At 48.9% G+C, this 72,089-nt stretch overlaps 1 protein-coding gene across 1 annotated transcript; it reads right to left on the bottom strand.

Moving 5' to 3' along the window:
* Positions 1-23,883: 23,883 nt before the first annotated feature.
* LOC125549359 (xylan glycosyltransferase MUCI21-like) lies at positions 23,884-25,851 on the bottom strand. The gene has a single exon (XM_048712796.1). The coding sequence runs from the start codon at positions 25,834-25,836 to the stop codon at positions 24,151-24,153; it is 1,686 nt and encodes a 561-aa protein (XP_048568753.1). The 5' UTR covers positions 25,837-25,851; the 3' UTR covers positions 23,884-24,150.
* Between the last annotated feature and the right edge of the window lie 46,238 nt (positions 25,852-72,089).

Raw genomic sequence — 72,089 nt, 5'->3', positions numbered from 1 at the left:
ACAGCGAGCTCGAAGAGACCGGCACATTCCAAGGAATCAATCCGGGAAGGAGCAAGCCGAAGGGGAAGGTCACGCTGCCGGTAACATTTGGCAGCGAGCTAAACTTCAGGACTGAGAAGGTCACATTCGACGTTGCCGATATTCCATTGCCTTACAATGGGATACTTGGCCGTCCAGCACTCGCCAAGTTCATGGCAGCCTCTCACTACGCATATAACATGTTGAAGATGCCAGGCCCGATAAGCATCATTTCTGTCCCCAGCGACAAGAAGGATGCTCTTATCTGTGCCGACAAGATCTACCCGGAAGCAGCAGCCACGGCAGATCGCAATCCACTTGCCGCTGAAGCTCCCGGGGGGAAGAAGACCAAGTCCGGCAAGAGTTCTGATGCCCACTCTGGCAAGCGCACCTCTTCGGAGTGCTGCGCTACCGTCGAGGACGCACCATCGAGCTCCACCGGCAAGTGCAAGAAGACGATGGCAGCTCCGCCAGAGACGAAGAAGGTATCCGCCAAGGAGGACGGCACTGGTGGTACCTTCACCATCAGTGCCACGCTCGACCCTAAATAGGAAAGCGCGCTCGTTGCTTTCCTGCGGGCGAATGTCAGCGTGTTTGCATGGCAGCCGTCTGACATCCCCGGTGTTCCCAGGAAAGTGATTGAGCACCACCTTGCCGTTTGTCCCCATGCGCGGCCCGTCAAGCAGAAAGTCAGGAAGCAGGCAGTGGAGCGCCAAGAATTCATTGCAGAAGAGATCAAGAAACTGGAAGCAGCAGGCCTTGTCAGAGGAGTGCTCCATCCCACGTGGTTGGCCAATCCTGTAGTCGTGCGCAAGGCAAACGGGAAATGGAGACTTTGTATCGATTTTACCGATGTTAACAAAGCTTGTCCCAAAGACCCATTTCCTTTGCCGCGCATTGACCAGATTGTTGACTCCATAGGCGGATGTGATTTGCTTTCATTTCTTGACGCATACTCAGGATATCATCAGATCTTCATGGCAGAAGAGGATGAGGAGAAGACCGCATTTATTACTCCATGTGGCACGTACTGTTTCGTACGGATGCCTTTCGGATTAAAAAATGCTGGTTCGACATTTGCAAGAGTAGTCCATGTTGCTCTTGAGCCATAAATACACAGAAATGTGGAAGCCTACATGGATGATATAGTGGTCAAGAGCAAGGACAGAGCAACCCTGATTCAAGATTTAGACGAGACCTTTGCAAATCTGCGCAAGATCAGCCTCAAGCTCAACCCAGAGAAGTGTGTGTTTGGAGTTCCCTCCGGCAAGCTTCTCGGGTTCTTCGTGTCTCAGCGGGGAATTGAAGCCAATCCCGACAAGATCAAGGCCATTGAGCAGATTGAAGCACCAAAGCGCGTCAAGGATGTACAGAAGCTTGCCGGTTGCGTGGCTGCTCTCAGCAGGTTTATCTCTCGGTCTGCTGAGCGCGCCCTGCCGTTTTTCAAATTATTGAAAAAGGCAGGTCCAATGAAATGGACTCCGGAAGCGGAGGCTCCGCTGCAAGACCTGAAGAGATACATGTCCTCCCCTCCAATACTTCTCGCACCTAAGCCACAAGAGAAGTTGCTGCTGTACATAGCGGCAACCAATCAAGTGGTTAGTGCTGCGTTAGTAGCAGAGAGGGAGGCAGATGATGAGCCAGCAACCGCGGCAAGCGCATCCAGCGACAAGCAGGGAGCTTCCCCGACAAGCTCTGGTCCCGACAAAGATGGATCTGCGCAGATACACGACGAGATACACAAGAAGATGGTGCAGTGCCCAGTTTACTTTGTCAGTTCCCTTCTGCAGGGGGCTAGGTCAAGGTACTCTGGTGTGCAGAAATTGCTTTTCGGCCTTCTCATGGCCTCGAGAAAGCTGCGCCATTACTTCCAAGCACATGAGATCACAGTTGTCACTCGCTTTCCGCTGAAGAGGATACTGCAGAATCCAGAAGCGACAGGCAGGATTGTTGAGTGGGCACTGGAACTGTCAAGCTTTGGCCTCAAGTTTGAAAGCACTTCAACTATCCAGAGCAGAGCATTGGTAGAATTCATAGCAGAATGGACGCCAACACCAGATGAAGAAATTCCAGAAACGAGCATCCCCGACAAGGAAGCAAGCAAAGAGTGGCTGATGTACTTTGATGGTGCCTTTTCGCTGCAAGGCGCCGGCGCTGGCGTGCTGCTTGTCGCACCCACCGGAGAGCACCTCAAATACGTAGTCCAGACGCACTTCCCCAAGGAGCAAGCAACGAATAATACTGCAGAATATGAGGGCTTGCTTGCCGGTCTCCGGATCGCGGCAGACCTTGGGATCAAGAAGCTCATTGTCAGGGGTGACTCACAGCTTGTCGTCCGCCAAGTAAACAAGAGTTATCAGAGTCCGTTGATGGAAGCTTACGTCGACGAAGTGAGAAAGCTAGAAGAACACTTTGACGGCCTACAAATGGAGCATGTTCCAAGAGCTCAGAACGCCATTGCAGATGGCCTGTCAAAGTGTGCCGCACTTAAGTTACCTGTGGAACCAGGGATCTTTGTGCTCAAGCTGACTCAACCGTCTGTAACGCCATCAACTGGACAGAGAAAGAAGAGGAAGTTGGTTTCTGGTGACTATTTGCCGGCAGAGCTTCCCGAAGCCGCCGCCAAGAAGGTCCCCAAGATCAACGCCAAGAGTGCTGAGGAGCAGTCTGCTCCGGCAGACCCTAGGGTTTGTTCCGTTGAAGCAGGAGCTCCCGACAAGTTTTGCTCCGGCAAGCTTGCCGGGGAACGTCACGCTCCGGCAGAGCTGCAGGTTCTTGCCGTAGAAGCAGATATTCCTGCAGCAGTCTCCAAGATCAACACCAAGAGCGCTGAGGAGCAAGATGCTCCGGCAAGCCCTAGGGTTTGTTCCGTTGAAGCAGAAGCTCCCGACAAGTTTTGCTCCGGCAAGCTTGTCGGGGAATGTCAAGCTCCGGCAGAGCCGCAGGTTCTTGCCGTGGAAGCGGATGTTCCCGCAGCAGCAGATTTGCCTTTAGTCCTTGTTGTCGAGCCACAAGCTCCAGCATGGGCACAGCAGATTGTCCATTTCCTTCAGACAGGAGGACTTCCCGAAGAGCAAGAAGAAGCGGAGAGAGTAGCCCGGCAGTCAAGTATGTACCAGTTTATCGACAAGACACTGTACAGAAGAAGACTCAACGGTGTGAAATTGAAGTGTATTCCCCGGGAAGATGGACAAAAGCTGTTGGCAGAAATACATGGAGGCATATGTGGTCACCACATTGGCGCAAGAGCACTTGTCGGTAAAGCTTTCCGGCAAGGTTTCTTCTGGCCAACAGCCCTCCAGGATGCAACTGCACAAGTAACCAAGTGTGAAGCGTGTCAGTTTCATTCCAAGCAGATACACCAACCAGCTCAAGCTCTCCAGATGATCCCTTTATCTTGGCCATTTTCGGTCTGGGGGCTCGACATCCTTGGCCCCTTTCCCCGAGCTGTCGGGGGCTTTGAGTACTTGTACGTTGCAATCGACAAGTTTACGAAGTGGCCGGAAGTGGAACCAGTGAGGAAGGTGACAGCACAGTCAGCAGTCAAGTTCTTCAGGTCGATTGTTTGCAGCTTCGGGATCCCTAACAGGATAATCACCGACAACGGCACGCAATTTACGAGCCGCACCTTCACGCAGTACGTCCAAGATCTTGGCGCCAAGGTCTGCTTCGCTTCTGTTGCTCACCCGAGAAGCAACGGTCAAGCGGAGAGGGCAAATGCTGAAGTGCTGCGCGGGCTCAAGACCAGAACTTTCGACAGGCTGCACAAGTGCGGAAGAAACTGGATCGAGGAGCTGCCGGTGGTTCTTTGGTCGATCAGAACGACGCCAAATTGAGCCACTGGACAGACACCTTTTGCTCTAGTCTATGGAGCAGAGGCAGTTATCCCCACGGAACTCGTATACGGGTCACCTCGAGTGCTCGCTTATGATGAGCTCGAGCAAGACCGGCTGCGACAAGATGACGCGCTGCTCCTTGAGGAAGACCGTCTTCAGGCTGCTGTGCGAGCTGCTCGCTACCAGCAAGCTTTGTGCCGCTACCATAGCTGCAAAGTTAACGCCAGAAGTCTTGAGGAAGGCGGCCTTGTTCTTCGGCGCGTTCAGTCCGCCAAGAATTCCAACAAGTTGACGCCGAAGTGGGAAGGCCCTTACCGGGTGAAACAAGTCACTAGGCCTGGCGCTGTCCGCCTTGAGACCGAAGATGGCATTCCGGTGAGCAACTCCTGGAACATTGAGCATCTTCGTAAGTTTTACCCGTAAGGCGCGGTTGTCGGAACCTATTCCGGCAACCACCTTTTGTACAAGTCTTGCCGCTGTTGCATGTAATCCTTTGTACAAAGCCGGGCGCAGATCCCGTGCATAAGTAAAGCTCATGTGCTCCGCACATTTTGTCAATTTTATGCTTTCTATTTTCTGGCATATATGATCTGACACTTTGTGCAGCACCTACTCCACGGTAAGCAATAACGAGCCGTAAAGCTCCATATCTGTATTGTCTCTTCTTCCTTTTGAAAGCAAGGTTCCCCTCGCCCACAAGTTTGCCGGGGGGAAAGGAGAAGACGATGGATGGTATGGGCCAGGCGTCGTTCAAGAAAGTTTCGCCTTGCCGGGGAGCAAACAACAGAAAAGCTAAGTTGCCAAAGTTTGAGCAATCAAATTTTTTAAATTTTCAGTTATCTCCCTTGAACGACCACACTTTGTATGGGAAACTTGTGCGCGGCGGAACCAACTCATAGCTAGTTGCACCCCTACTTTGTTTCGAGTCCGCTCAACAACTTAAGTGAGCTGCTAGCGCCCTTACTTTGCTTCGAGTCCGCTCAGCAACTTAAGTGAGCCGCTAGCGCCCTTACTTTGTTTCGAGTTCGCTCAGCAACTTAAGTGAGCTGCAACTAGTTGCGACAAGGTTTCTTGCCGGTAGCGGCACCGCCAGCAGGCTACTGACGTTCCGCACTCAGCGCTCGCGGCTCAGGTGCCTGCACCGGCAAGTTCCCTAAAAGCGTAGGGCAAAAACATACAAAGGGAGGAATCAAGTAAAGGAAGTAACATTGCAATCATTGCCCACAATCAAGTTATATTACAAAGATAGCTTGTCGCAGCTCTAACAGATTGTTTTCATGACATGATGGGCAGCGACAAGAAAAGAAGAAATGAGCGGCCTAATCTACGCGATCGCCTTCGACCCGCTTGATCCCGCTCACCTTGTCCACAATGGGTGCGACAAGGGCCTTGAGCTCCTCCAGATCAGCTTCTGGCGGCAAGGACCTGAGGATGTTGGTGAGGCGGAGGCCCGGATTGCGGAAGGCCACCTTCATCAACACTTTCTCGAGGGCTCCTGCGCAGATCTCGCGCGACTCGTCAGCTAGTTGCTTGGGGATCCTCTCTTGGAGTCGCTGAAGGGCCGTCGCCACGCCCTTGAAGAATAGGACGAGCTTGGCGCTGGGCTGGAGGTTGTCGTCGGAGGGATACCCAAGATCTTCCATCCCCAGCTGCGCCAGCTCCTTGTCAATATCTGTGGCGGCGTTCACCAGACTCTCCGTCCAGTGCGTCACAGTCTCCCTGAAGGTGTTCTGGGCGGTGGCAGCGCTCTCCAGCAGCGCCTTGTCGGTCTTGATTTCCTCCTTCAAGGCCGCCTCCCGCTTCTTGGCGCTGTCCAGAGTCTTGGTCAAAGTGGTTAGCTTCAACTCAAGATCCACGTTCGAGGCCTTGGCGACGCTGAGCTCCCTGCCCTTCTCGGAGAGATCGGCCTCCAGCCACGCCACCTTCGTCTTCAACTCCTCCTTGGCGGCCTCAGCGGCGGCGGCAGCGTCCTCCGCTTGCTTGAGGGCTCCGCCAAGCTTCTCCTCGCGCAAGGCAAGCTCCTCCTCGTGGGCATCGAGATTGACCTTCCGCTGCGCCAGCTCGCCCTCTTCCGCGGCTAGCTTCACAGCGGCAAGTCGCTGGCGCTCTTCGGCTTCAGCCTTCTCAAGGAGAAAGACCTTCCGCGCTTCAGTGAGCTGCTCCCGCTCCTCCGCCAGGGATCGGAGGGCTTCCCGGTGGAAACCCCCGAGCTCTTCCGCGCGCTTTTCAATGTCTGCTCCCGCCTTCGCGACAAGCGCCTCGCGGGACTCCAGCTTGGCTTGTCACGCGCGGTAGAGCGACATCAACCTGCGCAGCAGCCGCTCTTCTTCGGGCTCGTTGCTGCTGCTGCTTGGCGCGTCGACCAGCTTCAGCCCCGCGGAGGCGAGCACTTCTCCGTCGAAGACCTCCCCCTCGACTGGCACTCTGGAGCTTGATGCCCAGGGAAGATTGATGAAGACGTCGTCGCCGGCCTTCAAATAAACGCCCGGCTGGGGCTCCTTGGAACTTGGCGCTGCGGCTTCGGCGGATGGGTCGGCGGTCGGCGTAGCGCTTGGTGCTCCTGCGGCCTCTGGGCCGTCAGTACGATCGCCAGATTCCTCGCCAGTTGCTGCAGCGTCAGCCTTGGCGGCCTCTACGCCGGTGGCGTCTCCAGCACCGGCTGCTTCGTCGGCGGCGACCTCTGTCTCCATCTGCTCCGCAGCGGATGGATCTGATGGCCGGAAAGGGGAGAAGAGTCAAACAGAATCCAGCAGAAACCCATAAAGATCAAGAAAAGAAGGATCCAAGAGAAGTTTTGAAGCAAGGGGAGTACCTGCACCAGGCTCTGCGGTCGTGGTCTCCGTCGTCGGGGGCCGCTGGCGCTGTCCCTCGCCGGAGAACCCTCCCTTGCTGGATACTTCTCCCTCACCGGGAAGCCTTCCCTTGCCGGAGAATTCTCCCTTGTCGAGGGATTCTCCCTTGGCTCCTGGTGGGGCTGCTCGGCTCCTACACAAGTCAACAAGCAGATATCAGCAAAGACAAGTACCCATGCGCGCCTCGCCACGGAAAATAATTCACACACTTACGCTGGGGGCTGCCATGGAGGAAAGTCGCCGGCTCCGGCAAGGTTGTCTCGGGCGCGCCACCTGTTGTCGCAGTGGGCTCGTCCTCGATGATGATCACCGGGGCCTTAGTTCTCTTTGCCGCTCTCTGGGCCAGAGTCCTAAAGAGGAACAGATTCAGGGAAAAGCAAGTGAGAAACAAGACCAACAGCAAGAGTTGAAGAAATGCAAGTACAACAAGAGAAGCTTACTCTTCTTCTTCTTCCTCGTCGGAGCTTAACGCGGAGAAGTCGAAGCCTAGCGCGCGCCTGGCGCGAGGAGGCGGAGGAGAAGCTTCCCTTGGCCGCTTGGCAGGAGCAGTGGCGGCGGTCTGAGACGACCCCGCTCCGGCTGTCGGCGTGGCGTGAGTAGCGGCAAGGACTGAAGCGGTGGTCCGGCTAGACTCCGCTCCAGTTGCCGTCGTAGCATGAGGCGCTCCCGCGGCAACGGTGTTTGCCGTGGTCGAGCGTGTCACGCGGCATGGCGACTGTTGGCCTGCTTGCCGCTCCGCCACATCACCAACCTTATGGAGACGCCTTCTTGGTGGGGATGGAGGCTCTGCTTCTGGTGGGCTGTCTGAAGACGAGGTGGAAGAAGAGTCGATTTGCAACGAGCCGCTCGTGTCCCTGGCGGGCTCGCTCGGCTCGGTGTCTTGCCCGGCAAGCCCCTTCTTGCCGGCAGGCTCCCCTCGCTCGGCACGGCTTGCCGCTTCTGCTGCATCGGCCTCCTCCATAGTGAACCCGAACTCGCCCGCGGCTGCGGCTGCCGCTGCCTCCTCCAGACTAGTGGCGATGAGCGCCATCTCCGCATCCGTGGTGTCGCGGGTGAGGCCGTCCTTCTCGTCGAGGCGGATTGGCACTTCCACCAAGTCGTCGAAGAATTGCTGCACGACCTCGTCTGCAGGCTCCTGCCAAGTTGGCACAATCCCGTGCGAGTCGCACTCCGGCATTATTGCACGGATGCGGTCGAGCGCGGAGTTGTTGCACAAAGGCACGACACCCCCCGGCAACCTGAACACCTCGGGATGCTGGGGGTCATATTTGAACAGCTCCTGCAGCATCGCGTTGAGCTCCAGGACTGTGAAGTTGTAATTGAGGCCTGGCCGCAGCCTCATGATGTCTGCCGCGTTCTTGAACTCCCAAGTGGGCCTCCCCCGTTCCTGCAGGGGGGCAATGCAGCGGCGAAGGAAGTCTGCGCCAACAGCGCCAACAGTAAGCCCGGCAAGCCTCAGGCGCAGGATCCTGGTGACGGCAATCTTCAGCCTGGCGTCCTCCGGAGCCATGTCACTCCAATCGCTGCCGCGTGCTACTGGGGTTCGGCGTCGCATGGTAAATGGCTGTGGGCTCTCCTCGTCAATCCAGCACCAATCAGCTCTCCACTCCTCCCACTTGCCGCGGAATTCTCCCTCCAGATAGGTCTCTTTCTTGCCAGGCCTTGAGATCCAGGCAATCCCGCCGGATAGAGGCTCTCCTCTCTCTACTCAGGGTATGAAAAAGTGGCGGAAGAGGGCTACGTTGGGAAGGACTCCGACAAAGTTTTCGCAGAGGTGTGCGAAAACTGCCATTGTCAGGATGGCGTTGGGGGTGAAGTCAAGGAGATGGAATCCATAGGTGTTCATGATGTCGCAGAAGAAATTAGAGAAGGGCGGGCAGAGCCCGCAATAGAAGAACAATGCGAAGAAGGGGTACCCATTCGGAGCCTTCTTCCAAGCGGCGGCGGGGAGAACCTTTGTGCGCAGATGCGCGCGTGTCTCCGCCGACCAGAACAGATAGTAGTTCTCCCTCAGCTCCTTCGCGCCGAACTTGGGGGGAAAATGGACCGCTCCTTCCGCAGCGCCGCGAGCCGCTGCGCCTCGGTCGTCTTCACGGTCCTCCCCTTGTCGGCTTTTGGAGCCATGGCGGAAGTAGTGGAGGAGGTCGACGGTGTTGGTGGTGCTAGTGGCGATGGGGGGCGGAGCGCTGCTCTCTCTCTCAGCTTTGGGGAGGCAAGGGAGCGGCGGAGATTTCTGAGATTGGGAACGGCAACGGGCGAGTGGGCCAACTGCCCCTGTTTCCCCTGCTTATAAAGGGGGAGGGGGCGGACGTTCCGCATTTCCGAATAAAGAAACCCCCACGACCTCTCCCACGACGCCGCATTCAACGCGTGCCGTTCGGGGAGGGCGCGGTGGATACGGAGTGAGATACGACGTAACCTAGGCCGCGCGTGCCCGTGCCCTGTTTTGGGCCTGGCCCAACAGCGCTCGGCACCGTGTATGGCCCAGGCCCGGGGGCTCCTATCGGTGTACTAGAGTAGGGGTACCCTAGTATCCCGAACTTGTGCACGGGCAGTCGCAGCATCCCGCGGCAAGGCTTGCCGGGTGACCGCCAAGATCCTCCGTGGTTCCTTTGGAGCCATTCAAGAACAAAGTGTCCAAGTCAAGAAGACAAGACCCCGGCAAGAGGAGCTTGCCGGGAAGGCCACTCAAGGCATTTCAAGGAACTTGCCGCGGCGCACCACGCGTTCCGGCAAGACCCGGTGAGCGACAAGCTCCCGGACGCGACAAGACAACGACCGCGGCAAGGCGCTTGCCGCGGCAAGCCACCTCTCCGCGCCCGCGCTCCAGCACATCCACCAACGTGTCGCTCTGGGGCCCTTCCAGGCGTACGTGGCGGAAGGCTGTGCAGCTAGGGACGTGCGGTGGCAAGCGGCGCTGACAAGATCGCCATCGTGGCGAACGATGGCATCCATGGCGGTCCCTTTTCGCACTGTTTAGGCGACACAGACGGGCATTTAAGACCCTTGTCCCCTGCCGTCAGGGTTAGGTATGATACACTGTAGCAGGTAGCTGTGCCTACCACAGCACCTTTCCATTTTTTTCCCTTTACCTCCGTTGCCACCTGTCGGTAGCCCCTTGAGCATATAAAAGGAGGCCCGTGTGCAACGTAGAGGGGGGTTAGCCAGTTCGAACACTCACGCTCGGTCTTGCTAGCCGCTGGTGTGTACTGTAGCACTCCGCGCTCCCGAGCTAGAAATCAATACAAAACCACAAAACAGGAGTAGGGTTTTACGCATCCGTGCGGCCCGAACCTGGGTAAATCGCTCGCGTGCTTCGCCTCGATTTGCTCTTTGCACGATCTCCGCCCCCGCCGAACCGAAAGGGACCCGGCCCGCCGGTCCCATAGGTGCCCGTGGATCAGCACCCCGGCATATATCAAAACCAATTTTAATTAACAATGATTTGTAATTTAGTAGTGAGCGCAAAGTAACATATATCATGTAATGACGAAGTCTAACTCTCTTCCTATGCATCGGCATGTCCTAAAAGAACAATTCATGCACACATAGTAAACGCCAATGCATAGTATAAACAGTTTCTTGCAATTCTATCGTGTGGGAAACATAGAGAGGTGGCGATATAGTTCCTCTCTCATGATAATTGCAAGTAGGAGCATAAAGCACATGCATATTATATCTATCAAAATCATCACGTGTAGTAGTAAAATGCAACCCATCAATATAATCCTTAACAAGAGCAAACTTCTCCGATATAGTGTAGTCGGGAGAATTCAAAAAGATAATAGGACTATCATGCATGGGTGCAATAGCAACAATTTCATGTTTAACATAAGGAACTATAGCAAGTTCATCTCCATAAGAATAATTCATATTGGCATCTTGGCCACAAGCATAGCAAGCATCATCAAAAAGGGATATTTCAAGAGAATCAACGGGATCATAACAATCATCATAGCAATCATCCTTCGGTAAGCAGAAAGGGAAATTAAACAATGTATGAGTTGAAGAGTTACTCTCATTAGAAGGTGGGCACGGATAGCTAATCCGCTCTTCCTCCTTTTGTTCTTCGCTCTCCTCATCATCTTTTTCATCCAATGAGCTCATAGTTTCATCAATTTCTTCTTCCATAGACTCCTGCAAAATATTAGTCTCTTCTTGGACAGCGGAGGAGACCTCGATATATGGTTTAACATAGGCATTAGAAGCATAATTCTCATAACAATATTCAGGTATGGAAAAATTTTCAGATTTGTAAAGAGTAGCATCATACTTTTCAATCAAAGAAGCAATTTCATAAGCACCTTTAAAAGCAACAAATTCTTCAATTTGTGGAACATCATAGTAATTATAAACACCCTTAGCATAAGAAGATATGATTCCATTATCACTAAACAAACATTGGTAGGGAAGGTGTTTCTTAGGGTCTTCAGAACAACAAGTAATATCATATATTTCGCATAAATTCCAAGCATAGCATTGCAAATGATGAATTTGATCCAGTAAATGTTTCCCTTTTTTATATATGCGGTGTCTCACATAACAAGCATGCTCATCTAAAGATTTGCCCTCAACTAAGCTAGTTGGGGTTTCAGCACGAGCATATAGGGATCGAAGATGATCCAAGTAATAAGCTTCAGGAGTGTGATAGATTTTGAGTGGTTCTTCAACCATTGGTTCAGTAGGTACAACTAATTTTTTTGGTATTTTGTGTTTCCTACCCATAACTAAAGATAGAAAATAACTAAGAACGGCAAATAAAAATTACTTAGAGATAAAGCAAACAAGCACACACGAGAATATTCACCCCACGCTATGACTCCCCGGCAACGGCGCCAGAAAAAGGTCTTGATAACCCACAAGTATAGGGGATCAATTGTAGCCTCTTTCGATAAGTAAGAGTGTCGAACCCAACGAGGAGCTAAAGGTAGAACAAATATTCCCTCAAGTTCTATCGACCACCGATACAACTCTACGCACGCTTAACGTTCGCTTTACCTAGAACAAGTATAAAACTAGAAGTATTATGTAGGTGTTTTTGGATAGGTTTGCAAGATAATAAAGAGCATGTAAATAAAAATTAGGGGCTGTTTAGATAAAGACACAACTAAGTTAGTTTTAATAAAGAGCTTTTTGTTATGAGAAATTTATTTGTCCCTAGGCAATCGATAACTAGACCGGTAATCATTATTGCAATTTTATTTGAGGGAGAGGCATAAGCTAACACACTTTCTCTACTTGGATCATATGCACTTATGATTGGAACTCTAGCAAGCATCCGCTACTACTAAAGATCATTAAGGTAAAACCCAACCATAGCATTAAAGTATCATGTTCTCTTTATCCCATACGCAAACAACCTACTTACTCGGGTCTGTGCTTCTGTCACTCACGTCACCCACCATAAGCAAATCATGAACATATTGCAAACCCTACAGCGGGAATCCCTCATGCTTGCACGACACGGAGAGCACCATAGGACAACACCAATAATAAAACATGCAACTCAAACCAATCACGATCATCAATTAACCCATAGGATAAAACAAATCTACTCAAACATCATAGGATAGCCATACATCATTGGGAAATAATATATAGCGTTGAGCACCATGTTTAAGTAGAGATTACATCGGGTAAAAGAGGGGTTACACCGCTGCATAGAGGGGGGAAGAGTTGGTGATGATGGCGGTGAAGTTGTTGGTGAAGATTGTGGTGATGATGATGGCCCGCGGTGGTACTCCGGCACCACCGGAAGCGAGGGGGAGAGAGCCCCCCTCCTTCTTCCTCTTCCTTGACCTCCTCCCTAGATGGGAGAAGGGTTTCCCCTCTGGTCCTTGGTCTCCATGGCGTGGGAGGGGCGAGAGCCCCTCCGAGATTGGATTTGTCTCTCTGTCTCTCTTTGTTTCTGTGTTCCCTGATTCTGCCCTTTCACCATTTCTTATATATCCGGAGATCCGTAACTCCGATTGGATTGAAACCTTCACTCCGATTTTTTTCCGAAAATTAGCTTTCTTGCGGCCGAAGAAGAGCATTAACCGCCTTACGGGGGGCCCACGAGGGTCAGGGGTGCGCCCAGGGGGTGGGGCGCCCCCTGCCTCGTGGCTCCCTCGGGCACCGTCTCCCGTTGATTTTCTTCCCATATTTCACATATATTCCAAAAATAATCTCCGTACGTTTTTATCCCGTTTGGAATTCGTTTGATATGGATTTTCTGCGAGACAAGAAAACATGCAACAAACAGGAATTGGCACTGGGCACTGGATCAATATGTTAGTCTCCAAAAATAGTATAAAAAGTTGCCAAAAGTATATGAAAGTTGTAGAATATTGGCATGGAACAATCAAAAATTATAGATACGACGGAGACGTATCACTTGGCGATCAAATATGTAGATTCCTTTCTTTGTAACCGACCCTGTGTAACCCTAGATCGTCTCGGTGTCTATATAAACCAGAGGACTTAGTCCGGAGAGAGAGATATATTCATTACCATAACCATACAAGCTAGACCTCTAGGGTTTAGCCATTACGATCTTGTGGTAGATCAACTCTTGTAATACTCATTCATCAAGATCAATCAAGAAGGACGTATGGTATTACCTCCATAGAGAGGGCCTGAACCTGGGTAAAAACATCATGTCCCATGTCTCCTGTTACCATCGACCTTAGACGCACAGTTCGGGATCCCCTACCCGAGATCCACCGGTTTTGACACCAACATTGGTGCTTTCATTGAGAGTTCCACTATCCCGTCCTCAAAAGGTTCGATGGCCCCTTCAATCATCAACAATGACGTTGTCCAAGGAGAAACCTTCTTCCGTGGACAGATTTTCATGCTCGGCGGCTTCGCACTGCGGGCCAACTCGTTTGGCCATCTGGAGCAGATCGATAGCTACGCCCCTAGCCATCAGGTCAGATTTGGGAGCTTGAACTACATCGTGTACATCCATGGAGATTTGATCTTCGCTGGATTCGAGACCACGGCAATCGCTCCTGGTCACCTCGATGAACATGACCTAAATCTGTCATTGGACCACATTCAGGAGATAGCTCCTGTAACTACTCCGGCCTTAGACCCGGAGCATACGGCGCCATCTAAGAACTGGAGGTTCAACCCCACCACGGAGGCCACAGATTCCCCGGCATTGGAGCCGCACATGGACTTAAACTCACACAATATTTGTGTCACCGGAACCCCGGACTCGTCTCTGTGTGTAAGTTCCGAACCATGTGAGTCCGCGGATGCCGAACTTGATCGTTTATCAATCTTCAAATTCAGCGCCGCAGACATCTTCCAGCACTCGCCCTTGGGCGACATGCTAAACTCATTAAAGAACCTGTCCTTGGCGGAGGGCTCACAGTAGAACTATATCCGGTTCGAACTAGGGGCTGATGATGGAGAATTTTTCTTCCCACCCGCCACCCACTCCATAGCCACTGTCGAGGACTTAACCGACATGCTCAATTACGGCTCCGAAGATCTCGATGGTCTAGACAACGATGCTGATGAGGAGCAGGGCCAAAACCCGCCGTTTACCGGACGTTGGACGGTCACTTCTTCATACGACGTATACATGGTGGATACACCTAAAGAAACTAACGATGATGACAAAGAAGATCCAGTCGGGGATAAACCTCCTAAGACACAGCCTAGACGCCGGCGTCAGCGGCGCCGCTCTAAGTCACGTCGTGCAAAAGACAGCAATGCCGGCACCGGAGAACACAACACCCCAGACGATGTCGGAGACAACGAAGACCCTGTTGAGGCAACGTCCGAACAGGATGAACGGGAAGACGGACACGATATCCCTGATGAACAGGCCATACACGAAGACTCGGAGGACAGTAATTATTTTCCACTCTCCGAGGATGAGGAGAGCCTCGGCGACGAAGATTTCATCATGCCTGAGGAACCTCTCGAGTAGGAGCAGTTTAAACGCCATCTATTGGCCACTGCAAGGAGCCTGAAAAAGAAGCAGTAGCAGCTCCAAGCTGACCAAGACCTGCTCAACGATAGATGGACAGACATCCTAATAGCCGAAGAATACAGCCTCAAGTGCACAACCAAGGGTTACCCGAAGCGCAGATTGCTACCTCAGTTCGATGAGTAGGCGCCGGAACCTATACCACGCGGTCGGGACAATGCGGTTAACCGACCACCATGCGGTTAGGACAAAGCGACAGCTCAAGCCAAACAGCAGCCCGCCTCAACCCAAAGAAAAAACAGAGATAAAACAGCTCGGGATCATACATACGACCCTCGGCAAGACCTGGACAGTAGAGCAGAACATACTAGATCGATCTACGGGTCGTGAGGACATGCCTCGACGCGCAACGATGGCTACCTATTCGGACGTGACAAGTCTAGTCACGACCGGGCCGAAAACCGCAGACGGACTCCATATAAGCTACTCGTGACGTGGCCCGATATAGAGGCGCCGCACACCCACTCTGCTTCACTGACGAAGTAATGGAGCATGAATTCCCGGAAGGGTTTAGACCCGTGAATATCGAATCATACGACGGAACAACAGATCCCACGGTGTGGATTGTGGATTTCCTTATCCATATCCACATGGCCCGCAGAGACGACCTTCATGCCATCAAATACCTCCCATTAAAACTCAAAGGACCGGCTCAGCACTGGTTAAGCACTCTGCCTGACAACTCAATTGGCAGCTAGGAAGAGTTGGAAGATGCCTTCCGCGATAACTTTCAAGGTACATATGTTCGGCCACCGGATGCCGATGACCTAAGTCACATTGTCCAGCAGCCCGGAGAGTCCGCCAGAAAGCTCTGGACTAGGTTTTTAGTTAAAAAGAACCAAATTGTTGACTGTCCGGACGCGGAAGCCCTCGCGGCTTTCAAACACAACGTCCGCGACGAGTGGCTTGCCCGCCACCTCGGTCAGGAAAAACCAAAGTTTATGTCAGCCCTTACCGCTCTGATGACCCTCTTTTGCGCGGGAGAAGACAACTCGCTCGCCTGTAGAAGGAATAGCGCCAGCGATCCGGGCACCTCCGAAGTGCGAGACGGTAATGGAAAGCCATGGCGCAATAAAAACAAACATCGCAATAGTAATAAGGGCACACATGACACAATGGTCAACGCCGGATTCAACGGCCCCAAACCAGGCCAACGGAAAAAGCCATTTACGGCAAACAAAGACGGACCATCCAATTTAGACAAAATATCGGATAGGCCCTGCCAGATCCATGGCCACCCCAATAAACCAGCTAATCACACCAACATAAGTTGTTGGGTCTTCAAACAGGCCGACAAGTTAAATGCCGAACACAACGGGAAGAGGCCGCCCGGCGATAGCGACGACGAACAGGATCACCAACCGAGCAACGGGGCTTAGAAGCAGTTTCCTCCCGACGCAAAAACAGTAAACATGGTATACGTGACACACACCCCTAGAGGTGAGCGCACGGAACTCTCCCTCCATACAGGAGATCATACTACAGCTACCTCAGCCGAACAAAGCAGCGACCTTGTCACGCCGCATACCATGTCGGCCAACATGCCACCGGTCTCCATTCAACATGACCGATCAATGTCCATATTGGACTAGCAATTCGGCTTCCGCCGTTCGCCTAATATGCCTTCTAAGTGGGTACCACGCATACACAATTATGCACTTGAAATACCCTGGGCATCAGTGGAAGCACAATGAGCGTGGGCCTGCAAACCCCTATAACCCTACTTTTCTAACTGCCCTTTTCCTTTTTTCCCTCTATAGGTAGCTCAAGGGCCGGTCACCCCGAGGACTCTACGAGAGTTCGGGTTCGTACAATCACCCAAGGGCTATTACTGTCAAGGAATCCCTTAACCGAGGACAGGCGGCGTAGACGTGCGACAGGAGGTCCAAAATAACTTTTTGTAGACCGCGCTCTCTATTCCAAGCCTGTAAAGTGCCTTTTTCCTCAGCCTTCGACCCATGGCATATCAAATAGCCAGAGTCGCGGCTTTGTTATCTATATAATAATTGGCATAGCACTCAGCTCCCAGTAAAAGTAACCGGTGTCCAGTATTGACTTTTTCCTAATCGATCCGAATTTGTGCTCCTATGGTTATTTTACACACACACCTCGGCATAACCCGCCAGGGGCTCGGTATGGGAACAAATGAGTTGCCGGCAAGTCCGAACAGCTTTATAGCGCACTTCGGCGTCGTGAGTTTGGCCTTATATGCATCAGCTCCGAATCATGTCTTGGGTCAATAGTTGGGTTGCCCGGCTCCTGTGCTTGCTACCCTATGTTCCGCTCTATCGGCTAGGGTAGTAAAGGAAAACTAATGCGATTGTGCTTCCGGTTTATCTGGTCAAGCACCTCAGTAGAGAAAGCCAAAAACTGACTGTCATGATGCGGCGAGAACTGGTCAACCACTCGATGACTTATCGGAATCTTTAGCGATTCTCTCCATGTCATACGAAGGATCTTTTTCATATCATTTTTTGCAACGCATCTTATTAAAAATAAGCCGCTTATATACAAGGGGCTATATCGTAGACCCACCATAAAACTCCTATGGCTAAGTGAAAGTCTTAATGCCCTATAGTCTGATTGCCTGGTTCGCCGCATTGTCACCTCCTTCATTGACCAAGACGTTGGGTCAAGAATGATCAAATGCTTTTACGAACAACCCCGTACTTCCTACGAGGGGGCTGAAGCCGGCGACTATAAAAATTTCAGATTATATAAAAACGGCCGCACAGGAGGAATAAAAGATTTCGAGCAAAACATAAAAATAGATTAAATATAAAATTATCTTTTACAATTCCCATACACCTCACTCGAATATTATGTCTTTTGAGCATTGACCCTGTATCAAGCGGGCAGCCTCTAAGACGTCCTCAAAATAATGCTTCGGTGTGTGATGGTCCTTGCCCTTGGGTGGACTCTTCACTGCAACATCGATGGCCTTCATCTTCCCCCAGTATGTCTTGACATGGGCAAATGCCATCCGTGCACCCTCAATGCACGCCGACCGCTTAACAGCGTCGATATGTGGCACCGCATCAACAAGCCGCCGCACCAAGCCGAAGTAGCTATTCGGAATAGGCTCAGTCGGCCACGCCGGATTATGATGTTCTTCATGGCAGCGCCGAATATCCTATGAAGCTCGGCCCATTGGGGCATCTGTTCATTCAGCAACAGAGGGCGTTTTGATGCACTAAACTGCGACCAGAAAAGCTTCTCCATTGCATATCCCTCTTGCGCCTGGTAAAACTGCGCCGCATCGGAAGAACTCTTTGGCTGGTCCAAAAACATGTCTGGAGAGCTCCAGACTTGGTTAAGCTGAGCATAATTCGGATCGCCTAACTTAATCTGTAATAAAAAGGGCTTATCAGCCGCAATCTCCCTGGCTTGCCGGATCTCCTCACGGGCCGCTCTAGATTCGGACCGCGCTTCTTTCACCTCTTGCAAGGCCTTGTCAAGATCATCCGTTTTGGCTTTATTCGCCTTCTCAAGGAATTCACAACGGCTAGTAGCATTCTTTAGTTCGAGCGCCAAGGTTGGAAAAAGCGGTAGGCGTAAGCGAGGCGGTTCGCCTTCGCCTAGTGCCTAGGCGGTGCTTAAGCGCCCTAGGCATAGCCTAGGCAATTTTTTTTTACTATTAGGTTGTATATGTGGTTATTATATGTGTATTTTATTAATTTAGGGCATATAAGAATGTTAACTACCAGCTACTACAATTGAAATATGGCCCTTTTGGCATATCAGTGCAATATGGCATGATTTCTCGATTAGGTAGACAATTTCTTACTTGCTCTGCCTAGACTTCTGCTTATGCCCTAGGCGAGGCGTTTGGCCATTGTCTAGCGCCTAGGCGTGCCTAAGCGCCTCCTAGGCACTGCCTTTTGCAACAGAGAGCGCCATCACGAATATTTTCCCCGCGTCTTGGTGCCGAGCAGCTCGTTCGGCCTTTAACTCGGCCGATGCCTTTTCGGCCCCCGCATTACTAAACCGGGCCTGCTCCTTAGCTTGGGCCAGCTCCGCCCGAAGAATCTCAACGGCGGCGGCACCATCTGCAGCCATATATATCCCAGTATGCAATTTTCAGCGTCACGCTTATATTGCAGACACGTATGTATAAGGACTGCTCCGAATACATACCTTGCGACTCATCAAGATGCCTATTGATTAATGCAATGTCATCCCCTGCCATATCAAGCTTCCGCTGCAGCTCGACAATATTCGTAGTCCGGGCAGTCGTCAGGGGAGAAACAGCTTGTGTTCCAATTAATAAGGTTAGTCCACGGGCCTTTCTTTTGATCCTCTGATTGCCTCCCTCGGGAAGCCAATCAGAGTCTCAGGGGCTACTATCTATACACAGGTGTATTTCGTGAATAGAACACAATTGAACGTATTACAGTACAAACCTCGAAACCTCTCAGTAGGCCCACAAAAGCCACATTCAATCTGTGCTTCACGGACAGGACCTTTTCAACCACCGTGCCCATCAAGGTACGATGTTCCTCTGAGACGGACGCCTGCTGCAGCATGTTAGTCAGTATATCCGGCGACTCTGGATCTCCGAAGGCTGCTGTAGGAGTACGGCCACCCTTTGAAGGGATCCGTTTATTCGTATCCGGCTGTAGACCGGATTGTTCGGGGACTTCATTACTGGTCCCCGGACCCTGGGCCACCGAAGTATCACCTTCGGGTAATATCTTCATCGTCCCTCGCACCGCCTGTTGGTCGGGGGAGACCCTCCGTGACGACACCTCGAAGTCGTCCGCCCTATGGGGCAGAGAGGCCGGTGGAGGCGTCTCGCTTTCCATCATCTCTGGGAGAAGGTCCCCCGAGGAAGAGGATTGTTGAAGAAGACTGTGTGCCGAACTGCAAAAAATATATATTCTAGGCATCACAAGAAAAAGAACGGGACAAGTCTAAAACATCCTTGTTTACTTATGATTTTGCCTGAGGCTTGTCCTCATCATGAGACTGCGCGTTGACGTCCTCCAAGTCTGAGCCGCCCGACAGAGGCATCTTGCCTCGCTTAGAAGCCTTTTCCTCCCAATCTTCGTAGGCGGCCCTTTTCTTTCCATGGGGGGAAGAGGCGTTGACCTCCCCCTCATTTTTGTCTTCGGACGATGGGATCTTGATTCCTCCGGACACAATCTCTGATGCACCTTCGGGATGCAGGCCATCTTTGGTCCTCTCCGCCTTGCCCCCCTTTGCAGGCATCTGGTGTGGAACCAGGGCCAGCATCCTTGTTAAAACATGATTCACTGGGCCTTCGGGCAGGGGGGGCGAACACATGATTAGTTCCGCTTTCTTTATCCAGCCCTGGAAGAAGATAGTTTGCTCAGTACCATATTACAGTATGCGTAACTACAAAGTGTTCGGAAGACAAGTGCTTACCGAGGTATCCAGACGGTGGCAGTCAAGGCCAGCGTCCTCAGTAGTGTCCGGCCAATGTTTTCGCTTCCCGAAAAACAGCTTCCACATCCCTTCGTGCGTAGTGCCGAAGAAGTGTTGGAGGGTTCGTGGTCCTTCTGGATTAAGCTCCCACATGCGGCGAGACCTGCGCTGGCATGGCAGGATTCGGCGAACTAGCATCACTTGAATCACGTTGACAAGATCGATGTCTCTCTCAAGGAGGGTTCGAATGCGGCTCTGTAGAGTTTGCACTTCGTCAGCTGATCCCCAGTCCAGCCCCTTGTTAATCCATGATGGAAGTTGTGGCAGAGGGCCGGAACGGAACGCAGGTATAGCTGCCCACTTGGTGCTACGGGGTTCCGTGACATAAAACCACTCTCGCTGCCATTGGTTGGAGGTTTCGGTGAAAGAGCCTTTTGGCCAGAGAGTGTTGGTAAGCTTGCTCACTACATCACCACCGCACTCCGCCTGTTCCCCGTCGACCACCTTCGGCTTCACACTAAAAGTCTTGAGCCATAAGCCGAAGTGTGGGGGGATTCGGAGGAAGGCCTCGCATGTAATGATAAACACCGAGACGTGGAGGAAAGAGTTTGGAGATAGATCATGAAAATGTAGTCCGTAATAAAACATTAGCCCCCGGACGAAGGGGTGAAGAGCGAACCCTAGCCCTCAGTGGAAGTGGGAGATGAATACGACCCTCTCGCCAGATCTGGGGTCGGAATAACCTGTCCTTGAGCAGGAAGCCTATGGTGGATCTCCGCGGCCAAGTATCTGGCCGCCCGAAGCTTCGCAATATCCTCCTCTGTAACGGAGGAAGCCACCCATCGGCCTTGAGGGCCGGGTCCTGACATGATGGGGAGGCTTGAAGCAATGAAGTCGGACCTTGGGTGCTAGAACTCGAGGTTGGGAAGGCTGAGGAGAGGTTTGGCATAAAAAAGACGGCCCTTGGTTCCTTTATAAAGGCAGCGGGTATTGAACGCCTCCTCCTAAGCCTGAGAACATGCATATTCCTAAGGAATCTTTTCTGCAGGACGCTTGGGTTACCCACGCTCGTATTGATGACAATCCCGCGATAAGGGGAGACAATCTCTGCTTCGACAGGACGTGCCAACAAAAACCACGCCCCAAAACGTGGAACGGCGGGACGGGAAACGGTTCGAAATAATAACCGGGCAAGCGTGATGTCAACATTACTAAAGTGGTCAGTAGATTGGATTCGTGAAATGTTATACTCTTACGGCTGTGTGTTGCAGATCCGGACACGTTTGTTTCGTCCGAAGACTATCTTGGAGTTCGGAAGGAGGAACCCGCCTTGCAATGCCGAAGACAGATCTATGTGTCGGATACCTTGTTATTGAAGCCAGGTTCAGGGGCTACTGAGGGAGTCCTGGACTAAGTGGTCCTCGGGCGTCCGGCCTGTTAGCCATGGGCCGGACTGATGGGCTGTGAAGATAGAAGACCGAAGACTGCACCCATGTCTGGATGGGACTCTCCTTGGCGTGGAAGGCAAGCTTGGAGATCAAATATGTAGATTCCTTTCTTTGTAACCGACCCTGTGTAACCCTAGATCCTCTCGGTGTCTATATAAACCGGAGGACTTAGTCTTGAGAGAGAGATATATTCATTACCATAACCATACAAGCTAGACCTCTAGGGTTTAGCCATTACGATCTCGTGGTAGATCAACTCTTGTAATACTCATATTCATCAAGATCAATCAAGCAGGGCGTATGGTATTACCTCCATAGAGAGGGCCCGAACCTGGGTAAAAACATTGTGTCCCCTGTCTTCTGTTACCATCGACCTTAGACACACAGTTCGGGACCCCCTACCCGAGATCCGCCGGTTTTGACACCGACAGCGGCTGCTCCTCCTCATCGCTGGAGGAGATGACGATCTCCTCCTTCTCGAGGGATTTGGCCGCTGTGGAGGTCGAGGGTCTCGGAGAGCAATGGCGGGGTGCCAAGATTCGGAGCCACTGTCGCTTGCCTGCCGGGAGAACCACGACTTCGGCGTGGTGTGGAGACGGTGGTCTGGATGGTGCCGGAGCAGAGACGGCCGAAAAGTGGTGCGGTGCAGTGTGGACGACGTCAGAGTTTTGCATAAATAGGTGCGAGCATGCGAAGGGACGGCAAGCCGGCTTCAACGTGGTGCATCTGCTAGAGTAGGCTTCTCGATCGCCATGTCGGCATTGAAGTGACATCGCCCGCTCGTCCAGTCACGTCGCTCTGACCTGCATCCATGCCATGAAGTCTCGTCCGCTCTGCAATGACACTTACCGGCATGAATGCCCGACAACCTCTTCGTGCTGAGAATGTTTTTCAGGGGAGAGGGTTTTTGGTAGGACCGGGGTGTTGGACACTTACGTGGCAATGGCCAGGACGCCTACAAAGCCGCCACTAGTTTGAGTCCGATTTACTGAAAAACCGACGTCCGGACCAATTCGCGGAGCGATGTGGTACAACACGGGATGACAAACTACGTTTCGATCGCTCGGTCCAGACTCCGCGTTGAAGGTGCCCTAAGGAGTACGAGGTGTAGTAATACACATTATTTTTTTCTCTGAAAATCCATAAGATGCTACAAGGTGTCGTTACAGGCTACTCCAGATAGATAGATATGAGATAGGATTTGTGGCATGCAGTTGTCGGAGCACCGAGCACCTCATGTGTGCTTTTTCTTTTGGCTTCCGAATTTACAACTTTCACATCTTTTCAAACAAAATTTTGAATTAAGTTTCGTTTTCAGATTCATGCTGTTAGTTTTTTCTTTACAGGGACGTGTCACTAGTTACGAGGGCTTTCAAATAAGGACCATGTTAAAAATATTTTAACCATTTTTAAAAACTTCGTTAAGTTCTAACCATTGAAAGCTAGACTAGCAAACGGCAAAATCGCAAGATCCAGAGACTACGAACGTTGAAATCTAAACATAAGGACAAAAATCATAAGTTTAGAAACTGTGAATATCAAAATCGTAAGTTTTAGAAACTAAAACTACAACCTTGATGTGCACCCAGGCGAGATCCAACGACTTTGCATGCTCCCGCATCTACGTGCCTCTGACCCTGAGAATTATTCGTAGAAGTCTTGCGTGCAAGTAGATGAGATGGGTGCAGATGCCTAATCGAGGCCAGCTGGTACTTCCTCTCTGAACAGGGACAGAGGAAGGCAGATGGTGCTCTCGTCAACAGGTGGCTGCGTCGTCGCCGTCGGATGTACAGTTCCATGTCATTCTCGTACCACATGGCCCGCGCGGCTGGACTCTCGATCAAAGTCCATGTCAAATGCATCGGCACGTATCCACCGTTCAACTCAACCCCGTCGCTGGCCTGCCTAAGAAACTTCTCCCAGCCGCTGTTCAAACTCCGTCGACGCCGGCCGGTCGACTATATCAAATGCACGAAGGTCCACTCCCTACACATGGTATGTTCCTTTGGTCAGTCTGGGTTTGTAGTTGTACAGCGAACGAAATACTACTCTTCGTCCAATCAAACGAACGGATGCACGATGCCTCTGCACGATGATCTGCCAACGATACTTGTTTTGTTTGCAGCAACAGCTCTGCACGTTACTCAATCATTGTGCGAGAAGTAGAGTAAATAAACGTTAGTTCTGCCGCCCTGGCCTTGGTCAACGCAGGGGCATAGCGCATGAACATAGTTAGTTCCATATGTGGCGTGCCGCCAGCTGCCTGCACGCGGCACGCCGCGCCGTGCCGGCCGGCGCCCAGGCCACACCACGACTAGCCTGGCACTATATTTCGAGACAACGAACCATATATATACAACCAAAAAACAAGGTATTTTCATCGGAGTATTCGACGGTTAAATGGACTTTAACTTGTCCACAAACAAAACGAAACAAATATACAAAACACATTGTGTAGTCTGTGCTGTCCAACAAGAGTCCAACAAAACGGTTGCGATCCATCCAGCGCCCTCTCACGTACGCAACGTGCGCCGGCCGCGGCCGCCGGTCCTACCCTCGGCTAGCATGCAGCAGCTCGTCGGCGACTGATCGGCGACGCACATATCTAACCAACCAGCCAGCTACGGGCCGGCCGCGGGCAGCCGGAGGGCGCGGGAGTGCAGCTTCCTCAGGGTGTCCCCGAACCGGCCCAGGTCGAGGCTCACGTTCTGGCCGCCGAGGTACACGCGCGCGGTGAGGTCCCACCCGCGCTCGCGCGTCGCCGCCTCCGGGTCGCGCAGCACCACGTCGTCGGCCGGATACTTGCGCACCAGCGAGCTCTCGTTCGCCGCCGCGTCGTACTGCTCGTAGTGCATCTCCATCATGGCCGTCGCCTTCTCGTAGCACCCGCGAGCCACGTGCGGCACGCCCAGCGGCGCAATCTGCAGGAGCGCGGCGCGGCGCGGGCGGAGGAACAGCAGCTTGGTCAGGTCCGCGCCGTGCACGCCCACCAGCACGTCGCACGCGCTCACCGCCGCGTACTCCGACGACAGCGGCGCCCCGTTCGCCGTCTCCAGGATGGACACGTCGAACCCCACCGACTCCGCCAGCCGCGCCACCGCCGCCTCGTTCTCGATCACCCGCGTGCCCTTGCGCGAGTACAGCCCCAGCCTCGGCCGCCGCCTTGGTTGCTGCTGCTGCTGCTGCTGATTGGCCTCCGGCGGCGTGCTGTCGTCCTTGTACGCGCCGGCGAGGAAGTCGTGGAAGTTGACGAGGGTCCGGTTGTCCTTGGTCCGGGCCGGCTCGACGGCGAGGATGCCGTGGAAGCGCGTCCCGACGATCGCGCCGGGGAAGCAGTGCGTGCGCTTGTCGTGTAGGAGGTCGATCACGTGGTGGTCCGATAGGCCCGACACGAGCTCCCGGAACGTGCCGGCCCACCACGGGTTGTACGCGAGCACCGCGAGGACCACGCGGCGGCGGAGGTGCTGCACCGTGAGCCACGCCGGCAGGAACCCGTCGTTGAACGCGTGGAACAGGTTGCCCGTGTACCCGCCCGCCGTCATCACCAGCGCCGGCGCGTCGTGCCGCACGTCGCACCGGTGCCCGTCCTGGGCCTCGTCCGGCCGGGCCGCGCGGAGCCGCACCTCCTGGATGTTGGCCATCAGGTGCTTCTCCCACTTGCGCGTGTAGGGCTGCACCCGCTCCTCCTTCTCCCCCACGGTGGCGTTGGCGCTGGCGGTGCCGTTGGGCGGCGGGAAGAGCAGGAACGAGAGCGACGCGGCGTCCGTGCGCACGTCGCCGGCCATGAAGCACACGTCGGTGTTGAAGTCGGAGCGGTCGCAGCAGATGCCATGGCCGCCCATCGACGCGCACGGGGAGTTCACCTGGTTGTCGAGGACCAGCGCGTCGCCCTCATTGCCTCCTCGGCCACCGTCGACGCTCCGTCCTTGTACTGCCGCCGCTCTACCGGACGACGGCTGCCGCGGCCCCAAGAAGTCGACGGGCACGGTGGGCGACAGAAACCGCGGCGCGTAGACGAGCGCGCACGTGACGACGGTGAGGACGAAGAAGAAGTGGACGAACCCGGGCCACCTGCCAGCCACCTTCTTGCCACCGCCGCTCCCGTCCTCGACGTCCAAGGCGCCGCCGGCGCCGAGGCCCTTGGCCGCGTCGGGGAGCTTCGAGGCCATGCCGGCGTTCGGTTGGAGAAATGGAAACGGGATGGGTGCAGCTTCGCGCGGTCGCCCTTGTCGCGTGCCCGGTTTGATCAGGTCGCGCGGCTTATGTAGGCCGGCGAGAGTCGGGTCGCACACGCCGGCGCGGCGCATTGATGTGCGTGCGGGAATTCCTCCTGTCAGGTGACCCACCGTTTGTCCCGCCCGCCCGCTCGCCCGCGTCAGTTTCTTCCACAGAGAAGAAGTCCCCAGCCTCGGCCTGGATTCGGCACCTGCACCTATCTTCCATCTCGTCTTCAGAGACCAGTTTCCGCTGCGTCACACGCTCCACCCAGTCCCCTACACGTACACCACACATCTCGTTGTACTATATACCTTTTAGATATGTATTATTTTGCGAAAAATATCTTTTGGATATTCAGATAAACAATTCTACGTCTACTACCAGTGGGATACAATGGCATTAGTTCTCCCAAAAGATATTCTTTTTATAAAAGGCAATTAATTAAACTTGTGCATATCTAAAAAGGATATGGAGTAGTATAGAGCAAGATTGGAAGCTTGCTGACTATGGAGTATGGAGGGATAGCCGGCCGGGCGGCGGTTGAGTGTGAACGTATGCATACGATGGTCAAATCCATTTCCTATGTGCTCTCCATGCACATTTAGCATTTTTAGCAGTTTCTGCATTCGTATTGATTTTCCAGGCTGGGGTGGTAAGTGAGTGCCAAACTAAGCTGTCCAATTGGGGAGTTTTAGTATGACAGAACAGGCTATAACAAGCAGCCATTGACAACCAGCTGGTTTTGCGCCTTCTTCCTCGAATAGTATGTGATTGGAAATTGATTGAGGAAAAAATGGTGAAACAGGCAACATTAATTTGGTGCTCGGAGTTGGACTATCCCTCACACACACATTTCTGGGGCTTTTTTTTTTGGTTACTAGTGTATTTCCAGGGATTTATAATGATTATCCCTACCAAAAAGCAAAACGCCGCTTATTCCTAGAATCATTTTTGGTTTCTAGTGTATTGGGCTAGTTTATTCCCTTATTTTTTTTCTTAGTTTTCCCTATATCCTAGTGCATTTTCCCCCAATACCCAGTACACTAACCCTACCTAGTGGATTGGGGGTTGCGGTTTGACGGGGACTTGGGGGTTGTGATAAGGTAGGGATTTCCCCACCAATCCCCATAAAACCTCTAGTACTAAACAGGGCCTTAGTAGGGCGGCTTTCTTGGGCCTCGATGGACAATACGAATCGTGAAAAGAAAGAAAGAGAAAAGGAATATGAGGCGGTGGGAGAAGGGGTCGACTAAGACCCCTCCCCCTCCTCTCCGGCAAGGGTTAGGTATTTGAGAGTACTAGACCTGTGGGTTGTGGTAGGCTGGGACAACTAGGGCGAGTCGACGGGCTGTGCGAATGACTGTGGAGAGGGTTATGCCAACGCGGTGCGGAAGTAAAAGCATAATTGCCGAAGATGCGGTAGAATTAAGACGGGGCGTGACACAAACAATGATTTGCTAGGATGCAGCGGGCAATTGCAATGGAGTCGGTGGACACACAATCCATTCTAATTCTTAAAATTGTTTACTAGGTTCTGGCATGCATGGCCTTTGAAACATGACTTTGACTTTTGATGTATGTTAGTTTATGAAATCCAACAAAAAGCATATCATCGCGAGTACATCTGTGGCAAATTCATGAATAACAAATAATTTTAGGAATCTGATTCAATAACTTTTAATGGGGGTATTAGAATTCAAAATTTCAGAAAAATAAAGTTGCTAGTAAAAAAATATAGAAGTTTGACTCCATCCTTGTCTGAAATCACAACTTTCCGAAATCCAGAAGAGTAGCAGAAAATTACCAATGGTGCCCGTTTACAAAAAAAAAAAAAACCATTTCCACAGCACAAAAAAATGAATTATTTTGTAAACACACATACACATCTATAACATTTATGTGCAAAATTTCATAACATCTTACTTTCACGTATGATGTACAAAAAAGAAGACAAATATGTACTTTTAAATGGGCCCCTTTTTGTTGTTGGGCCGGACTTTTATGTACAGTTTAAAAATTACATTTTTTTCTAAACCCAAATTCCTTGGATCCGTAGTGGATACACAAGTTTCCAGATTTTTTTTTTGACTTTTTTACTTGTAAATATGGTTTTTAATTATTTTTTTGCTAAATGTCCTCCGTGGTGCTCCGACACCATAACTTCGCACTCGTAGAGTAGCATGCAATTCAGACAAATGGCATGCAAACGCAAGATAGCTCTGGAATAGGCTGGGTATATCAAAAATTATTTCGTTGGCGTGCAATGTGGACCGGTCCGGATTAGTGGTTTTCGAACACGTATTGTTTCAGGCAGCGACACCGTCAGGTCTCTGTCCAAGACCTGACGTGAAGCATATCATCACCGTTGGATGCTGTTGTAAAAGGTTGATGGAAGCGTTGAACCCTTTGCTTGAGCCGCGGTTTATATATATATGTTGTATGCCGTGGCTTACAAGTACCGATCGAGAGAAGATCGATCGGGATTGTTACAATAGGTTGGAAGAGATAAAACAGAAGAAGAGATAGAAAGAGATACAAAGTTAAACAGCTTTCCTATCTCTATACAATATCTTCTAACACTCCCCCTCAATCTAAACCTTAGGAACTTGCGCAAGGTTAAGATTGTACTTGAACTCATCCAACCTCCTCATAGTGAGAGGTTTTGTGAAGCCATCAGCAAGTTGATCCCCAGTAGGTATAAACCGAATATCAAGTAGCTTTCGAGCTACTCTTTTTCTGACAAAGTGAAAATCAATTTCAATACGTTTGGTGCATGCATGGAAAACAGGATTAGCTGAAAGATAGGTTGCTCCAATATTATCACACCATAATCGAGCAGCTTGTGGAGCCTTGATTCCAAGTTCATAGAGCAATGTCTGTATCCACATTACTTCTGTTGTAGCATTTGCCAAAGCTTTATACTCAGCCTCTGTACTTGACCTTGAGACAGTAGCCTGTTTTCTTGCACTGCATGATACGAGATTAGTTCCCAAAAACACAGCAAAACCACCTGTAGACCTTCTATCATCGGCACACCCTGCCCAGTCTGCATCAGAATAAGCAGTAACAAGTAGAGATGGAGACTTGGTAATCTGAAGTCCAAGTCCTTCAGAAAACTTAAGATACCTTAAAATCCTCTTAACTGCAGTCCAGTGAGTTGTTCTAGGTGCATGTAAATATTGACATACCTTATTCACAGAGTAAGAAATATCAGGACGTGTAAGAGTCAGATATTGTAAAGCACCCACAACACTTCTATAATTTGTTGCATCCTCTGATCCAAGTGCTTCTTCACTCTCAACTGTAAGTTTTTCAGAAGTTGAAATTGGTGTACTCACAGGTTTGCAATTGTGCAGTCCTACTCTCTTGAGTATATCAGCAGTGTACTTCTCCTGCGTAAGAAGAATACCATCTTTGACTCGGTTGACCTCTATGCCAAGAAAGTAGTGAAGATCACCCAAATCCTTGAGAGCAAATTCCAATTTTAGATCTTTAAGCAAACAAGTGGTGGCCTCTGAACTGGAGCAATTATATCATCAACATAAACAAGTACAAATATAGTGATCTTGTCTTTATGATAAAAGAACAATGAAGTATCAGCTTTAGATGGTGTAAATCCAAGTTGTTGCAACTGCATGCTCAACCTTGAGTACCAGGCTCTTGGGGCCTGTTTCAAACCATACAAAGCTTTATCCAACTTACAAACATAATGTGGTGTGCTTTGATTCTCATATCCAGGTGGCTGCCGCATGAACACTTCTTCCTCAAGAACACCATGAAGAAACGCGTTCTGAACATGTAGCTGCCGTAAACTCCATCCTCTGGAAACAGCAATAGACAATACAAGTCGAATAGTAGCTGCCTTAACAACAGGACTAAAAGCATATTCATAATCAATACCAAATCTCTGCTTAAAACCTTTGGCAACTAATCTAGCCTTGTATCTGTCTATACTTCCATCAGATTTTCTTTTTATCTTATATACCCATTTGCAGTCTATAACATTGCTACCTTGCCTTGAGGGTACTAAGTGCCAAGTTCTATTTTTCATGAGTGCATCATATTCTTTATCCATAGTCTCCTTCCAATCTTTATGTACTAGAGCATCATGCAAATTATTTGGTTCACCAACAGTACTAAGAAAAGCACGTTTGCCTCTGTCATACCTAATCGTACCATCAGTATACTCTTTATTTTTTACGATACCTGACTTTGACCTGGTGTGACAACGAGGAGCCACAAAACGAGCTGCTGATGTAGGGGCAGAATGATCCACAGAAGATCCCAGCACCGGATCCAAGGAAGATTCTGCACCGGCTGCTGTGCCTGACGCCTCGGTTGTCTCCCTGTCGCCAGCCGCACCCGTCACGTCATCCTGCGAACAAGTGGCGCTTGGTGATAGGCGCGCGCTCGCCTGCGCCGCGCAGTGATAAGCGCTCGCCCGCGCCTGGACTAGCGGGCTCCACCCGATGGGGGCTGTCGGCCATGCGTGCGTCGGCACCCACGCCTGGGCTGGCGGCCTCGTCCAGCCGCGCATCGGGACAGGCGGGGTCCACCTGGTCGGCCACTCACGCACAAGTCGCATGTAGAGGAGAGCGATCCTCCTGGGATCATGCGCCACTAGGGACAGATGCGCTGGCGCGAGGATCGGCTTGGGATCCAGTGCCGCTGCCAGCAGGATCAACATGGGATCCCGTGCATGTCTCGTCCTGATCTGTACACATAAAATGACAGCCAAAATCTGCAGAATCACAATTTTCTTTGGAATTTTTCACAAGGTCAGCATTATTTAATTCACCCCCGTGATCTGGAAGAAGAGCTATTTCAGTACGGAGAAGGGCTCCTGCGTTTGGGTGAAGCTTGGCAAATGGAAAGAGATTTTCATCAAAAACAACAGCTCGGGAAATATAGATACGTCCAGTAGCAACTTCTAGACACTTGTAGCCTTTGTGAAGATTACTATAGCCAAGAAAAACACATTGAGTGGAACAAAACTCAAGTTTATGACGATTGTAAGGACGAAGATTGGGGTAGCATGCACACCCAAAAGTTTTGAGAGAATTGTAATCTGGTTTTTGATTATAGAGACGTTCCAAAGGAGTAGAATTGGCTATGACTTTGCTAGGAAAACGATTAATAAGATATGTGGCAGTGATGAAAGCTTCATCCCAATATTTGAGAGGCATAGAAGCATGAGCAAGTAAAGACAGACCAACTTCAACAATATGACGATGTTTTCTCTCTGCAGAGCCATTCTGTTGATGAGCATGAGGACAAGATACATGGTGTGCAATACCAATACTACGAAAGAAAGAGTTGAGCTTCTCATACTCCCCTCCCCAGTCACTTTGGACTGTTAAAATTTTTCTGGCAAAGTGTCTTTCAACAAGTTTTTGAAACTCTTGGAATATGGAGAAAACTTCAGATTTATACTTGAGTAAATAAATCCAAGTAAACTTGCTATAATCATCAATGAAACTGACATAATATTTTTTTCGTCCAAAAGAATCATGGGCATGGCCCCATACATCATTGAAAATAAGATCTAAAGGAGCATGAGAAACACTACTTGACCTAGGATAGGGAAGTTGGTGACTCTTGGCACATTGACATGCTTCACAAACTGAATCACTAAGAGGACTAGGAGACAAAGAAAGATTGCCTTTATTGGTAACTTGCTTAACAATGACGGAAGAAGGATGTCCTAATCGTTGATGCCACCTTGCCAAGGAGGGCTTGATGACGGAGTAGACCTGACGACGCTTGCGACTAAGTGCTCCGGATGTGATGGGGTAGAGGCCTCTAATGCATCTACCGTGGCGTAGAAGTTCCCTTGTTGCCCGATCCTTTATAAAAAAGTAACGAGGGTGAGTTTCAAAGAAGACATTATTATCAGTGGCTAAACGAGACATAGAAGCAAGGTTTTTGTCTGCTTGAGGGACATGAAGAACATCTTTCAGAACTAGATCACGTTTAAGCAGAGGTGAATTAATAAAAGCTTGGCCAATGTGTTGGATATCCATACCTCCGCCGCTTGCGGTGTGAATCTGATCATTGTCGTGATATTTTTCACGGAGAGCGAGCTGCTCTAGCTTACTTGTAACATGATCCGTGGCGCCGGAATCAACATACCACACGCCATCTCCTCCTTGCTCATGCATGGCTGCAGCAACATGTTTAGCATCGGGAACGTAGTCCTCATCGAAGCGGTGCCAGCAGTCCATAACCTCGTGGCCAGCCTTCTTGCAGAGTTGGCAGCGAGGGAGACCACGAGAGGAAGAGGAGGGGCGGCGGCTAGAGTTGTTGTTGAAGCCACCATCCCCTGATCTGTTGCCAGAGGTGTTGTAGTTGCCGCCTCCAGCGTTGTTGTAGTTGTTGGTGTAGCCGCTATCCTGGGAGTTGCCGCGCCCGCGCCCACCGCCGCATTGCGCGTGGTGACTGCGCCCACGGCAGCGGCCACGCGAGACGGCGTTGGCGGAGGATTGACGGAAGATGGCGCCATGAAGGAGGCTGAGGCGGGCATCGAAGCTCAGGAGCTGGCTATATAGCTCCTGGACAGTGATCGGCTCCACCCGAGCTGCAAGGGCCGAGACTACTGGATTGTAGTCCATGTCCAGCCCGGCCAAGATCTTGGACACGATCTCCGGATCGGAGAGCGCGGCAGCGGTGCAGGCAACTTCATCTGTGAGGCTCTTAATCTTTCCAAGATATTCGGCCATAGTCATGTTACCTTTTTGAAGATTCGTAAGCTCGATGCGGGTATTGATAGCTTGTGCTTGGCTCTGGGCAGCAAACATGTCGTGGATGGCGCGCCAGACTTCAGCTGACGTCTGCAGCGTGGCGACTTGGGCAAGAATGTCGCGGGAGAGGGACCCCATCAAGTAGCCTTGGAGTTGTTGCTGCTGTGCAAACCAGAGGGATCTCGCAAAGTTCAGTACCTGTTCTTCTTTGCCGTCCTTGGTGATGGTGAGGGTGGCCAGCGGTGCCGGACTCTTCGCGTCGAGATGATGCTCCATCTGCGCGCCCTTGATCTGTGGTAGGACGATGGCCTTCCAGAGCAGGAAGTTGCCCCTAGTCAGCTTCTCTTGCGGCGGCGATCCGAGGAAGGAGGTGGTGGGGTTGGAGGTGGATGATGACGCAAACGTGGAGGAGGATGAGGTGGTGAGCGCACCCATGGTGCTGGGCGTCATGGATGCGGAGGTGGTGGACATGGCTGCGGTCGCCTGGTAGCTAGATGGGATCTCTATCCAATCTGTCGAGGAAAAAGGTTTATGGAAGCGTTAGAACCTTTGCTCGGGCCGCGGGTGTTATATGTATGTAGTATGTATATATATATATATGATATATGTATGTATGTATGTATATATATATATATGTATGCCGTGGCTTACAAGTACCGATCGAGAGAAGATCGACCGAGATTGTTACAGGAGGTTGGAAGAGATAAAACAGACGAAGAGATAGAAAGAGATACAAAGTTAAACAGCTTTCCTATCTCTATACAGTATCTTCTAACAGCTGTTACCTATGGTGGATTAGGCGGAGAAATAAACATAATGAATCTCACCCTCCACCAGATAGGTGGACGTTTTCTGTCCTGGCCATTGCTAATAATTTTAAGAAGGCATCTTTTCAAAGTAACACTGCAATCGAGCCTAAATGGAAGAAACCTAAACCAAAATCTATCAAGATCAATGTGGATGGCGAACCAACCTGTGATTGTATGGTTAGAGGGATAGTGGAATTCTCAGCCCACCAAAAATTAAATAAAATATTTTTCTTTATAGCGCCCGCATTAGAGTCCATTCCTACAACGCTAGCAGGCGCTAGGCCAGTTAGAAAAGAACAGAGAGATTGGCTAATCCTGCGATGAAAAGGCCGGAGTGTCCGAGGACTTTCCTGGCATCGACGCTAGCTAATTTCCTTAACTTGGCCGGGAATCACACCTAACGGCTAGGAATTTGATCCTAGCGCTCGGCCTAAGCACCGGCGTTGTACATGCCCTTATGCGCTTCCCCGCATCTCTATGTGGCGTCCACTACACACGTAGGGGCCCTTCGCGACGTGGCTGTCCGGTGACGGTTCGATGCAGCCCCAAGATCCGTGAAGGTTGCTGCATCGGTCGCCCTAACAATGCTTTCTAGTTGCATTTCACGTATGAAAGATGTTCTGGAAGTTCTGTAACCGCCCCCAAAGTACTAGAGCACTAGACCATATGGCTAGGCTTTAAAAGACGGTCATGCTGGCCGTGCATCGATATGATCTACACACACACACACACACACACACAGACACACAAAGAAGAGTAGCTAGAAGAACCCAATTCCCATCAAGCTAGCTGTAGTCTTTTGTAACGACATGCAAGATGGACAACACGGAGTCCACTACACTCCTACAGCCCTGCAGATGGATCGAGTGGCCAGTAACCAAAGTGACAAACCTGCTTTCTGTTGATGGACACTCGATCACGAGCAGCTTGCTGAAGTTTCTCACACTTTCTTTTCATGCGTTGATGATATGAGAAAGAGATATCGGATAGAGAGAGAAATAAATATGTGATCGAGGCGTGCATGCATACACGCGTGAACTCCCCGCTGCTGTTCTTTTTACGAAACGGAAGCTAACTGGCTTAGCTAGCTGTTGATCCATCCATCATACTATTTTGATACTCACAGTGTGACTGGACTGCAGACGGCAGAAACGAACACGGGAGCAGAGAGAGTTTTGATGCCCAACGGCACATAGAAGAAGACACTACCTACACAATGCACATTAGGTCATTAGTTAGCACAAACCTACGCGACAAATGTTGGTAGGAGATTGACGCGGAATTAACGAGCCAGCAAGTACAGTTCACATGCAGTTCCTGTCAGTGATCATGATTCATGCGGGCGATGATTCTCTTCTTTCTCTGCTGGAGATGGACGTTGCACCAGCAGCGAGTTATTCCGGCACTCACGTGCATGGGAGGCTCTAAAATTAAGAGCACAGTGAATTATACTACACGATAGACAAATATTGAGATGGAGGAGAGAGAAATCATAAGAAAAGTTTGCCTCTTTTCATTAAGAGATGATTTTTTAGAACATCTCCAACGTCAACCCTCAAACCGCACGCATATTTTCGGACCGCATGGTCCGGACGTATTATGTCATTCAACACGGGCCTGTATCCGTTCGCCGAGTGGTCCGGATGCTATTTCTCCCGTAAACTGAAGACAAACTAGGGGGCATTGCGTCTGAACCACTGTCACGCCCGCGTCTGACTGTTCTGGCCCATCCAAACCCCTTCCTTGCCCACGTGCGCTTCCCGCCCTAAACTGTTAGTGCTGCTCTAGAACGTCAGTGCCTCATTCATGCCCAGCGAGAGAGGACGCGACCTCTCACTGGCGTCGGCATTAAAGCGGCGCGCCACCTGAGAGAGCACCGCCCGCGCCGCTTCGTGGCGCATGCGACTGCTCCGCGTTCAAATGACACCATGGCCATCCGTCCGCCCGTCTGCCACCCACATTAATGACACGCGGTTGCCGAGGAATCTACATCGATACCACCCGTCCATCCCTCTATCGTCAACCATTGTCATTCGCCCACTATATAAACTGCAGTCTCGGCCATAGCCGCATTCATCCTCTTCCACACCACTCCCATCATGGCCTCCTTGTGCTCCAAAACTCTCTGGGACGGACTGTCGCCGGAGCAGAAGAAGGAGCTGGCTGCCATTGCTGTCGGCTGACAGGCCGACGACGTCCCAAAGGAGGACGTGGCCAAAGACAAGCTAGTGCCACCCTCGCCGGTGCATTCCACCGTGACCATCGGCGAGTCCCATGCCCATTACATGGACATGGTACGGGAGGATCAGTTCCAGGAGGCGCAAGCCGACGCCACCTACAACGTCCAGTTCCTCCAGGAGCACCAGCGGGCGGAGGAGCAGCTCAACATCGGCGGGAAGATCGCACCGGGACGCGGACGTGTCGGAGCAAGCGGGGCTGCTCCGTCACCACCGTGGGGACGGCCGCCAGGCGCCGCCGCCGCCTTAACAGTGAGTTCGCGAAGATCGACAAGAAGTGGTCGCTTTGCGACTGCCCCGCCAATGCCTGTCGCGGCAAGGCCGTCGCTAGGGCTTCGAAGGCTATGTCGGCAGTGGTCGCAGTGGCCCTCCACGCAACGGGAGGCGGAGCGGCTCCTCTACGAGCGGTAGATAGCCGCCGCACAAGGCTGCTGCGGCCCTCCGGTGCCGTTCCGCTGATGGAGGGACCACCATGACGACGGCGACGACGGCACGGATGGTGGCAGCGGTGCGACAGGGCAGGGCGGTCACGCATATGAGATGGTCCTAAGGTATACAGTTCAGGTTTTTTATATCTAATTTTTCTGTTAAACGGTCGAAATATCAACCTTTTTATCTAAATAATTGCCGAACATGAATGAAATTTTCCGTGTTTTCATGAATTTCGTCCGATTAATTCAAAATGTGGTTGAAATGTATGCGGGGAACATTGTATGGCGGCCTCTGGCATCACGCATCAGTATCCGCGGACTGGTCCGCCCCGGTCCGTAGACAGATGCCGGAGTAAATTTGTGGGTCAGCTTGGAGATGCCCTTAGCAACATCTTTCATCCCATATTTAGGGTTACCTAGTTAACAGAGATAAGACCTTTTCAAAAAAAAAAGAACTAAAATATCAACTATTGTACACAAAATTACTTGACGGGCTTAAGATAAAACTTTTCTATCAACCGTTGTACATATCTGTGGGTTCAACACATTTTCCATAAAACTACTTTAGAATATTACCTATCGGTTTTTGAACGCAATGGTCTCCCGTCTGACCGCACCGGTGTATAGTACTTCCTCCGCCTAAAAATACTTGTCATCAAAATAAACAAAAAAGATATATCTAAAATTAAAATACATCTCTTTTTATTTATTTTAATGACAAATATTTTCGGACGGAGTACTATTCCGGCCACGTACATATCATCTGATCTGAACTCATGTCGTTATCGGTTCGATGCATGCCATGCCATGCAAAACGCCGATTCGCTTCGATATGTATGTTCCGTGGAGCGGTGGTTGGGAACTTGTCTCTACGTACGCACTGGCTCTAGACTAGCGTACAATACTTTCTACTGTAGCGTATATATATGCGCTGCTTCCCTACATTTCTCTGTGTAGTCCGCTACGCACGTAGGGGCCCTCCGCGACGTGCCTGTCCGGTGACCGTTCGACGAGGCCCTGAGCTCCGTGAAGTTGGCTGCATGGGTCGCTCTACTAACCGTGCTTTCTAGTTGCATGTCACGTCTGAAAGGTGCTCTGGACGTTCTAACCGCCCCAAAGTACAAGAGTACTAGACCATATGGCTAGGCTTTGAGCACGGCCGCTGTGCATCGATCTGATCTCCCACATCCACACACACACACACACAAAGAAGAGTAGCTAGAAGAACCCAACTCCCATCAAGCTTGCTATCTTTTGTTTTGTAACGACATGCAAGATGCAACCAACTCGGAGTCCACTACACACCTACAGCCCTAGAGAGAGAAATAAATGTTGATCGGCTGCTTGCTAACGTGCTTAGCTGTTGATCCATCCATCATACTACTTTGATACGTACAGTGTGACTGGACTACAGACGGCAGAAACGAACACGGGAGCAGAGAGAGTTTTGATGCCCAACGGCAGGTAGAAAAAGACACTAGCCACACAATGCACATTAGGTCATTGGCACAGCCCTACGATCGAGACAAATGTTGGTGCGGAATTAACGAGCCAGCAAGTACAGTTCACATGAAGTTGCTGTCACTGATGATGATTCATGCGGGCGACGATTCTCTTGTTTCTCTGCTGGAGATTGACGTTGCACCAGCAGCGAGCTAGTCCAGCACACACGCACACACGCATGGCCTAGCACCTTGTAAATTGACGTTGCACCTAAACCCTGGCAAGTGATCGATCGATGGGCCGATCCACCTCGCCACAACGACTGCACCTGCACGGAGAGATCGATCGAGCACGCACGGCTCTCTCTCTCGCTTGCTCAAAACAGCACACCGTGTCACCGACGCACACACTTGTACATGAATTCCAGGCTATCTGAAGTATGTACTTGTACATGAATTTAGTATATTCTTATACTTCCATTCCTCTACATAGAATTTACTATTCCCTCCGTCCCACATTTTTCAAGCTAACATAGCTTGAAAAGTATTCCTATATTTTGGGACGCAAGGAGTAGCTAATTAAGAAAATTCAATGTCAGTTCACATGTGTGGCAGAGGTAGCAGCGAAACGGACTCTCTAGCTAGCTTCTTCGGGCAAAGACAGAGGAAGATGATGTTGGAAATATGAGCAAATTACTATGAGATTTAATCCGAATAAACAGAAGATAAATCATGACCATAGCAGCAGAGATTAAACTAATCATGCGAACTAGCATAGCAGATGAACATATCACATCTAGGGCACATACTAGAAGCATGAATTCTACCACGATCTCGAACAGGAATGATAGAATCACATACGGTGCAGCGGGTGCAGCACCGCCGGCGTTGACGTTGTCGCTCATGTCGTCGAGGACGAGGTTGCCGAGGTCGGGGAAGAAGTCGTCGTTCGCGAAATCGTCGCTGCCAGCAGTCGCGCGAGTGCGCTCCCCAAAAACCTGATCACCCCTCTCCCGTACAGGATCACGAGAGGCGGGGTTCCGGAGGCCTGCTGTCCCTTCTCGCGGTGCACGCCGGAAGGAGGGATGGAGAAGACTTGCTTGGCGGCGCAATGATCTGAAACGGTGGTGAGAAACCATACGAAGCGGCGGCGGCTAGGGTAGACGTCTGCCTGACTATATAGTGCGGGCCGGGTAGGTCGTGGGAGTAAACCCCACGTCCGAGTCGTCACGATCCAAAAGAATCGTAAACGGTTCAGTAATTAACGCGTCCGTTAATTATTAATCAATGACTCATTAATTTTCCCATGCAGCAAAAATATAGACAACGTGCATAGCTCTGTCCTCGGCTCGGCTCAATCCCGCAACCCGCGGCGCGGCGCGGCGCGTCGTGACGAGCCGAGCGAGGAGGAGGAGTGCGCGTGTAGGTCTCCTCTTCTCATGCTCATACAAGTGGTAGAAGAGCTCACCTTATAAAGAGGTGCAACTCTCTCTTAACTTCCGGGGTGGGACTAAACTTTAGCCTCACTCACTCCACTCACATGTGTGCATGAATGGGGCAAGAAAATTTCAGAATTTTAGTTGGGCTTTGGGCCAAAGGCCTACTAGCAAAATTCCAACAATCCCCCATAAAGTCTCATTGGCACATCTCATCATTTAGTTTCAAAACATTGTTTTATATATCGGTGCTTAGTGGAGAATGTGAAGTTGAACTTCCACTTAGAAATTTATGATACACTAGATCACAACTTGAATAGTGGACCATGCCTTGAACTACAAGTTTTCTGTGAAACTAATTTCACACAAATTCTTGACCGATATTGGGCTGCCGCAAGGCTTCCCCGCGGATGGAGCGTATACGTCATACTCCAGGGCCTTTCATGAATTTATTAGAGAACACCCAATTCTCACAGACTGCGACGTTAACAGTCAAATTCATATAGGTGTGTTCCTCAGAAGATGTTCTGCAGGACAACATCTCTGCTTACCCGAATAAGCCACTTGGAACACATTAAGATAAGTATCAACCTGCCATGCAGATCAGGAGAGTATTGCATCTTCACGGAGTGGGATAATTAATATAGGGATACTCTCCTCCCAGCTGTCCAACAGCTTGTCTCCCACTTCTACTTAACGGGATCTCCGATCACATAGAGTGGGTTACCACTATGGACAACTCATGCGGTGGGTCTCAAACCCATCTCCATCAATGCATTATCTATCACATTACGTGATAGGCCCTTTGTGAAGGGATCTGCCAAGTTTTTCGACGTTTGGATATAATCCAACGTAATAACTCCGGAGTTCCTCAATTTTCTGACAGATTTTAGTCTCCTCTTCACATGCCTTGAGGACTTCATATTGTCCTTAGAACTGTTTATCTTGACGATCACAGTTTGATTATCACAGTTCATCAGGATAGGGGATATTGGTTTTTCAACCATAGGTAAGTCCATCAAGAGTTCACGAAGCCACTCTGCTTCAACAGTGGCAGTGTCTAATGCTGTGAGTTCTGCTTCCATATTGACCTCGTTAAGATGGTCTTCTTGCAAGACTTCCAGGAAACAGCGCCACCACCAAGTGTAAAAACATAACCACTTGTGGCCTTAATCTCATCAGCATCAGATATTCAGTTTGAGTCACTATAATCCTCTGGTACCCTTGGATACCCGGTGTAGTGAATCCCATAGCTCGCGGTGCCTTTCAAATAGCGCATAACTCTCTCAAGCGCATGCCAATGATCATCTCCCGGTTTTGACACAAACTGACTCAGCTTGCTCACAGCAAAAAACACTACTAGAAAAATGGCTATAGATGGGATTGATACTAATGGCACACCAGACAAGCGGTGCGCCATTAGTATATACTAATGGCGCACCACCTACTGATACGCCATTAGTGTTGAAACTACTAATGGCGCACCTGGCCCAGGGTGCGCCATTAGTATGAAAAAAAAAAATTTAACTAGTGCGCCTGTCCAAACATACTAATGGCGCATCCAGATACAGTGCGCCATTACTGGTTAGTAATGGCGCACCAGCCGGAAAGTGCGCCACTAATGTTGTTTTTTTAATTATATTTTTTATTCACGTTTTTGCAAAACTACTAATGGCGCACTGTTTCACCGTGCGCCATTACTAATTTAAACTAGTAATGGCGCACTGTGGGACAGTGCGCCATTAGTATTATTTTTTTGCAAAACTACTAATGGCGCAGCACCAGGAGGTGCGCCATTAGTAACCTGGATTACTAATGGCGCATTTAGAGTTGGTGCGCCATTAGTAAGTGGGCAGCAACAAGATATTTTGGACAGCCTCTCCTACCCACACTCACTTTCTCCCCACTTCATTATCTCCACCTCCTCCTTGTCTCAGGTGCCTCCTCTTTCACCTCATTTCCATCATAGATTCATTCAATTTAAGTGGTTAAATTACCTTGTTTTGATAGGTAAGTAAGGGGGGAAGCTATATTTATGTTGTTCTCCCTACAACAATGTGCACATGCACTTTTTATGGCCTAGCTAGATCTATGTATGTTCGTGGTGTTGCATATGTTTGTGGTGTTGCATATGTGTTTGTGTTTGGAGGTGTACCGGTATTTGAAATTCGATAGTTGCCAATATTTTGCCGGAATGTTGATTCATTTCCGTTTCGGCGAGAATTTTGGCATTAAGCATTCTTTTTGGTCCTATTTTTAGGGAAAGTCATGCCAATTTTTTCTTGGTTCTAAAATATCGTTTTGCTCTACCCCGCAGGCGACCATGGTCCGCATGATGACCGAAGGCATCGTGAATAGGTTTTTGAGGTCCGCGAAGGCCGAGATGCTTCAAAAGAACGAGACGGAGATAAGATGTCCGTGTCGAAGATGCAAGCTGAAGAGCCTTATTGCGGACCCGGAATCCGGGCAGGTGCGGGACCACCTGCTCTTGCGTGGTTTCATGGATGGCTATCGGTGGCAAGGTGATGAAGATGACTACGAAGTCGTCCATGGGGGCCGGGCAAGAAATGAGGAAGGGCAGCAAGACAACCACCGCGGTTCGGGCGGGCGAGAAGACGAAGAATCCCGAGGAGATGATCACGACGGTGATGTTGTACACAGTCATCATGTAGAAGATGCAGGACATGATGATGAGGAAGATGCCGGAGAAGTCGACGGGCATGATCATGAAGATGATGATGCCGGCGGAGCAGACGACACTGGACCATCGATGGGCTGGGTGCAGGACCCTCATATTCAAGAGCTGCTTCTCAAGCAGACGGATAACGCAAGAGCTGCCGCCCGAGAGAAAGCCAAGATGGATCAACTTGAGTTAGACGCGGTTACTCCATTGTATGAAGGATGCAGGCCCGAGGATACCCGCCTGAAAGTAACGCTCATGGCTCTGAAGATGAAGGTAAAACACAAAATGACCTACGCATGCTTCGACGAGAACATGTCATTCTGGCACGAACGTCTTCCCGAGGGGAACAAGTGCCCGACCAGTTTGGAGGAGGCGAAGAAAATCGTGTGTCCTCTGGATTTACCGCACGTGAAATACCATGTGTGCATGAACAATTGCATCATTTATCGGGATGAGCACGTGGAGTCTACCATATGTCCGGTGTGCGGCGTCACTCGATACAAGAAGAGGAAGAAAGCTCCTCGAAAAGTGGTGTGGTACTTTCCGATCACTCCTCGTCTGCAGCGGTATTTCGTGGACCCTAAGGTAGCAAAGCTCCTGCGTTGGCACGCGGATAGGGAGGAGAAAAAGCGAGAAGATGACGCAAATGATCCAGAGATAGATAAAAAAAGACAAGATGCTGAGTCACCCTAAGGATGCGAGCCAGTGGCAAGCGTTGAATTTCGAAGACCCAGAATTTGGGAATGATCCAAGGAACATCGTGCTGGGTGCGAGCACCGATGGAGTCAATCCGTTTGGCAGCCAGAGAAGCACACATAGCACATGGCCTGTGTTTGTGTGGATGTACAACCTTCCCCCCTGGTTGTGCATGAAGAGGAAGTACATTCACATGAGTATGCTAATTGAAGGACCGAAACAACCAGGGAACGACATCAATCTGTATCTGGGGCTGCTGAAAGAGGAGCTTGACACGCTGTGGAAAACGCCAGCTAATACGTGGGACGCCACAGAGAAAGAATATTTCCCTATGAGAGCCGCGCTGCTCACGACGGTGCACGACTATCTCGATTACGGATATGTCGCGGGGCAGGTGGTCCACGGATTTTCTGGATGCGTCAGGTGCATGGATGACACAATGTATCGCCAGCTAGATAGAGATCCCGGGTCTTCGAAAACCGTGTTCATGGGACATCGAAGGTGGCTTCGTGACGATGACCCATGGAGAAAACGCAAGGATCCGTTTGATGGTGAAACCGAACCCCGAGGACGCCCGCGTACGAGGAGCGGCGAGGAAATAGACGAGCTGTTGAAAAATTGGAAAGACTGCCCACTGCCGGGAAAGAAGCAAAAGGTGCCAGAGCCGGGAAAGAAGCGAAAGGCGCCAGAGCCGCTGCTGAAGGTATGGAAAACGAGGTCTGTTTTCTGGGACTTGTCGTACTAGAAGATCCACCGTGTGCCTCACAGCCTTGATGTCATGCATATCACGAAGAACGTGTGCGAGAGTCTGCTTGGTACCCTGCTCAACATGCCAGAGAGGACCAAAGATGGGCCGAAAGCAAGGGCAGACTTGAAATCAATGGGCATCAGGCAGGAGCTTCACGCTATATATGATGATGAGGCAAAGCAGGACACGGAAAGTCGTCACAAAGGCAAAAAAGGCCAAGAAGACCGGAAATGACTACCCTCCCGCGTGCTTCACTCTAAGTCGGGAGGAGATCGAGCAGTTTTTCACCTGCCTCGTAGGAGTAAAACTTCCTTACGGTTACGCGGGGAAGATAAGCAGATACCTAGACCCAGCGAAGCTGAAGTTCAGCGGGATGAAGTCTCACGACTGTCACGTGCTGATGACGCAGATACTTCCAGTTGCAATCCGTGGGATCATGGACGCACACGTCCGTGAAACTCTATTTGGCCTATGCAACTTTTTCGACGTCATCTCTCGGAAGTCTGTTGTTGTGAGGCAACTCAGAAGGCTACAGGAAGAGATCGTGGTGATACTATGCGAGCTTGAGATGTACTTCCAGCCCGCATTCTTCGACGTTATGGTGCATCTGCTGGTCCATATCGTGGACGATATCATCCAACTCGGGCCGACGTTCCTGCACAGCATGATGCCGTTCGAAAGGATGAATGGTGTCATCAAAGGATACGTTCGCAACATGTCACGTCCAGAGGGAAGCATAGCCAGGGGCTTTCTGACCGAAGAGTGCATCTCCTACTGCACGAATTATCTAGGCATCGAGAACCCCGTTGGTCTGCCCGTCAACAGGCACCTCGGTAGGCTCGCTGGATGGGGTCACCGTGAGGGTCGTCGCGAAATGCATGTCGACTTCGAGGGTCGACTCGCCGACTTTGAAAGAGCAAACCTAGTCGCGCTACAACACATAGACGTGGTCGATCCTTGGGTGGTACAACACAAAACCTTTATTAAGAAGACGTACAATGACCGAGGCCAACAGAGGACGAACGGAGATATACTCAAAGAGCACAACTCATGTTTCACGCGTTGGTTCAAGCAGAAGCTTCTGTCGTACCCTTTACATGAGGATTCTTTCGCGGAAGAACAACTCATATTCGCCTTGTCACAGGGCGCCGAGCACAACCTGATGACCTATGAGGCGTACGATATCAACGGCTACACATTCTACACCGAGGCCAAGGACATGAAGAGCGATGGTTATCAGAACTCCGGGGTAACGATGGAATCCTACACCAGTAACGACAAGGACATATACTACGGAAGGATCGAGGAGATCTGGGAGCTGAGCTACGCTGGAGAGAAGGTCCCGATGTTCCGTGTCAGATGGGACAAGAGCGTCCTAAAAGAAGACCGGTATTTCACCACCATGGTTATACCCGAAGCCAAATCCAAGACCGCGGGCGCAAACGTCACCGCGAAAAATGAGCCATGGGTACTGGCTTCCCAAGTGGACCAATGCTTCTTCATTACCGACCCGTCAAAGCCCAGTCGTGTTGTCGTGAGGAGAGGCAAAAGAAAGATCATCGGAATGGATGGAGTAGCCAATGAGCAAGACTTCGACAAGTATGGCGACCCGAGGATCGAACATGACGACGACGATGAAGTAGCAGCATACACCACAAGAAGAAGCAGGACCACCCTACCTAAAGGACGTCCGTTCCACAGAAGAACTCCATTTGCGAAAAAGAAGGGCAAGAAGATTGTGAACAGATAGCTAGCTAAGATCGATTGTATTTAAATCGTAGCCTTCATTTCTCGATTGTATTTCATGGGCACTTTTTGAACTATCATGAATATTTTTAAATTTCATGGACACTCGATCTCGATCCCCCTCCATCTCGATCGCTATCCCACCTCGCCAGATCCGGTCCCCCTCGCCGCCGAGCACCCCCCGGTCCACCGGCCGCCGCCGCCGACCCCCCGCACCCCTCCCCTACTCAACCGCCGCCGCCGACCCCCCGCACCCCGCGCACCCTCCCCCGCTCCACCGGCATTACTGTTTGATGTAATTTTTAAAATATTATTACTGTCTTATAAAAAAATATTACTATTATGATTTAAACAAGTTTGAACATATTTAAACACAAATAAGTATCAAACAACATTTTAAATGGATAAAAAAATTGTGGAGCCTGGGAATCGAACCCAGGACCTCCTGGTGTGAGAACTGGCTGCTGACCAGTCGAGCTAGTAGAGGGAACTTGGTGTGGATCAGGTCAGGTGGAAGATAACCTGTTGGCTCGAGCAGAAATCAAAAAAAAAATACTAATGGCGCACCACGGTGGGGTGCGCCATTAGTATGGATATACTTATGGCGCACCGAGGGGTGGTGCGCCATTAGTATTGTGCCCGGCCCCATCCATATTCCCCTCCCTCCCCGGCCCCTCCCTATCTCCTCTCTCTCCCTCGCCCTCGCCCTCGATCCCCTTCCCCTCTCCTCTCCCGACGCCGCTGCCCCGCCGCCCCGACGCCGCCTCGACGCTGCCCCGCCGCCCCGACGCCGCCTCGACCCCGCCCCGCCGCCCCGACATCCTCCCCGCGCCCAACTCCCCGGCATCCTCCCCGCGCCCCATCCCGCTCTTCACCTCCACCTCGCCCTCTCACCACGGCCACAGAGGCTCCTGGATCTGGACCAGCCGCCGCCGGACAGCAGCAGGTCAGTAAGCCTCTCTCTCTGTCTCTCTCCATTCATGTACCTTCCCCTGGCCTACTGTGACTCACTCAACCCCCATTTGCATCTAGGCAGGCGGCATCCGTCACCGGCAGGCAGGCGACATCCATCACCGGCAAACCTCCCACGCACCATGCCTCGGACGCACAGCAGCAGGTCAGACCCCCCCCTCTCTCTCTCTGGCACGATGAGTTATAGGATCAATGCCTAAGTTTTGTTGAGCACATAGATTTCTTTTCTGTAAGCATTGGTATTATGTGCTTCCCATAGTTGGTATAAGATGATTTAAGCTTAACAAACAAAATGCACACCGAAACACCCCCAATTCCAGCTCCTTGAATTCTTAGAACTATGGATACCCAGCTCCACTAATTCATGGGCCTGTTTGCGAGAGCACCAGCTCTAAATAAACTGTTAACATCAGTTGGATGTTCAAGCAATTGGCATGCCATGGCATAGAGGTACAGAAATCTTACACACGGTCAGCACCAGCTTCCAGTAACAGTTTCAAGCATGCAGTTAAACCTTTCATCTCAGGAGCAACAACCAAAGGGGCTACAAGACCACCATTGACATCTGCACCAGCCTGCCAAAAAATACTATCTATTACAAATCGGTTTGTAGAGGAACTCTCTATGGGCTGTTAGGTTCATTGCCGATTAGACATGGTGTTTTCTTGTGTTAAACCTTAGTGTAGAGCGGCCACAAAAATGTCTCAAAGGTAGCTCAAACAGTAAACACCATCAAAGAAGGCCAAACCTACTTTAGTGTCGAAAAATATAGCATTGAGCAAAAATTTGCTTAAGTAATTCTAACTTTCCAAGGCCTAACACAACAAAAATGAATACTGCAGGCACGATACCTCCACCAGGAGCTTGACACATTTCAGTGAGGGAGCAGTTATAGCAACGAGAAGAGGGGTGTCAACACCACCGGGTAGTTTCTTGTTACACTGGCAAAAACAGATTACACACGATTTACTATACTGAAGTAAGATGTAGGAAAGAGCAAACAAATAGAAGGAATAATGCATTTGTTGTCCTGTGGCCTTCTGTAAAAGAGAAAGGGAAAAAATCAATAGCATTGCAAAAGCAAACATGTATCAACTGAAAGGAGGAGAAGTAGTTTATTTCATAGAGTAAACATTAGCACTATTTGACAGTAAAAGGTTTTAGCTAATTTGAATTAACTGAAAGCAGCAGTACATCATTTTTATTGACAGTAAAATGTTCAAAGAAACAGATATGTAAAACCCCCATAGTTATGTCTTTCGTACAATATGCCATGAAAAGGTGTGCCATTTTCATAGAAGAGCAAACCGGCCTGCCTTTCGGCCTTTTGGTTGCAAGTGCATTTCACTCAAATCACTCAGTAAGTGATGGCATTCCTTGTGAAATGTTCAAATTAGCTAAAACCTGTGCATATGTAAAAGGTTCAGTAAGTCATGACAGTAAAATGTTCAAAGAAACAGCTGAAACTCCTCTACCGGTGGTTGCACTTGTCTGCAGGATATGTAAAACATTTTTATTGACAGTAAAAGGAATTTTCATGTCACTTGTGCTATTAGTACACTACAAGTGAATTTTCATGTCACTTGTGCTATTTATGTGGTCTGAAACTTGTCAAGTGATGCTGCTGCTGCTATCTGCGAGTTGCTGCTGCTAGTTGTGATTTTGTCAAGTGATGCTGCTGCTACTTGTGATCTTCTAAAATGACCCCTTTCTCCTGAAACGTTGATTAATTTCCGTTTCGGTTGAGAAATGGGGCACTCCAAGGTCAAGAAAATTAGCAAAGGTCATGCCCAATTTTCTTGACCTAGAAGGTGCCCGATTCTCAACCGAAATAAAAATTAATTTGCTTTAGTGGTTGGATTAGTTTAGTATTTTTTTCACACACTCAGACACCCTTGCTTGCCATGTGTGTGAGAGAGATAGTGAGAGGAGACAAGAAGAAGGGGGTTAGGAAGATGTTGCCTGCTCATCAAAGCTAACCATCTCCCCCTTTTCACCCCTTTTCCTTTGTCTTTTGTGGGTTGCAAGGAAGCTACTGTCTTAGCTAGCTTAGCTTGTGCACAAATCCCAGTGTTACAATCTAGAAAATTAGCCTGCAAAGATGAGGTCCCATGCTGGCTGTACCACTGCATCATGCAACAGTGCCTTCAAGATCCAAGGCAATATCACAAACATCATAGGCAATTTGACCAAACTCACAACCTTGTATCTTTGCAGCAACCAACTTTCTAGACACACCCCTCAAGAACTAGGTTACCCTGAGAACGTGGACCTGGACCTTAGCAACAACACACTAACAGGTTCTATCCCAAAACACCTAGGCAATATCACAAACATCTCTCAATTGTTCCTTGACAATAACCAACTTTTTGGCGACATTCCTCGAGAAATAGGTTATTTGGTCAACTTAGAGATCTTGTTCCTTGACAATAACCAACTTTTTGACCAAACTTTGTTCCTATTTATAGAGAAACATGGCCAACAACGATGAGGCCGGGGGTTCGGGCGGCAAGAAATTCTGGGAGCTGTCCCAGGAGATGGAGGAACAACCTCACTTGTATGAGGACGCCGCCTTCCCCACCGATCCGGAGACCACTGATGGTACCACCGAGGATGACCCCACTGATGCCACCACTGATGGTGCTGCCGAGGATGCCACCACTGATGATGGCGGCGCATGCACAGATGGCAGCCAACCGAAGAGGCAACGGAAGGACCGGCGCCCGACCGTGCTCCGCACCCTCAAGGAGGAAGTTACTGAAGTGGACTCCAACGGGAATCCAACGGCGCCCGAACGAATAGTCAAGGGGTACTCGCTTCAGCTCGGGTGCATTCTCCGGAGCACCGTCTCGATCAACACCGAGAACCTCAGGCATCCTGACCGAGGGAATTTGCGCAACCTCCTCTTCACGAAGCTGCACGAACGATAAAAGTTCCCCGCTGAATTTAAAAACACAAGCCTCAAAGGGAATAAAGTGAACAATGCTGCCCTCACGAAGATGAGCACGGCCCTGTCTACTTGGAAAAGCAATGTGAAGAGAATGATCGAGAAAGGTGAGAGTTATGCGAAGATCAAGGAGAAAAATCCTTCGATCACCGAAGATGAGTACAACGACTTTAAGATCAATTGCTCGAGCACCGCAAGCTCCGAATCAAGTAAGTGGGGGAAAGAAATGAGGGAGCTGAACTTAGGGGAACACACACTCGGTCCCGGCGGTTACAGAGTGGCGGAGCCTATATGGGACAAGGAGGAGGCGGACCGTGCCGAGCAAGGCCTACCGCCCCTCTTCGATAAATACGGTGACAAGCAGACCAGGAACTTTGTCAGGGCCCGGTACAAGAAGGACCCGAAAACAAAGGAGCTTACCACGGATCTGAAGACCAGGGCGCTTGAGCTTGTTCTGGTAAGGAATACACCCCCGCGTAATTAGCTCCATATGGTTGCATTCTAATTAATGAAGCCAAATTTCTAAATGGTTCACATTCCTTCCGCAGGCGACTGAAAGCAGTAGCATGCCCTTTCAGGCGACCTGAGTTTTTGCTCAAGTCAACCAGTGCCCTGTGCCACTGATCGTGATACGCTATTTTCCAATCCGGATTTCGGATCACAGTTGGAAAAATCATAGGCAAATTCCTATCGGCCATATCAGTTGGAAAAAGAAGAGGCAAATTCCTACCGGCCAGAATCTGGAGAAGAACAAAAAAAGAATGGTTCCGCTTACTCACAACTCAGCGGGGTCGACTAAGAGCAACCCTTGGGACACCACTCTAAATAGGGCGTTGAATGTAATGAAGAACAAGGATAAGCTCAGTAAGCCGACGTCAGCTGGTCGTGTGGCCGGCAAAGGCTTGTCGACAAAATGGTCGTCATACTATAACACTGGTGGGCGAAAGGAGAAAAAGACCAGCTCAGAAAGCTAGGCGCGCGAGGTTCAAGAACTCAGGGCACAGGTGGTGCGGATTCCGGAGATTGTCCAAGAGCAAGTGCAACAACAACTCGGAGCGACGATCACCGCCATTGTGCCTACCTTGATCCAGGGGATTAGTGCGTGGATTGCGGGCGGCCAACAGGGGCCGCCCCCGATTCCTAGCTTCACGGCTAGCAACTCACAGAACGCAATGGCGGGGCCATTGGTGTCTCCGGCGGAGGCGGCATTGGTGTCTCCGGCGGAGGCGGCACGGGAGCTTAATGCACCCGGGTGTACGCCGGCCGGCACCTCTGCAGCAAGCGGCCCCTCCGTCAACTGCACGCCCGCCGTTGGCGGTGCCTCGACATTAGCCGAGCTCGACGCCATCATCACGGTAACTAATTAAGCCTCTCTCGGCCGAGGACTTCATCTCCTTGCCTTTGACTGGGCATCCCTGATGCCCTACATGTTTTCGCAGGGCGCCGCCGACGTTTCGTGCACTCTCCTGCACTTCGTGAACAACGAGTTGGTCGATGTCGCCAAGGGCAAAATCGTTCAACCGGGCAACCCCTTGTTCCACGGTACCCAGATGCCACCCAACTTGTTTAGGGTTCAACTGGTTTGGGTGCTGCCAGGCTGCGACGAGTTGTTACCTCCGATTCGACCCGTCGGGGCCGACGATGATGACGTGATGACCCACAGCGCTTGCCTGAGCTGGCCCCTGCTTTGGCCGAAGAGCCAGATTCGTTTGGGGGCGGGGGACACCACCCCAAAGACAACACCGCCAGTCGTGCCGCCGCCAAGTCGGCCCCATGGCAAGACCGCCGCAACGGTGCCGGACATCCCTATGCCACTGGATCCAAACATGCATATGGCACAGGATCAGAACGACGACGACGACGATACATTTGCCAACGTCGATCAGTACTTTGCCGATCATGGGTACGGTGGCGACTTCATGGGGCCTCCTTCTCAAGAACCCAACCCAACAAAAGACGTGCGCGATCTAGCTGGTACCGCGGAGAAGCCAAGTTGCAACAGGCGTCATCTGCAGTTCAGCTCTCAGGAAACGCCTCCAGCTGCCGACTTCACCGAGCCTCAGATAGGCGAGGTGCGAAATATGATCAGCCCCAACACACTCAAGAAGGCGGTCTGTGAGCAGAATTCGGTCCCATTACAGGAGAAGAAGAAGGCACGCAAAAGAAAGACTAACAAGGATGCGGGCCAGCCGGCACCGAGTACGATCCGTGCTCAGGACGGGCCACCTTCACCTGAGGATATCTCGAGGAGGGTGCATGTGGTGGGTAGGCCGATGCTACCGAGAAATATGCTCGATGCTGCAACCGGTGCTATGCGGAGTCTGCATGACAGTGTTCTTTCTTTGGAGAAGCGGCGTCTCGGAGAGAAGGATGTGGCATACCCGGTTTTTGCGGCCAAGGTGCCAGAGGGCAAGGGCTTTGTGGATAACTCCATCGGGGGTACGATCGTCCTGCGGTTTGATGACATCCACGCTATGTTGAACCTTCATCCGCTGCACTACACCTTCGTTCGGCTATTTTCGCTGAGTATGGAGATGCGGATCATTCGCGACAAGACCCCGGACATCGTGATAGTCGACCCCTTCTACATGCGTGCCAAGATCTTGGGCAGCACTGGGGACCGGCAAGTCGCGAGTTCTTACCTCGAAGGCGTCATTCTGGCAAACCAAGATAAGGATAACTTCCTCATGCCTTACTTTCCCGAGTAAGTCCTCCCCTTAACCGCCCCGTAACATATGAATTCTTAGATTTCGATCGTTTTTCTTTTAACATTCCGTGTTTTCTGCAGTGACACACATTGCACGCTCATCCTCCTAAGCCCCAAATATTCCATGGCCACGTATTTCGACCCGGACCGTCAGTCGAACGTAGACTACACAAATGTCAAGAAGGTTCTTGATGATGTTCTCCCCGGCTAAGTCAAATCTGGAGGCACCTTCACCAGGCCTATTCGTAAGTACGGCAAGCACGTGTTCTCCCACAATATGACGTTCTGCTATGTCAAGCAGCCGCCTGGCGGTCAGAAGGGTGCCTACTACGCCATCCATCACATGCGGGCGATCGTACGGGACCATCATCACCTTCTGCTACCGAGTAGACTCAAAGATTGGGCCGCGAGCGTGTCGGCAATCCAGGACGCGGACATCAGACAAGAATTCTTTCGCATCCAGTCGGAGTTTGCGGAAATCATCCATCAAGATGTCCTTCGTACCTCGGGGCAGTTCTACCTCAGAAATCAACCGTCCAACAGTGGCATTGACACAATCCTACAAATGCAGGCTAACAACGCCCGTTCTTTCATGACTCCCATGATAGACGGCGGCTTCATCCACGCTCCGGTCCCTTGAGTCGAGTCGAAAGCAGTGATGCTGTGTCTAGTTCTGAAATATCGATTGGCTCATGTTGTAATTAAACTTTAATGAACTTGTAGTATGTCTCTTTGGTTTCGAGAGTCGTTCAACTTAAGATGTAATCGATGCTATTAATGTCTTGCTTTTCTCTTTCGATCGTTCTGTTGCATACTTATATATTGCTTATGTATTGTGTGTGAATTGGTACTAACGTTTCGTTTGGCTACTGCATAGCGATGCCGTGGTATGTCGTGTACAAGGGTAAGGTTCCCGGAGTCTACGACGACTGGGAGGAGTGTCGGAGATAGGTTCACCGATTCAGCGGCAACAGTTACAAAGGGTACGCCACTAGGGCCAAGGCCGAATCTAGATACACCCGCTATCTAGCGGGAGAGGGGAGGGAGCGTTGGAGGAACCGTATGAAGACGAGTTTCATCGTGATGATGCTCATCGTGATGACCGCAGCTCTCTTCTATGTGATGGTAGTTTAGATGATCGATATCGACTTGTAATGTGAAGACAAACTCGCGGTCTCGAGACTTGTAATATAATGTTCTATCTTTGTTCGGTCTTTTCAATTCGGAGACTAATATGATGAATTGTATTCGGAGACTAAAATGATGAATTGTATTCAGAGACTAATCTTCTATTGTATTCGATGAATCTGTTGTTGATGTGTGCTGTTTATATTTTGTCCAATTATACATTTTGTAACCTGTGCAAAAAACAGAAAATTAAAAAATAAAAAAAACCCTAATATTCATACTAATGGCGCATCACATCATAGTGCGCCATTAGTATGCCAAAGGATACTAATGGCGCATCATTAAACAGTGCGCCATTAGTATGCCGAACTTACTAATGGCGCATCTCGTTGTCGTGCGCCATTAGTATGCCAAAGCACCTGGGTATACATGGCCCCCCTGGGAGGCATACTAATGGCGCACTGTTAGATATACTAATGGCGCATCTGAGGTGCGCCATTAGTATACCAGATACTAATGGCGCACCCGTGGTGCGCCATTAGTAAAATATACTAATGGCGTGCTACTAATGGCGCACCACTAATGCGCCATTAATGGACAAATTAGGTGCGCCATTAGTAGGCCTTTTCCTAGTAGTGAAAGATGTCAGGCCTCGTGGCACTCGCCAAATACATAAGCGAGCCAATAATCTGAGAATACCTCAGTTGATCTCTAGCAATCCGTCGATTCTTTCGAAGCAACACACTAGCATCATATGGAGTTGGAGAAGGCGTGCAGTCGCTATACCCAAAACGACTCAAGACCTTTTCCACATAATGAGACTGAAGCAGTGTGATTTCACCATTCTCATCTCTCAACAGCTTGATGTTTAAGATAACATCAGCTACTCCTAGATCCTTCATCTCAAAACAGCAAGATAAGAAATCCTTAACCTCCTTGATTAAATCAAGTTTGGTTCCAAAGATCAATATGTCATCAACATACAGACAAAGAATAACTCCTTCGCCCCCACCATAGCGATAGTACACGCACTTGTCACCATCGTTTACTACAAAGCCGACAGCAGTTAATGTTCTTTCGAACTTCTCATGCCACTCCTTAGGAGCTTGTTTAAGACCATATAAAGACTTTAATAACTTGCACACCTTTCCTTCCTGACCAGGTACTACAAAACCATCTGGCTGATCCATGTAAATTTCCTCCTTCAACTCTCCATTGAGGAAAGCCGTCTTAACGTCCATTTGATGAACGAGAAGACCATGTGAGGCAGCCAGTGATAGTAGCACCCGAATTGTGGTCATTCTAGCCACGGGTGAGTAAGTATCAAAGAAGTCTTCACCTTCTTTCTGGGTATAACCCTTGGCCACAAGCCGTGCCTTGTACTTTTCAATCGTACCATCAGGTCTAAGCTTCTTCTTGAACACCCACTTACATCCTACAGGTTTGCACCCATAAGGACGGTCAGTGATCTCCCAGGTACCGTTAGCTAAGATGGAATCCATCTCGCTACGTACAGCTTCCTTCCAGTAGTCAGCATCAGGAGATGCATAGGCTTCTGAAATAGTCCTGGGTGTGTCATCCACGAGGTACACAATGAAATCATCACCAAAAGACTTTGCAGTCCTCTGTCTCTTACTCCTCACAGGAGTTCCATTGTTACCCTCAACAGGATTCTCAACGTGTTCCATTGCAATGGCGGGTTCAGGAATTACAGTGAATTCCTCACAAGATGAGTAGGTATCTCCTGATTTGATGAACTCGACATATCCTTCATAGGAAATATGTCCTCAAAGAAAGTTGCATCATTTGATTCCATAATCGTACCAACATGCATGTCGGATACCTCAGATTTTATTATCAAAAATCTATAACCGATGCTATGAAAAGCATAGCCCAGAAGAACACAATCCACGGTTTTTGGTCCAAGCTTGCGCTTCTTGGGAATTGGTATATTGACTTTCGCCAAACAACCCCAAGTACGTAGGTAAGAGAGTTTCAACCTTTTCCTTTCCCATTCCTCAAATGGAGTCATGGTCTTCTGCTTTGTAGGAACTCGGTTTAGGACATGACACGCAGTCATTAACGCCTCCCCCCACCATTCCTTGGATAGACCCGAAGTGTCTAACATGGTGTTAACCATATCAGTTAGAGTTCCGTTCTTTCTTTCGACTACCCCATTTGACTGGGATGAGTAGGGAGGCGTCCTCTCATGTATTATACCATGTTCCGCATAAAACAGATCAAATTCATTGGAAAAATACTCTCCACCACGATCGGACCTAAGCCGTTTAATTTTTCGATCAAGTTGGTTCTCTGCCTCAGCTTTATAGTTTTTAAAGAAAGTCAAAGCCTCATCTTTTGATTTCAGAACATACACATAACAATATCTGGTGGAGTCATCAATCAACGTCATGAAGTATCTCTTTCCACCTTTTGTCAACACGCCATTCATCTCACAAAGGTTAGAATGTATAAGCTCTAGTGGCACCAAGTCTCTTGCCTCTGCAGTCTTATGGGACTTGCGAGGTTGCTTAGCTTGCACACATACTTGGCACTTGGAGCCTTTGACAGTAGAGATTTTCGGAATTAAATTCATATTGGCTAACCGCGTCATGCAACCAAAGTTAATATGATAGAGTCGTGAATGCCAAATATCAGACTCATTATTGTGGCAAACATTATTAATAACTTTAGTGCAAATATCTGACAAAGATAGGCGGAACAAGCCTCCGCACTCATAGCCTTTTCCAACAAATTGTCCACACTTAGAAATTACAACTTTGTTGGATTCGAAAACCAACTTAAAACCATCTCGACATAAACGGGAACCGCTAACAAGATTTTTATTGATGGACGGCACATGATGAACCTTCTTCAGACGCACAGTCTTCCCCGAAGTAAACTTCAGATCGACCGTACCAACACCTCGAACGATGGCATGTGACCCGTTCCCCATCATCACGGGTGAAGTCCCTGTTGCCTGGTAAGAAGAAAACATGGAGGCGTCAGCACAAACATGTACATTGGCACCGGTGTCAATTAACCAATCAGGGGATTGAAATACTGAAAGGATGGTAGAAAAAATACCGTACCCTGATTCCATCATATCAGTATCACCGATGACAACATTAGCGGACTTGCCGCTCTTCTCATGTTCGCGCTCCTCAAAGCGGTTAGGACACTTCGGAGCCTAGTGATTAGGATCACCGCAGACATGGCAAAGTCCCTTCCCCTTCTTATGAGAATTCTTCTTGAAGTTGGTAGAATGTGATGGCTTGTTCTTTGTATCAAACTTGCCTTTGCCCTGAGTTTTGTTCTTATTGTTTTTGAACTTGTTGGGCTGGGAGTTCTTCTTCTGTACCATGTGGGCACTAGAACCTCCCTCAGCAACTTGAGCACGTGTGTCCTTTGCTCTCGCCTTCTCTTCAACATCAAGAGTACCAATGAGATCCGCAACGGAAAACTCCTGTCTTTTGTGTTTCAGGGAAGTAGCAAAATTGTTCCACGAAGGTGGAAGCTTGGCAATGATGCCTCCGGCAACAAATTTTTCTGGCAACACACACTTGAAGTACTCAAGTTCTTTTGCGAGCGACTGTATCTCATGAGCCTCCTGTACAACAGGGCGCTCATTAGTCATCTTGTAGTCATAGAATTGCTCCATGACGTACAACTCGCTGTCGGCGTCCGAGGCACCAAACCTGGCCTTGAGCGCAGCCCACATGTCCTTGCCGTCGTGAAACGACATATACGAATCCACAATGGAGTCATCAAGAACACTCAGAAGAGCGCCTTTAAAGAGGGTATCGATCTTCTCAAAAGCTTCCAGCTGTGCTGGATTAAGATCGCCCTCAGGCTTGCCCTTGGTGGCATCATAGCAGCCCATGGTCTGAAACCAGTAGACTGCTCTCGTGCGCCACCTCTTATATTGCGCCCCCTTAAAGGCAGGCGGCTTCAGATGCGCAGCAAAACCACTCGGAGTAAATTGCCTATAATCAGGTTTTTGGATTGTTGGAAATATGAGCAAATTACTACGAGATTTAATCTGAATAAACAGAAGATAAATCATGACCACAGCAGCAGAGATTAAACTAATCATGCGAACTAGCATAGCAGATGAACATATCACATCTAGGGCACATACTAGAAGCATGAATTGTACCACGATCTCGAATAGGAAGGATAGAATCACATACGGTGCAGCGGGTGCAGCACCGCCGGCGTTGACGTTGTCGCCCATGTCGCCGAGGTCGGGGAAGAAGTCGTCGTTCGCGAAGTCGTCGCTGCCAGCAGTCATGCGAGTGCGCTCCCCAAAAACCTGATCGCCCCTCTCCCGTACAGGATCACGAGAGGCGGGGTTCCGGAGGCCTGCTGTCCCTTCTCGCGGTGCACGCCGGAAGGAGGGATGGAGAAGACTTGCTTGGCGGCGCAATGATCTGGAACGGTGGTGAGAAACCATACGAAGCGGCGGCGGCTAGGGTAGACGTCTGCCTGACTATATAGTGCGGGCGGGTAGGTCGTGGGAGTAAAACCCACGTTCGAGTCGTCACGATCCAAAAGAATCGGAAACGGTTCAGTAATTAACGCGGCGCGGCGCAGCGGGACGAGGCGTGGCGAGGCGAGCGAGGAGGAGGAGCGCGCGTATAGGTCTCCTCTTCTCATGCTCATACAAGTGGTAGAAGAGCTCACCTTATAAAGAGGTGCAACTCTCTCTCAACTTCCGGGGTGGGATTAAACTTTAGCCTCACTCACTCCACTCACATGTATGCATGAATGGGCTAAGAGAATTTCAGAATTTTAGTTAGGATTTGGGCCAAAAGCCTACTAGCAAAATTCCAACAGATGACACTTCCTTTTGAGGAAGGCAGTTCATTACTACACGTTCCTTGTTTTGAGCTGATGTATGCTCATGTCTCACCGACACATGGGACCAACTTACCATACGAGCCTCTGGGCGATGCAAATTATGTTGTTATTCTCTTTTTTCAACATAAATATGTTGTTAATTTCTTTTGAACACACTGCAGACGTAAACGCTCATACATAGCACATACACTCATCCCTGTAAACGCACATACGGACATCCTACCCCTATGAGCACCTCCGAGAGACTACGCCTGCACATCATTTTCAGATTGACGAAGTCGTTACAGACGCTTTTGTAGTCGACATGAGCGTGTCCTCCCACTAAACGCACATTGCCGGAAGGCCTGAATTTGTTGCCCTATTTAGGGCTGCTGTCGGAGATGAGCAATTCTTTTGGAGCCCTAAAAAATATTTTTTGGTGTCTTAAGTTTTACTCCAAGGTGTTTTTCGTGCCATATAACAACGATAGGAGATGCTCTTATTTGCTAGTTGATCAACCGAGTACTAGATCTGGGTGGCCGAAAGCTACCTAATACTCAGAGGCAAGCCTAGATATTTGCAGGAGAATGGCCCAACTGAGCATCACAAGATGTTTCCAATTTGAAGCACATGTTCATCCGAACACCTGATGGGCATGGCCACAGATTTTACCATGTTCAGCCTTAATCCAGACACCATTCCAAAGTCATGAAGTATGGTTTTACAGTCCTGATGACACAATATTGTCACACAATTAAAATTAAAATTCGAAATTCTTTTGAATAATTTTGGATAAAGAAACCCCAGAGCTTACGAGATTTACCGGAAAACAGTTTTTCCGCCCCCTGCCGAAAGAAACATGTGTCGATTAAAACAACCCATGCAATATGCTAGTGTAACTATTATACATGTATCTAGTGTTGCTACGGATATATGTGGAGCATTTCCACTCAGATACATCCAACAATGACAAGAGCTTCTTCTAATTCGTAGAATTGTTTTAGGTGTTGGCATGCATGGCCTTGAACCACGACTTTGACTTCTAATTTATGTCACTACAAATTCATCGTGAAAGTAACTTTGTGACAAATTCATGTGTGAGAAATAAATTTAGGAATCTGATCCAAATACTTAGGTCCAATTCTTTTGTGGCTTATAGCAGCTTATTGTGGAAACAAACTAGAAGCTAAAAAGAACTCGTTTCAGCACTTGGGCCTTTCACAATGGAAAACAGCTGGGGCAAGAGATGCTTCCCGTAGCAGCACTTGGGCCTTTCACAATGGAAAACAGCTGGGGTAAGAGATGCATAGTCTATGATAAGCCAGCTCGTGCTCTGAAGACAAACAACGAGGCTGATGGGAAAAACTGGTGTGTCCCGGATTTGGGTTGGTATAAACTGAACACAGATGGTTCTTTCGTTTCTTCGGAAGTGGCTGGGGCTGGAATGATTTTGCGTAATCATCAGGGGATCATTAATTTTTAAGCCTGCAGATCTCTGTTCTCTTGTCGAGATGCCATGGAGGCGGAGCTTTGTGCTTGTATGGAAGGTGTTTCCTTGGCGATACAACGTTGTGATCTTCCGATAGTGCTGGAGCTGGATTCCAAGGAGGCTGTGACCATGATTTCATGTGATGGCGTCGATCGTTCAATCTATGCCCCCGTTGTGCAGGAGATTAAGCACTAGCTGTCCCTTAGAGAAACTTGTATTACTCACATTTCTCGTTCCCAAAATAAAGTTAGTGATAGTTTAGCAGTGTTTGCTAGAATTCATGGCAGGACTATGACCTGGTTAGGGTCTGGTCCGAAGGAGACTCTGGTGATAGTAGCTGATGACTGCAAGGACTCCTTGATTGAGTAATACAAGTTTCTCCTTCGCAAAAAAAAAGATGCTTCCCGTAGCAGCTCACTTAAAACTGAAAGGGCATATTGCAATGAGCTTTGCTACACTTACAGGCAAACTTTACGGGATTGCAAGTTACGGGAGTACGTGACAATAATTGACCGGGCAGCACCAGGCCCCACAGTTGAAATTCACGGAGGGAGAGGGATTAACTGGGGACACGTATGCCTGTAACGGCAACCCGTAGGATGCAGTCCGTAAGTGTAGAATTTTCGTATTGCAATGCCACTGTTACTTGAACATATTACAAAAAAATACCACTGCACGACCCCTTGTGACACCCCACCCGGGAGAGTATCCTGTGATACGGGAGCATAGCAAAAATGTTCATCATTTCACAGGAACTCTTGGATCTGAGATCCAACGACCGAGCTTGCAAGACACCAGATATTTTCCCCCCCCCACCCACCCCTGGCGAAAAAAAACCATTCACTTCAGCCCCTCTTCTCGTTTGTCCAGCTCACAATAGAAGGTAGAATTCCAAAGCTAGCTTCCCTCGCCACCGGTCCCCGTCGACCCGCTGCTCACCGCCTCTTCCTCTGGCGCCGCCTATATGGACGGTGGGTAGCCCTATCCCGCCGATGCACCTCCATCTGCGTTTAGTAGCTTGTCACCCCTCCCCCAGTAGCCACCACCTGCCTTCATTGCTTCGTCCGATGGCCCACTCCGGATGATGCCTAATTCCAGCCGCCGCCGCCAGATCCAGTTGTAGTAGGACGTTGGAATGATATATGTAGTCAAAATTTCAGAAAAGTAAAGTTGCTAGTGAAAATTTAAAAGTTTGGCTCGCTCTTGTCTGAAATGACAACTTCCCATAAACAAGAAGAATAACACTTCATGCAAAAGGATGTTTAGTGTGTATAATGGTCCTATCCGAGGAGTCCTATGTATGATAAATATTAAGGTGGAGGAGAGAGAAATCATAAAAAAACTTGCCTTCTCTTTATTAAGAAATGATTCTTAGCAGCAACATCACTCTCATCATCACGCCCGTACCACAAGCAGGTGACACAGGCACACACCACCTTTCTCTTGATATCCACCCCCTCATCTCGATCTTAAATACTACTCCCTTCATTTCTTTTTAGTCTACATAGAAAATTTATCTGAAATAGCACTTCGTAAAGGTTGATCAAATCTAAATCACTTGAAGGGGTTGAGATAAAACTATTCTATCAACCATTGTACATACGTGTGGAGTCAACATATTTTCCATAAACCACATATTATGACATATGTGCGGAGTCATGAAGTTAAACTTGTAACTCAAATCTAAAACTGAACAACTCAGTTGAATTGAAGGGCTGCAAAATTAGGAGCATAGTGAATCAAATTCAAAATTAAACACCTCAATTGAATGAGAGAACTTCTTGAGAAATCGTTGACCCAGTCAAAATCATAAACCCAATCTAAACTTGAACACCTCAATTGAACGGGAGGGCTCTAAATTAAGGAGCACGAAGGAGAGAGAAATCATAAGGAAAATTTTATCTTCTCTTAATTAAAAGATGATTTCTTAGTAACAACATCTCTTCTCACATATTTAGGGTTATCTAGTTAGCAGAGATAAGACCTTTTCAGAAAACCACTAAAAAGATCATCCATTGTAAAAAGAAATGCCTTCTCTAAATTAGTTGACGGGCTTAAGATAAAACTCTTTTATCAAACATTATACATACCTGCGGAGGAGAGAGGCGTTTTGGAGGCCGAGCTCCATGGAGGCCTTTATTTTTGAAAAATTCAAATTCAATTTTTTATGGTTCAAAAAATTCTGAAAAAAATATGCGTGTGTGTAAGGATGTAACCCACATGTGTGTAAAAATTCATGATGAAATACCTTGAGTTGTGACCTATACGAAAAAGACAAATTCATGGCCTGGGAGGATGAATAGTATCATGTGTTAAACAGCCCCAGATTTGTCTTTTTTGCACAGCCCTCATTTCAATGTATTTTGCACAGCCCCCTTTAGTACCGGCTGATGCCACGACCCGGTACTAAAGGGGGTGCGCTGCCAGGCGAGGGGCGCAGAAGTTTAGTCCCACCTCGCACCTGCTTATAAGCCCCGCCGCCGCTGCTGTCTCGAGCTCCTCTCTAAAGCAGGCCTTCTGGGCCTACCTCTGCTACTCTGCCCTATGGGGCCTATTGGGCTTGCGGGCCTGCATCCTGGCCCAACAACAGGTTGGGTTTCTAGTCGTATGCAGGTCGTTGTGGCCCGGTAGGTGGGCTTTTTTTCATTTAGTTTTATCTTTTCTGCTTTATTTATTTTTAGTTGTTTTTTGCTGTATTTAGAGTTTCTTTGTGAATATTTTTGATAGTTTTTAGAAACTTTCAGTTAGTGCCGGTAGTTTTTAAATTTGAATAGTTTAAATTTTGAATTATGTGAAATTTATGTGAATCACTAGTTTGTGAATAACTTAACTTTAAAAATACATTTTCCAGTGATTCTTTTTTATTATGTTTAATATTAGTGTGTTTTATTATTATATTCAATTTGGTAATGCTTAGGTTATTTAAAAAATAAAATGCTTTTTTAGCTGAAAAAATCAGTAAAGGCATGAAAGAATTTGTTTTCACATAAAATTTCTTCGCGTTTCAAATGCCAAAACACATAACTACCCTAACTATTATAGAGATTCTCCCCTGGGTGTGAAACACAGAAGAAAGTGATGATAGTGAAGCCGATCACATCCTAGATCTTTGGGTGTGAAACTTTTTCTTCGCGTGTGTCCCTTTGCGCTGTAACCATGGAAAATCTTCATCATTTAACGGGATGTTCGGGTCAATATTCACTGTGAATGGAGCAATTTCATCAAACTTTTCATAATCTCCTGACATGTCTGTCTTGTCATCCACTCCCATGATGTTTCTCATCCCAGAAAGAACTATGTGCCGCTTTGGCTCATCGTACGATGCATTCGCTTCCTTATCTTTCTTTCTCGGCTTGATAGACATGTCCTTCACATAGAAAACATGTGCCACATCATTAGCTAGGACGAATGGTTCGTCTGCATACGCAAGATTGTTGAGATCCACTGTTGTCATTCCGTACTGCGGGTCTTCCATTACCCCGCCTCGTGTCATATTGACCCATTTGCACCGAAACAAAGGGACCTTCAAACCACGTCGATATTCAAGTTCCCATATGTCCTATATATAATCATAATATGTTTCCTTTCCCGTCTTGATTTCTGCATCAAAGCGGACACCACTGTTTTGGCTGGTGCTCTTCTTATCTTGGGCGATCATGTAAAATATATTACCATTTATCTCGTACCCTTTGAAAGTCATTATATTCGAAGATGGTAACTGGGACAGCAAGTACAGGTCATCTTCAATAGAGGCATCATGCATGGTACGTGTCTGCGACCAGCTGGCGAAACTCCTGATTTGGTCACATGAATCCAGTCATCAGACCGCTCCGGGTGTTTGGAGCATAGCAAATTCTTGTGTTCATCCATATACGGAGCCACCAAGGCGGAATTCTGTAGAACTGTGTAGTGTGCTTCAGTGAGAGAATGTCCGTCCATACATATTATTTGTTCCCCTCCTAGCGTGCCTTTTCCATCCAGTCTGCCCTTATGCCGCGATTCAGGAACACCAATCGGCTTAAGGTCAGGAATAAAGTCAATACAAAACTCAATGACCTCCTCATTTTCATGGCCCTTGGAGATGCTTCCTTCTGGCTGTAGGGTAACGCAGTAGAAAACAAAAAATTTCCGACCTACGCACCAACCCAGGACCACTATGGAGACTGCATACATGGTTTGATCTTTTTCATTACCGACTCGTAGCACAGCGGGAAGTAGAGTCGATGACGATCGGCGGTGCAGATCCCTGCAGCTAGGATTTACAACCTCCCAACCGCGAGGATGTATACCCTCATCTGCTCCTCGGACAGCCCTCCGGGAGGCGGTCGAACAGCCCCCCGGACGGTGTCGCGGACAGCCCTTCGGGAGGACCTTCGAAACTCGAACGGTCACTCGGGCAGCCCTTCGGGAGGACCTTCGAAACTCGGACGGTCACACGGATAGCCCTTCGGGAGGCACTCACGAACTAAGACCGAAACTACGATCTCTCTACAGAGTTGCACACATACGGTGTCATCTATCTGGCAGGGCTTCGCCGTCCAGAACTAGTTCCTGCCGGAACCCAGATAGCCTTACGGCTCTACGAAACTCTTTTCGTGGGAGGGAGAGAAGAAGCCAGATAATGCATGGCATGTGTATGAGAGCAAGGGATGAGTGTGGAGGGCTGCCCCTCCACCTCTATTTATAGGAAATCCCAAGGGGTAGGGTAGTTTCACACAAAAACCCAAAATGCACATGAATGAAGTCCTTCCACAAGGACCTAGGAGTGAAACCAAGGAACAAGAGGGTCCCCAAGGGGGGATACCCCATGTGGCCGGCCACACCCCCATGAGGGGCCCAAAAAATGGCTCCTATCCATCCATGTCATCCCCAAGATCTTTTGGAGCAAAGCCCCAAAAGGTGGCTTTCCATAAAGTAACCATAAAGCTGATTTTCACTATTCACGATGACAATTTTCAGCGTCTGATCGAACTGAAAATATTTATGTGGGCTTACAACATTTCCAATACCCACCATAATAATTTTCAACGCATTCTGGAACAATTCCAGTTTAGTGATTTTCATCTGCGAAAAGCATCTGAACCGGTTCCTGCAGCTCCAGAACATTTCCAGTTTTTATTTCTGAAAATTCCAAAAAGTTTCCAGAATGATTCTGGCACCCTCCAAGAATTATAAGGCATGTGCCGAAACCATTTTGACTTAATGGCATACCCCGAAACAACTTTTTCGGTTTCACCGAAACTCATCCGGTGACCTCTCTCTGCGGAACTTTTCCGCTATCCGAAACTTTTCAGTGATTTTCTCTCAGACTCCCTATCTAGTATTGAGCAGATAGATGACCCTTAAGCGTGTGACCCTATAGGTTCGGTGAAGTATAAACATGACCCGGAACCCCTTCCAATCAATGATCAACATCGGAGCCGTGGACACCCATATTGACCCCTATACCCACACGAATGAATATTCGAGTGAACCTCCAGTTGTAGTGAGCTACTCCTATTGCTTCGCGATTTGTCACAAACACCCGAGGTGAGATTTTTTGCATCCCCGTGGACGAACAATTTGTCCACCATGCAAGTTATCTCGTTACCGGTTTTGTTCTCTTTTCTCGTTTCCGTGTTCCGGCATCCCAGTGATCAAATCACAAGGTGTCTGGCCAGACGATTATGGATACCGTAACACCGAGAGGGCCCGAGAATATCTCTCCATCGTCAGAGGAGTAAATCCCAATCTTGAGCTATCAAGTTACTTGACATACTTTTCCATGAACCCGTAAGCCGCCATAATAGCCACCCATTTACGGATGACGTTTAACAAACCCCAAAGTTCATGAAGCAAGCATGAAGAAACTCAATACTCTCATGGTCTAAGGAATCATGCAAACATTAACCATCTTTGTGTTATGTACCATTAACTTGTGACGAATGAATCTCATAGCATAACATCAATCCGGGTCGATTCAACACAAATGTTCTCTTCACATTGTGCCCTCAAAATTGCTGGCATAGACATGCCCATGATCAGGAAAACAGAACCATCATGCAACACTTGAGCTAGTCTTAGAGGCCAGACTAGGAATACTTCTTACCGTTTATTATTCCACACGTGCATATGAGTCTTCCTCCGAGCCTCGTGGATATTGCAGACTCGAGAATCATTGCAGTTTTAGCATGGAACATAAACATAATTATGAACTCGGAGATAAATAATATCATTTATTATTGCCTCTAGGGCATATCTTCTACAGACTCCCACTTGCACTAGAGTCAATAATCTAGTTAATGCTAATGCACTTTACACCTATGGCATACCGGTGTAAAAAATGCTTCGCATGTGGTATAGCCTGATGTCCATCGGATCTGACAACTTCAGCTCCATGTGTATCTCTGCATATCCTCACGTTTTCATGCTTTCACAAAATTCATACTTTGTGCGGACTTGGCTTTGTATATATGTGAATCATTGGTCAAAACCTGATTCCTCAGACTGAGTTATGGATCAACTATCTGCAATAGTGTCCCATTGACCAAAGCCTTCTTGGAACCATACTAAGTTCATGAATGAACTATATGATTCAACATCTTTGTATTTTTTTGCTTCTAAAGCAGCAACATACTCCGCCTCTGTTATAGAATTCGCCACAGTAACTTGTTTGGAACAATTTCCAACTAACTGCACCACCATATTGTGTTACACAAAACCCTCAATTTGAATCGAAAATTACATAGAGAAAAGATCAAGACTGTTTCGATGTAACATTTTACAACAAACTCTTCATGATCTCCGCTTGCGAGAAAACATATCATCAGTACTTACTCTAGTACTCAATGACATCTTTCACTGTTGTCCAACGATCAGTACTTTGATCACTTTAGTATCCATACTCGCAACACCTTGGGAGTATCGGACATATCTGGTTGTTTTACATACCATGGAATACATGATTAATCCAAAACACGAAGGTGTGTGGAATCTCCATCATGTATTTTACTCCTCAGTGTTTTGGGACACCGAGTCTTGTAAAACCTCTTTCCATGTGACTTAGTCAAGAATCACTCCTTAGCGTTTTAAATGCTAAATAGGTTTTACCACCTTGTCAATATGTATTCATTGCTTAGCCATATTAGGTAAATCTATCTCCATAGATCATCATGCCTAAAATTGAGGCTATTTAGCCTAAGTACTTCATCAAAAACAATTTCAAATGAAGTCCTAATTCATGTCAAGAAATTTATTTCCAATTAACAATGTGTCAAGCACACAAGGTTTTTAGAAATATTTTTATGCTCCCACTTACTTTCTTGAATTACAAGTATCTTCGTTACCCATTGATGTAGTCAGAACCCTTTGACCATTTCATCAAAGCATGAAGATTCCAACTCCATTTTGCTCTCTTATGTCCATCGCTGGAACTCTGAAGTTTGCACCCTTACTAGCATCCTCTGGATACACAAAATGCCTTGGACTGTAACACATGCAAGTCCTTGGTTTCATTTCCATTAGATGGAAATCCTATTGTCATCCATGTTTCATATCTCATGATTAAAATATGTTTTAATTGCTAGTTCAACCCGAACCGACTTTAAGCATCGCTACGATGAAAACAACCTTATCGTAGTAAACTCTTGAACTTGTTATTTCAACAAGTCAAGCTTTATGGATAAAATATTTTTATCCGTATCAGTTTAAAGTTCCATAAATATTCGTTAGACTCTAAGTCTTCCGAAAGGTGTATCAAGGTTTTGATCTTGAATCACTTATATGGAAACTAACTCGGGTTGTATTGGCATTTAGCCAATTCCGGAGTCAGGGCCCATCAACACTTCCTTGTGTATCGTAGGTATAATGTTGTCAAACAACAATATCTCGTTTGCGCACCTGAGAGGTTTGCACGAGTCTTGCCTATGTGGTTCAGCTGCAAGTTCGACCGAAGTTCATACATTTTATTGTAGAGACTTTCGTATCAGTCGCAGTAGGAAACTCTGGAATTACATCCAAGGTCTCTTTCCTTTGATCTAATGACGAAGATACTGTTTATCTCGTCGAGTTGCACTATTCTCCCACTCACCTTTTTGAAAGAACCATTCTCTTTAAAATCACACCGTTTCGCGGCAAAACTATTTGCCTCGGTATAGTGAGGGAGGATACCCAACATTTTGGTATAAACTACAAAGTAGCACTTGTCTGATTTGGAATAGGTTTGTAAGGGCCTATAGTCCCGGTTCGTAAGGGCCTTTAGTCTCGGTTCCGGAACCGGGACTAAAGTGTCGGTACTAATACCTCCCCCCTTTAGTCCCGGTTCAATCCAGAACCGGGAGTAAAGGCCCTCCACATGGGCAGTGCGCAGAGTCCAGTCAGGAGACCCTTTGGTCCCGGTTGGTGGCACCAACCGGGACCAATAGGCATCCACGCGTCAGCACTTCTGTGGCTGGGGTTTTTGTTTTTTTTGAAAGGGGGGGGGGGTTGGGGGTTTTGGGGGGTTAATTTAGGTGTTTCATATATTGTGTTAGCTAGTTATAATTAATAGAGAGAAGTGTCCTCTGTTATGTCCGTGCTTGGTCGATGCTACGTACTATACATACGTATAGAGAGGACTAGACACGCTAGCTAGCTAGTAAGAAAACGAAGGAAAGAGGAGATCGTCATGAACATATATGCATATATACAGAGAGAAGTGATATCGACCACCTCTCCTTCTCCGAGAGATTGGTCGAACAACAAGTTCTCGTATATCTATCTGACACTACCGGCTACATATATACAATAATTATCTCTTACAAATATAATCATACGGACTCAGGGTCCACATAGAATTCTCCGTCTTCAGGGATCACGTGGTCAAGAAAGAATGCCGCCAATTCCTCTAGAATTGCTCGCATGCGAGCTGGTGCTAGGAGTTCATCCCGCTTCCGAAACATCTAATTTGAAGAAGGGGGTCAATACATATATATATATAAATGAATGAAACTCAACACAAATGATGGTTTAAAATAAAATTGTGAATGTTGTTATTTACGTACTTCATATTGTTCGTTAGAGTACCCGCCCCGCTCACAGGTCGTGTGGCGGATGGACTCGCAGATGTAGTATCCACAGAAATCATTCCCTTGTTCCCGCCACAACCACTTTACAAGAAATAGAGGTCAATCAAACTAATAAGCAAGAATGCTAAATGGTATTGATGAAACTAGCGCTTGAATCACTAGGAGATGCGCGGAACATGCTACTATAGTACTTACTTTCGGGTGTCTAAATTCCAGCTCCTTCGGCAGTCTCGGAACTGTTTTGGTGAATTTTCTCCAAACCCTGCCGGACAAAGAAAACAATTACTTGATATCAGGAAATGAACAAAGTTGCTGATATGGTGGATAATGATCGATTTAACTTACTTCTTGAGGATTTCAGTCATGTCCGCATACTCCTTGGGATCTTTTCGTTTAGAGTCCAAGACGGTTACTACTCCCTGCTCAAGCTTAATCTCTAGGAGAATATAGTGGAAACTGCACACACATGCATAACTCATGAATTACATTACTATAACCTTGACTAATATATAAGGGAAACCGAATACGCACAAGACAGTAACACTCACCTGAAGTTGTAAGGAAAGAGTATTATATCTTTGTTTTGATTTATTACGAACGATCGTAGCAAGTTGGCCTCGGTAGCTGCGGCATGAAGTTTAACCTGAGTTGTATCTATGAGATATCTGTTAATGAACCCAATATCACCGACTTGTCTTTTCTTCAATTCGGCGATCTTCAATCTGCATAATATAGTGAGGATGATTATAAATACATGCAATGAAAGAGCTAAGCTATATAGAGAAACTTAATGACAGAAGTAGTACTACTTACAGACAGTAGCAGGCGACCGTTGTTTTATCGAGGGCCAATTGATTGAAAAACTGATAGAACTCCTTAAATGGAACAGGCAACAGATCAATTCCAACGAGGTCATGCTCCTTTTTAACTTTCACATACAAAGTACTCCTCCCCCCGGAGTCTCTGCAGATTTTCAAGTACCAATCATGCAATCTTCGCATCATCGTTGATAGAGATCTTTCATCTTTGACGAGAGGCTTCCCGTACTCGTATCTTTGTATCTGCACCTCCATGGGTTCATAATGTACTTCGCCGGGCAGGTAATCTGCAAGATTGCTATAACCGGGCACCATCCTCGGATCATTATCGGCGTTGTGGCTAGGCACCTTGAGCGGGGGGCACGATTGCTTCGCTTGTTCGCCGAGCTGGGCAATTTGTTTCCCAGCTCGTCGTTCTTTCAGCCTTTGATCACTGATAGTACTTCCCGACCGCTCCGCTTCGGCAAATTCCTTTCCAATAATGCGGTCATAGTTTCCTTTCGGCGGATCAGACTTCGGTGGTTTTGTCAGGGCAGCCAGAGTGCGCTTCACTTTCACCCGATCTACCTTCTCCTCCGGAGGTGGATGTTTCTTTGCTTTCACCCCTTCAAAGAAGTTCCTCACTTTTTCTCGCGCGATCTCGGCGTTCTCCTCCAGGGTCCTCTCATATGGTAACTTCTCTGGAGTCTTCAGAGAAGGACCGAATCTGTATGTCCTCCTGCCTCTGGTTGTACTGCTAGACGTCGACCGAGCAGACGGAGCGGTTGTCTTCTTTACTTGCTTAAGCGGCGGAGGAGAAGAACTACGACGCGCCGGAGCAGCTGGAGCGGCGGTAGGTCTCTTCCGCCCTTGCTGACGAGGCGGAGAAGGAGGAGGCTGGCTGCTCGGGCGTGTCGGCGCAGGCGGAGAAGGAGGCGGAGTGCCGCCACGCGCCGGAGAAGGAGCCGGCCGAGGGCCCTGATCGTCACTCGCCGGAGGAGGAGGCGGTGGAGGCGGAGTGCCCTAACTCGCCGGAGGAGGAGGAGGAGGTGGTGGCATCCAGTTCGGAAGGTTGATGAGCTCCTTCCGCCATAGGCATGGAGTCTCCAGAGCAGACCCCAGCCGAGTCTCCCCTTCACCGGTAGGGTGGTCAAGCTGGAGGTCCTCAAATCCCTCCGTTATCTCATCCAGCATCACCCTAGCATATCCTTCTGGAATCGGCCGGCAGTGAAAAGTTGCGCAGGGTTCAGTAGGATAAACAGAGCCAACAGCCGCCTTGACCTTCAAATTCATCCATTGCGTCATAAGGTGGCAATTTTGAGACTCCGTTATAGCATCCACGGGATAGCTGGCAGGAGCCGTCAAGGCATGCTCCAGCTGAAGCAGCTCGGTGGAAGCCACGCTGCTTCTGCGCTGAGATGGCGGGGTAGCTTCGGGGGAGGCTTCGGCAGTACGTTTGCTGTGATTTGCTTCTCGTTCCTCTATCGCGTCTACCCTTGCTTGCAGCGCCTGTATTTGGGTCTGCTGCACTTTTTTCCTCCTCTCATGGGATTTGTAACCGCCTGCGTCCGGAAACCCAACCTTCCACGGAATGGAGCCTGGCGTGCCTCGTGTCCGTCCAGGGTGCTCAAGATTCCTGAGGTCCATTGTGAGCTCGTCGTTCTCTCTGTCTGGAAAGAACATCCCTTCCTGCGCTGCTTTGATATACTGCTTCAGCTTACTGACTGGTATGTCCATTTGATCGTTCGTCCAAATGCACTTCCCTGTTACAGGGTCCAGTGTTCCGCCAGCCCCGAAGAACCAAGTCCGGCAACGGTCTGGCCAGTTAATTGTCTCTGGTTCGATCCCTTTATGAACCAGATCATTCTCAGTCTTGGACCACTTAGGCCGGGCTACGAGGTAGCCACCTGACCCCATGCGATGGTGAAGCTTCTTCTTCGCAGCATTTTGCTTGTTTGTCGCCGACATCTTCTTACTCTTTTCTGATGTCTTGTGGGCCACAAATGCGGGCCAGTGATCTCTGATCTTCTCATATCTGCCCTTGAATTCTGGTGTCTCATTATTTTCGACAAACTTATTCAGCTCTTTCTTCCACCTCCTGAATAGTTCTGCCATCCTCTTCAGAGCAAAAGACTTGATTAATTTCTCTTTAACTGGGTTCTCTGGATTATCCTCAGGCGGTAGGGTGAAATTTGACTTCAGCTCAGTCCAAAGATCATTTTTCTGCATATCATTGACATAAGACACCTCAGGGTCTTCTATAGCCGGCTTAAACCATTGTTGGATGCTTATCGGGATCTTGTCCCTAACCAGAACCCCGCACTGAGCAACAAATGCGCTCTTTGTCCGGAGGGGTTCAATAGGTTGGCCGTCGGGCGCGATTGCTATGATCTCAAACTTTTCATCCGAGCTCAACTTTTTCTTCGGGCCTCGTCTCTTTACCGAAGTTGTGCTCGATTCGGAGGGCTAGAAAAAAGAACAAAGACTTAATTAATATGTGTACATACCAAAACAATGAATGCATCAATCAGCTAGTCAGCATAGGCTTAACTAATATATATACCTGGCTGGACTCGGTTCGGTCACCGGAGCCGTCATCACGGTCTCCTTCTTGCACCGGCATTCGGTCACCGGAGCCGTCCTCATGTTCTTCTTCTTGCACCGGCATTAGGTCACCGTAGCCAGCTTGTTCACCCTCTCCTTCCAGACCATCGGTTTCATTGAGAAACAACGAGATGGCATCACTTCCTTCTGCGATTATGTCCCTCAACAACGCTTCTTTTGTTGCTTCGTCTAGGGCGGTGTCCATAGTTTCTACAAATATTTACAACATGGCAATTATTATTCAAACATGACAGATGGATATATTAGTGCCAAACGTAGAACTAGCTACCTAATCATAGTAAGCTATCGGGAGGGGGTATATATCGACAACGACGACACTACATCTATGTCCCTCGACGACCCTCGTTCCTGATAAAAAAAAGAGGAAGAAGAAGAAAAATAAGAGGAGAAGAAAGAATAGAGGAGAAGATCTCCTCTATTCTTTCTTCTCCTCTTTTTTTTTCTTCTTCCTCTTCTTTTTTTATCCTCTTCTTCCTCTCATGTTCGATAGGATCGCCGAGGGGTCGGGAGGTTGCCTAGTGTCAAGGGATTCAACAAAACCATGTCTTCATCATTAGGCCAAAGTAACATGTGCATGATGGTACGAAGCTCTTCAAAGTTGTTCTGGAACGGAGTCCTAGATAGGATAATTCGCTTTTTGGTACAAAGTTCAGCAAGAGCCTTCCGAATATCGCTATTTGGAAGGCCTTTGCTGAATTCATACCAAAGGCCGGATTATTCTATCCAGGACTCCATTCCAGAACAACTTTGCAGAACTTCGTAGCAACATGCCCTGGTTACTTCCGGCTAATGATGAAGGCATGGATTTCTTCAATACTTTGAC

The sequence above is a fragment of the Triticum urartu genome, chromosome 3 (genome assembly GCF_003073215.2).
Source record: "Triticum urartu cultivar G1812 chromosome 3, Tu2.1, whole genome shotgun sequence".
Classification (NCBI taxonomy): Eukaryota; Viridiplantae; Streptophyta; class Magnoliopsida; order Poales; family Poaceae; genus Triticum; species Triticum urartu.
This window is presented reverse-complemented; position numbering and strand designations above follow the sequence as displayed.

Bases quoted from the DNA above. Each gene is read 5' to 3' on its own strand.
- LOC125549359 (XM_048712796.1), bottom strand. From the start codon at position 25,836: ATGCGCCGCGCCGGCGTGTGCGACCCGACTCTCGCCGGCCTACATAAG.